This window comes from Ranitomeya imitator, chromosome 2 (genome assembly GCF_032444005.1).
Source record: "Ranitomeya imitator isolate aRanImi1 chromosome 2, aRanImi1.pri, whole genome shotgun sequence".
Taxonomy (NCBI): domain Eukaryota; kingdom Metazoa; phylum Chordata; class Amphibia; order Anura; family Dendrobatidae; genus Ranitomeya; species Ranitomeya imitator.
Window position 1 is genome coordinate 341,078,411 of NC_091283.1, and position 72,089 is coordinate 341,150,499.

Here is a 72,089-nt window from a genome sequence, read left to right on the forward strand (position 1 = left end):
GTATGCTCCTGACCATTGGGCTTTTTTAGGTGCGGAAATTGCTTTAAATGCCAATATGTTAAGCAATCTAAGCAATTCACCAGTGCGGCGAACGGGAAATGCTTCGATATAAGAGACTTTGGAAACTGCAAGTCAGCAGGAGTAGTATATAAGATCACCTGCCCCTGTCCCCTAGATTACATTATCAAGACCACCAGGGAGCTTAGAACTAGATTTGGTGAACATCTTGGGGACATTAGGCACAGGAGGGATACCCCAGTTGCCCGGCATGTCAATTAGGTACATGAAGGAAATTTGGAGGGGATCACTTTCTGCATGATTGAACTCCTAAAACCAAGGACAAGGGGAGGGGATTTTGATAAGGCCCTCCTAAAACGTGAGGCGGAGTGGATCTTTCGAATGCAGTCCGTGTCGCCGCGGGGGCTAAATGAATCTTTGACCTATACGTGTTTTCTGTAATGGCAGCCCATTTGCATACCTGGTACATCTTTTGGAAACTCTGTTTGCTCCTGTCTTACATTATATAAAAAGAACGAGGAACTCTAGTTTGGAACTGTCATATAAACCGCATATTTATATGTTTGCAGGTGTCAATTTTGACTAATATTGATGAAATCCATTATATTCCTGTATCTTGTACCAAACGGACATATTTCTTATAACATTTCTCTCTGAGGATATTCTTTTCTTTATTATTGATTACTTATAGTACAGACTTTCATTATTTATTTTTGTGTGGCTATTACAATAGGAGCGGTTGCCACTATTATCTGTATATCACTACACATATGTGAATTTAAAGGTCCTATCACCTTAAGAATATTCCTCTGGCTCCGGTATACCCGGCACATGCGCAGCTAGGGGGTTTGGATGTCCAGCAGAGCGTGCACTTCGCTCTTCTAGCAGGAAGTGCGGCGGCCATTAACATGTCTCGTGCGCTTCTAATCAGCGTGCGTTCCAGGACAGAGCGCATGCGTGATATCGTTGGTCTATGGTATGCCTCTGGCGCGTGCACACTCTGCAGGTCTAATAGCAAGTATGGCGTTCTCCATCGCACATCATGTGCGTGCGCTCTGGGACAGAGCACAGTACATATATCCGGCACGGTATGCATTATTTACATCTATCAATGATCCTATTTGGGCTGTGGGGGAGGGAACCATATGCCGCTATGGACATGCATGTACCAATCGGTCCTGATTTTTGGACCTTGTTTGTTGTTATACCCGGTGTTTCCGGAAACTATGGGGGCGGTTCCCCACTGGTGGGCTGTTACTGGCCAGTGGATTTCATTCTTTAGTATAAAAACCCTCCCCATTTGGATCTAACCAGGTCTGCCCAGGTATCAGGGCACCTGCATCTATGCACTACTGGTTCTTACATCTCTGCCTCCTGAGGAACCGTATGACGGGGAAACGCATCGGGGCGATTACTTGGAAGCTAAGTGGCTTTGGGCTAATACCCTCCTTTTGCTGTCCTTGGAATCATCTATATGTGTTTGTTAAGACTGTAAATTGCTGATAGTAGCCACTGTTAGCTATGAGTATTTGAGCAACTAGCTTGCAGCTCAGTGTCTTTCGGGCAAAATTCTGTTCCTATTGTATTTTGTGGCATCAACAGTGTTATATACTGTCTAAGACTGATGGACTATACTTGTTATCACTGATTACCCATCTAAATGTACTAATGGTGTATGCTGCTTAAGGCTATCCAAGATTGGTTGCTTTGTACAGTCTAGTAGTGTCTTGAACCAGGTTTTTAATAATTAGGTAGCTTTACCTCCCCCTGCTACTATTATCCCTTTTTGTCTGCAACTCCATTTAGAGCTGGCTGTATTTGTACATCTAGTGGCCATTAGCCAGTACGTTATGAGCTGAGTAGTTATATGTTTATACCATTGCTCAGTTGCAGTGCATATAATAATTCTTGTCGCAGGATATTGTATGGGGGTTATATATATTTTTTGTGCACTTTAGTTTATTACCCTATGCTTTCTTTCATATGCTTATTGTTTTCCCACCTATAGCTTATCAGGAGCTTAACAGGGTGAGCTGGGGACAGCCGCCGCTGAGTGGGGGCGCCAAAATCGCTTCTATCAGGGTGCCAACCTCCACTGCTAGGAAGGGACAGCAGCTAAGCGTAGGGTTATATGTTAGGTTAGGTGCACAATTAGATCTTTTTTTGTTTTTTTGTGTTTCACCGGGATTAGGTATTTTTATAGTATTTATAATAATAAAGTCATTGTTTTAAAGGGACAACATGTTACACAGTATATAATTTTAAAACCTACAAGAGAAAAAAGTAAATGAAAACCCTGATATAACAAAGTAAAAAAAGCAAAAATGCATTTAAATAACACAGAGTTTTTAGTAATACTGTTTTTTGATCAAAAAATAGCACAAAAGCCATCCCACCTCGTCACGGTAACTCTGATCGGGACAGTCCTAAACTATCTAATATTAAAACCTTACCATGTGTCAATGTTGACCTCAGTGTGAATAAGGGCAGATGAAAGGACTGAGCCCAAACAGTGAAACACTAGACTAGCGAAGCCTTATATAGTTTCTAGCTCAGAAACAGGGAGGCCACACCCCGGATTGCACAGAATGCAACAATACACAGAAAAAAAAAAAAAACACAAAATTGAGCTTAACTTAAGTTGGTATACATGCTGAGGTAAAACGCATGTTCAAAATGGCCACAAAACATTAAAACCTACAAGAGAAAAAAGTAAATGAAAACCCTGATATAACTAAGTAAAAAAAAAGCAAAAATGCATTTAAATAACACAGAGTTTTTAGTAATACTAATAATAATAATTTTCCCTACTTTATATCCAATTTTTTTGGCGTCCTATGCTCCTGATGAGCTGGCGGATGGTCTCCTGATGGATTTCCTCCCAGACCTGGACTAAAGCATCCACACTCCTGGGCAGTCTGTGGTGCATTGTGAGGTTGGTGGTGGGACATGATGTCCCAGATGTGTTCAATCGGATCCAGGTCTGGGGAACGGGCGGACCAGTCCATAGCTTCAAAGCTTTCATCTTGTAGGAACTGCTGACACACTCCAGCCACATGAGGTCTAGCATTGTCCTGCATTAAGAGGAACCCAGGGCCAACCGCACCAGCATATGGTCTCACAAGGGGTCTGAGGATCTCATCTCGGTACCTAATGGCAGTCAGGCTACCTCTGGTGAGCACATGGAGGGCTGTACGACCATCCAAAGAAATGCCACCCCACACCATTACTGAACCACTGCCAAACCGGTCATGCTGAAGGATGTTGCAGGCAGCAGATCGCTCTCCATGGCGTCACCAGACTCTGTCACCTCTGTCACATGGGCTCAGTGTGAACCTGTTTTCATCTATCAAGAGCACAGGGCGCAGTGGCGAATTTGCCAATCCTGGTGTTCTGTGGCAAATGGCAAGCATCCTGGACGGTGTTGGGCTGTGAGCACAACCCCCATTTGTGGACGTCAAGCACTTAGACCATCCTCATGGAGTTGGTTTCTAACAGTTTTTGCAGACACCTGCACATTGTGGCCTGCTGGAGGTCATTTTGCAGGGCTCTGGCAGTGCTCCTCCTGTTCCTCCTTGCACAAAGGTGGAGGTAGCGGTCCTGCTGCTGGGTTGTTGCCCTCCTACGGCCCCCTCTACATCTCCTGGTGTACTAGGCTGTCTCCTGGTAGCGCCTCGATATGGTGCCCACATTGCTATATACTATGTGGGCTGTGTTATATACTACGTGGGCTGTGTTATATACTACGTGGGCTGTGTTATATACTGCATGGGCTGTGTTATATACTACATCTCTGTGCTATATACTACGTGGGCTGTGCTATATACTAGATTGCTGTGCTATATACTACATGGGCTGTGTTATATACTGTGTGAGCTGTGTTATATACTGCGTCTCTGTGCTATACACTACGTGGGCTGTGCAATATACTATGTAGCTTTGTTATATACTGCATGAGCTGTGCTATATACTACGTAGCTGTGCAATATATTATGTGGCTGGGCAATATACTATGTAGCTGTGTTATATACTGCGTGAGCTGTGCTATATACTATGTGAGCTGTGCTATATACTATGTGGCTGTGTTATATACTACTTGGGCTGTGCTATATACTATGTAGCTGTGCAATACACATGGCTGGGCAATATACTACGTGGCTGTGTTATATACTACGTGGCCTGTGTTATATACTACATTGCTTGTGTTATATACTACTTGGGATGTGCTATATACTGCGTGGGCTGTGTTATACACTGCATGGGCTGTGCTATATACTACGTGGGCTGTTATACACTGCGTGGGCTGTTATATACTACGTGGGCTGTGCTGTATACTACGTGGGCTGTGTTATACACTGCATGGGCTGTGCTATATACTACGTGGGCTGTGTTATACACTGCGTGGGCTGTGCTATATACTGCGTGGCCTGTGCTATATACTACGTGGGCTGTGCTATATACTATGTGGCTGTGCTATATGCTACATGGGCTGTGCTATATACTACGTGGCCTGTATTATATACTACGTGGCCTGTGCTATATACTACGTGGCCTGTGCTATATGCTATGTGGGCTGTGTTATATGCTATGTGGGCTGTGTTATATGCTACGTTGGCTGTGTTATATGCTACTTGGCTGTAGCATATTTCTCTGCTGTATCTGTGCATCATGAATCGTGGTATGTGTTAAAGAGGGGGGCTCACTGAGACTTTCACCTGGGGCCCTCAAAAACCTGGAGCCGGCCCTGGCTTCACTGTTCGCGGCCGGCCAGGCGTGACCAATCAATCAGCAACAGGCGCAGTCCGGCCGCGAATTGGCGCGGAATTTGAACCACGCTTCGCTAATTGGTCACACTCAGCCAGCTGAATCCTGTCTATAAATTGCATTATTGTGAAAACTTCATAAATAAACTACCGTATATACTCGAGTATAAGCCGACCCGAGTATAAGCCGACCCCCCTAATTTTGCCACAAAAAACTGGGAAAACTTATTGACTCGAGTATAAGCCTAGGGTAGAAAATGCAGCAGCTACCGGTGAATTTCAAAAATAAAAATAGATGCTCCATACCGTTCATTATTGCCCCATAGATGCTCCATATACAACTGTGCTATATAGAATGCTCTGCACCTTTGATTATGGCCCCATAGATGCTCCTTATAATGCTGTGCCATATATGCTCTGCACCTTTGATTATGGCCCCATAGATGCTCCTTATAATGCTGTGCCATATATGCTCTGCACCGTTGATTATGGCCCCATAGATGCTCCTTATAATGCTGTGCCATATATAATGCTCTGCACCTTTGATTATGGCCCCATAGGTGCTCCTTATAATGCTGTGCCATATATAATGCTCTGCACCGTTGATTATGGCCCCATAGATGCTCCTTATAATGCTGTGCCATATATGCTCTGCACCTTTGATTATGGCCCCATAGATGCTCCTTATAATGCTGTGCCATATATGCTCTGCACCTTTGATTATGGCCCCATAGATGCTCCTTATAATGCTGTGCCATATATGCTCTGCACCTTTGATTATGGCCCCATAGGTGCTCCTTATAATGCTGTGCCATATATACTCTGCACCTTTGATTATGGCCCCATAGGTGCTCCTTATAATGCTGTGCCATATATGCTCTGCACCTTTGATTATGGCCCCATAGGTGCTCCTTATAATGCTGTGCCATATATAATGCTCTGCACCGTTGATTATGGCCCCATAGATGCTCCTTATAATGCTGTGCCATATATGCTCTGCACCGTTGATTATGGCCCCATAGATGCTCCTTATAATGCTGTGCCATATATGCTCTGCACCTTTGATTATGGCCCCATAGATGCTCCTTATAATGCTGTGCCATATATGCTCTGCACCTTTGATTATGGCCCCATAGATGCTCCTTATAATGCTGTGCCATATATGCTCTGCACCTTTGATTATGGCCCCATAGGTGCTCCTTATAATGCTGTGCCATATATACTCTGCACCTTTGATTATGGCCCCATAGGTGCTCCTTATAATGCTGTGCCATATATGCTCTGCACCTTTGATTATGGCCCCATAGGTGCTCCTTATAATGCTGTGCCATATATAATGCTCTGCACCGTTGATTATGGCCCCATAGATGCTCCTTATAATGCTGTGCCATATATGCTCTGCACCGTTGATTATGGCCCCATAGGTGCTCCTTATAATGCTGTGCCATATATGCTCTGCACCTTTGATTATGGCCCCATAGATGCTCCTAATAATGCTGTGCCCCATATATGCTCTGCACCTTTGATTATGGCCCCATAGGTGCTCCTTATAATGCTGTGCCATATATGCTCTGCACCTTTGATTATGGCCCCATAGATGCTCCTTATAAAGCTGTGCCATATATGCTCTGCACCGTTGATTATGGCCCCATAGATGCTCCTTATAATGCTGTGCCATATATGCTCTGCACCTTTGATTATGGCCCCATAGATGCTCCTTATAAAGCTGTGCCATATATGCTCTGCACCGTTGATTATGGCCCCATAGATGCTCCTTATAATGCTGTGCCATATATGCTCTGCACCGTTGATTATGGCCCCATAGATGCTCCTTATAATGCTGTGCCATATATAATGCTCTGCACCGTTGATTATGGCCCCATAGATGCTCCTTATAATGCTGTGCCATATATGCTCTACACCGTTGATTATGGCCCCATAGATGCCCCTTATAAAGCTGTGCCATATATGCTCTGCACCGTTGATTATGGCCCCATAGGTGCTCCTTATAAAGCTGTGCCATATATACTCTGCACCTTTGATTATGGCCCCATAGATGCCCCTTATAAAGCTGTGCCATATATGCTCTGCACCTTTGATTATGGCCCCATAGATGCTCCTTATAATGCTGTGCCATATATGCTCTGCACCGTTGATTATGGCCCCATAGGTGCTCCTTATAAAGCTGTGCCATATATGCTCTGCACCTTTGATTATGGCCCCATAGATGCTCCTTATAATGCTGTGCCATATATGCTCTGCACCTTTGATTATGGCCCCATAGATGCCCCTTATAAAGCTGTGCCACATATGCTCTGCACCGTTGATTATGGCCCCATAGGTGCTCCTTATAATGCTGTGCCATATATAATGCTCTGCACCTTTGATTATGGCCCCATAGGTGCTCCTTATAATGCTGTGCCATATATAATGCTCTGCACCTTTGATTATGGCCCCATAGGTGCTCCTTATAATGCTGTGCCATATATGCTCTGCACCTTTGATTATGGCCCCATAGGTGCTCCTTATAATGCTGTGCCATATATGCTCTGCACCTTTGATTATGGCCCCATAGGTGCTCCTTATAATGCTGTGCCATATATGCTCTGCACCTTTGATTATGGCCCCATAGGTGCTCCTTATAAAGCTGTGCCATATATGCTCTGCACCGTTCATTATGGCCCCATATATGCTCCTTATAATGCTGTGCCATATATGCTCTGCACCTTTGATTATGGCCCCATAGGTGCTCCTTATAATGCTGTGCCATATATGCTCTGCACCTTTGATTATGGCCCCATAGGTGCTCCTTATAATGCTGTGCCATATATAATGCTCTGCACCTTTGATTATGGCCCCATAGGTGCTCCTTATAATGCTGTGCCATATATAATGCTCTGCACCTTTGATTATGGCCCCATAGGTGCTCCTTATAATGCTGTGCCATATATGCTCTGCACCTTTGATTATGGCCCCATAGGTGCTCCTTATAATGCTGTGCCATATATGCTCTGCACCTTTGATTATGGCCCCATAGGTGCTCCTTATAATGCTGTGCCATATATGCTCTGCACCTTTGATTATGGCCCCATAGGTGCTCCTTATAAAGCTGTGCCATATATGCTCTGCACCGTTCATTATGGCCCCATATATGCTCCTTATAATGCTGTGCCATATATGCTCTGCACCTTTGATTATGGCCCCATAGGTGCTCCTTATAATGCTGTGCCATATATGCTCTGCACCTTTGATTATGGCCCCATAGGTGCTCCTTATAATGCTGTGCCATATATGCTCTGCACCTTTGATTATGGCCCCATAGGTGCTCCTTATAATGCTGTGCCCTATAGAATGCGGCTGCAATAAAAAAAAAATCACATACTCACCTCTCTTGTGGATGATGTGGAGCGTATATCTGCAACTCCAGAGAATCCAACAAGACTGAGAAAACACTGACACAGTCTAAGCTGGACAAGAGAAAATAAATGAATAGCACAGAATTATTAAGCAAAAATAAAAATCACATACTCACCTCTCTTCTCAGGACGCCGGCGCTTTCAATAATTACCTGCTCCTCTGCGGCTCCGTCTCCAGCACTGACGCTCAGCAGAGGGCGCGCACTGACTACGTCACAGCGCCCTCTAACCTGAGTGTCACTGCTAGAGGACGCTGCAGACGGAGCCGCACCGGAGCGAGGAGCAGGTAATTATAGCGCTGCGCTCCCCTTACTTGCTGCGGCGCGGTCCCTGCAGTCCCTGGCTTCTCCGGCGCTGCGGCTTCTTCCTGTAATTGAGCGGTCACATGGCACCGATCATTTACAGCAATGAATATGCGGCTCCTCCCCTATGGGGGTGGAGCCGCCTATTCATTTCTGTAATGAGCGGTGCCATGTGACCGCTCAGTACAGGAAGAATCTGCAGCGCCGGGGAAGCCAGGGACTGCAGGGACCGCGCCGCAGCAAGTAAGTATAACTACACAGCCCCCGCTCCCCCTCCCCTGCCGACACCCGGGTATATGACTCGAGTATAAGCCGAGAGGGGGACTTTCAGCCCAAAAAAGTGGGCTGAAAATCTCGGCTTATACTCGAGTATATACGGTACATACGTATTCTAGAATACCCGATGCGTTAGAATTGGGCCACCATCTAGTGTGTATATACAGTGGGGCAAAAAAGTATTTAGTCAGTCAGCAATAGTGCAAGTTCCACCCCTTAAAAAGATGAGAGGCGTCTGTAATTTACATCATAGGTAGACCTCAACTATGGGAGACAAACTGAGAAAAAAAAATCCAGAAAATCACATTGTCTGTTTTTTTTATATTTTTTTTTGCATATTATGGTGGAAAATAAGTATTTGGTCAGAAACAAACAATCAAGATTTCTGGCTCTCACAGACCTGTAACTTCTTCTTTAAGAGTCTCCTCTTTCCTCCACTCATTACCTGTAGTAATGGCACCTGTTTAAACTTGTTATCAGTATAAAAAGACACCTGTGCACACCCTCAAACAGTCTGACTCCAAACTCCACTATGGTGAAGACCAAAGAGCTGTCAAAGGACACCAGAAACAAAATTGTAGCCCTGCACCAGGCTGGGAAGACTGAATCTGCAATAGCCAACCAGCTTGGAGTGAAGAAATCAACAGTGGGAGCAATAATTAGAAAATGGAAGACATACAAGACCACTGATAATCTCCCTCGATCTGGGGCTCCACGCAAAATCCCACCCCGTGGGGTCAGAATGATCACAAGAACGGTGAGCAAAAATCCCAGAACCACTCGGGGGGACCTAGTGAATGAACTGCAGAGAGCTGGGACCAATGTAACAAGGCCTACCATAAGTAACACACTACGCCACCATGGACTCAGATCCTGCAGTGCCAGACATGTCCCACTGCTTAAGCCAGTACATGTCCGGGCCCGTCTGAAGTTTGCTAGAGAGCATTTGGATGATCCAAAGGAGTTTTGGGAGAATGTCCTATGGTCTGATGAAACCAAACTGGAACTGTTTGGTAGAAACACAGCTTGTCGTGTTTGGAGGAAAAAGAATACTGAGTTGCATCCATCAAACACCATACCTACTGTAAAGCATGGTGGTGGAAACATCATGCTTTGGGGCTGTTTCTCTGCAAAGGGGCCAGGACGACTGATCCGGGTACATGAAAGAATGAATGGGGCCATGTATCGTGGGATTTTGAGTGCAAACCTCCTTCCATCAGCAAGGGCATTGAAGATGAAACGTGGCTGGGTCTTTCAACATGACAATGATCCAAAGCACACCGCCAGGGCAACGAAGGAGTGGCTTCGTAAGAAGCATTTCAAGGTCCTGGAGTGGCCTAGCCAGTCTCCAGATCTCAACCCTATAGAAAACCTTTGGAGGAAGTTGAAAGTCCGTGTTGCCAAGCGAAAAGCCAAAAACATCACTGCTCTAGAGGAGATCTGCATGGAGGAATGGGCCAACATACCAACAACAGTGTGTGGCAACCTTGTGAAGACTTACAGAAAACGTTTGACCTCTGTCATTGCCAACAAAGGATATATTACAAAGTATTGAGATGAAATTTTGTTTCTGACCAAATACTTATTTTCCACCATAATATGCAAATAAAATTATAAAAAAACAGACAATGTGATTTTCTGGATTTTTTTTTCTCAGTTTGTCTCCCATAGTTGAGGTCTACCTATGATGTAAATTACAGACGCCTCTCATCTTTTTAAGTGGTGGAACTTGCACTATTGCTGACTGACTAAATACTTTTTTGCCTCACTGTATATATATATATATATATATATATATATATATATATATATATATATATATATATATATATATATATATATATATATATATATATATATATATATATATATATACAGTTAAGTCCATATATATTTGGACAGACAACATTTTTCTAATTTTGGTTATAGACATTACCACAATGAATTTTAAACAAAACAATTCAGATGCAGTTGAAGTTCAGACTTTCAGCTTTCATTTGAGGGTATCCATATTAAAATTGGATGAAGGGTTTAGGAGTTTCAGCTCCTTAACATGTGCCACCTTGTTTTTAAAGGGACCAAAAGTATTTGGACAGATTAAATAATTTTAAATAAAATGTTCATTTCTAGTACTTGGTTGAAAACCCTTTGTTGGCAATGACTGCCTGAAGTCTTGAACTCATGGATATCACCAGATGCTGTTTCCTCCTTTTTGATGCTCTGCCAGGCCTTCACTGCAGTGGTTTTCAGTTGCTGTTTGTTTGTGGGCCTTTCTGTCTGAAGTTTAGTCTTTAACAAGTGAAATGCAATGAATGCAGTGCATTGGGTTGAGGTCAGGTGACTGACTTGGCCATTCAAAAATATTCCACTTCTTTGCTTTATTAAACTCCTGGGTTGCTTTGGCTTTATGTTTTGGGTCATTGTTCATCTGTAGTGTGAAACAACGACCAATCAGTTTGGCTGCATTTGGCTGGATCTGAGCACACAGTATGTCTCTGAATACCTCAGAATTCATTCGGCTGCTCCTGTCCTGTGTCACCTCATCAATAAACACTAGTGACCCAGTGCCACTGGCAGCCATGCATGCCCAAGCCATCATGCTGCCTCCGCCGTGTTTTACAGATGATGTGGTATGCTTTGGATCATGAGCTGTACCACGCCTTCGCCATACTTTTCTCTTTCCATTATTCTGGTAGAGGTTGATCTTGGTTTCATCTGTCCAAAGAATGTTCTTCCAGAACTGTGCTGGCTTTTTTAGATGTTTTTTAAGCTAAGTACAGTCTAGCCTTTTTATTCTTGATGCTTATGAGTGGCTTGCACCGTGCAGTGAACCCTCTGTATTTACTTTCATGCAGTCTTCTCTTTATGGTAGATTTGGATATTGATACGCCGACCTCCTGGAGAGTGTTGTTCACTTGGTTGGCTGTTGTGAAGGGGTTTCTCTTCACCATGGAGATTATTCTGCGATCATCCACCACTGTTGTCTTCCGTGGGCGCCCAGGTCTTTTTCCATTAATGAGTTCACCAGTGCTTTCTTTCTTTCTCAGGATGTACCAAACTGTAGATTTTGTCACTCCTAATATTGTAGCAATTTTTCGGATGGGTTTTTTCTGTTTTCGCAGCTTAAGGATGGCTTGTTTCACCTGCATGGAGAGCTCCTTTGACCGCATGTTTACTTCACAGCAAAACCTTCCAAATGCAAGCACCACACCTCAAATCAACTCCAGGCCTTTTATCTGCTTAATTAAGAATGACATAACGCAGGGATTGCCCACACCTGTCCATGAAATAGCCTTAGAGTCAATTGTCCAATTACTTTTGGTCCCTTTAAAAACAGGGTGGCAAATGTTAAGGAGCTGAAACTCCTAAACCCTTCATTCAATTTTAATGTGAATACCCTGAAATGAAAGCCGAAAGTTTGAACTTCAACTGCATCTGAATTGTTTTGCTTAAAATTAATTGTGGTAATGTCTATAACCAAAATTAGAAAAATGTTGTCTGTCCAAATATATATGGACTTAACTATCTATATATATATATATATATATATATATATATATATATATATATATATATATATATATATATATATATATATATATATATATATATATATATATATATATATATATATATAATTTTGGACACACCTTCTCATTTAAAGGTTTTTCTGTATTTTCATGACTACGAAAATTGTACATTCAAACTGGAGGCATGAATTAATACATGTGGAATTATAAACTTAACAAAAAAGTGTGAAACAACTGAAAATATGTCTTATATTCTAGGTTCTTCAAAGTAGCCACCTTTTGCTTTGATGACTGCTTTGCACACTTGGCATTCTCTTGATGAGCTTCAAGAGGTAGTCACCGGCTATGGTTTTCACTTCACAGGTGTGCCCTGTCAGGTTTAATAAGTGGGATTTCTTGCCTTATAAATGGGGTTGGAACCATCAGTTGTGTTGTGTAGAAGTCTTGTGGATACACAGCTGATAGTCCTACTGAGTAGACTGTTAGAATTTGTATTATGGCAAGAAAAAAGCAGCTCAGTAAAGAAAAACGAGTGGCCATCATTACTTTAAGAAATGAAGGTCAGTCAGTCCGAAAAATTGTGCAAACTTTGAAAGTGTCCCCAACTGCAGTTGCAAAAACCATCAAGCGCTACAAAGAAACTGGCTCACATGAGGACCGCCCCAGGAAAGGAAGACCAAGAGTCACCTCTGTTTCTGAGGATAAGTTTATCCGAGTCACCAGCCTCAAATCGCAGGTTAACAGCAACTCAGATTAGAGAACAGGTCAATGCCACACAGAGTTCTAGCAGCAGACACATCTCTACAACAACTGTTAAGAAGAGACTTTGTGCAGCAGGCCTTCATGGTAAAATAGCTGCTAGGAAACCACTGCTAAGGACCGGCAACAATCAGAAGAGACTGTTTGGGCTAAAGAATACAAGGAATGGACATTAGACCAGTGGAAATCTGTGCTTTGGTCTGATGAGTCCAAATTTGAGATCTTTGGTTCCAACCACCGTGTCTTTTTGCGATGCAGAAAAGGTGAACGAATGAACTCTACATGCCTGGTTCCCACCGTGAAGCATGGAGGAGGAGGTGTGATGGTGTGGGGGTGCTTTGCTGGTGACACTGTTGGGGATTTATTCAAAATTGAAGGCATACTGAATCAGCATGGCTACCACAGCATCTTGTAGCAGCATGCTATTCCATCCAGTTTGCGTTTAGTTGGACCATTATTTATTTTTCAACAGGACAATGACCCCAAACACACCTCCAGGCTGTGTAAGGGCTATTTGATGAAGAAGGAGAGTGATGGGGTGCTACGCCAGATGACCTGGCCTCCACAGTCAACAGACCAAAACCCAATCAAGATGGTTTGGGGTGAGCTGGACCGCAGAGTGAAGGCAAGAGGGACAACAAGTGCTAAGCATCTGTGGGAACTCCATCAAGATTGTTGGAAGACCATTTCCGGTGACTACCTCTTGAAGCTCATCAAGAGAATGCCAAGAGTGTGCAAAGCAGTCATCAAAGCAAAAAGTGGCTACTTTGAAGAACCTAGAATATAAGACATATTTTCAGTTGTTTCACACTTTCTTTGTTAAGTAAATAATTCCACATGTGTTAATTCATAGTTTTGATGTCTTCAGTGTGAATTTACAATTTTCACAGTCATGAAAATACAGAAAAATCTTTAAATAAGGTGTGTCCAAACTTTTGCCCTGTACTGTGTGTGTATATATAATATATATATATATATATATATATATATATATATATATATATATATATATATATATATATATATATATATATATATATTTTACACACAGTGTGGGAAATAAGTATTTGATCCCTTTGCTGATTTTATAAGTTTGCCCTCTGACAAAGACATGAACAGTCTATAATTTTAAGGGTAGGTTCATTTTAACCCTTTTGCGCCTGAGCTAGTTTTTGCCTTCGTGAGTGGGACAATTTTTTCAATTCTGACCACTGTCACTTTATGAGGTCATAACTCTAGAACGCTTCAACAGATCCTGGTGATTCTGAGATTGTTTTTGAAACATAATTTTTTTTGTTTGTTAGGAAGTTATAACGGTTAAAAGTTGAGCGATTTCTCATTGTTCCAACAAACATTTTTTTAGGGACCACCTCACATTTGAAGTGTTTGGGGGGTCAATATTACAGAAAATACCCACAAAGAGACACCATTCTAAATACTGCACATCTCAAGGTACTAAAAACAACATTCAAGACGTTTATTAAGCTTTCAGGTGTTCCACAGGAATGAATAGAATGTGGAATAATAATAATAATAATAATAATTTTATTTATATAGCGCTAACATATTCCGCAGCGCTTTACAAATTATAGAGGGGACTTGTACAGACAATAGACATTACAGCATGACAGAAATCACAGTTCAAAATAGATACCAAGAGGAATGAGGGCCCTGCTTGCAAGCTTACAAACTATGAGGAAAAGGGGAGACACGAGAGGTGGATGGTAACAATTGCTTTAGTCCCCGCCCTGCATGTTTGGCGCTCTTTAGAGAGCAGGGATTGTTTACCACACACTGTAATGCTGTAGCCATCTTGGTTGTGGCATTACAGTGATTGGCTGTCCGCACAGCGTCATAAGGTCTATAAGAGACCTGGCGCCGCCCTGCTCGTCGGCTCCTGATTCAGACAGTGTAGGGACAGGTGCTGCCGAGATAGGGTCAAATTTGGGGGTTTGTCAGTTAGTGTGGGTATACCATCATATTTTACACAAATCCAGCTAAATCAACAGTCCTTCTAAGGGCTAATTAAGGAGTATATAGATTGCAGTGCTAGGTAGGCAGGGGAGTGTATGTGGCTCTATACATATCAGTGCAAGGCATGCAGGCACTGTATGTGTGTATATAGATATCATTACAAAAGTCAAGAGGGTCCATTCCATTACTTTGTGCTGCTGCTGCCTATTACATATATACCTAACCGCAGATATCAGTGGCTAGGAAGAATTTTTTTTTGGTATCTAAATCTGATTATTTTATTCCAAAGCAATCCAGAGCCCCCCTTTTTTGTGCTTGTTGACACTGCAGACTACAGCCAGATCCTTTTCATAGTACAGCGTGAAAATCCAGCTATTTTAAACGGGTTTGCGCATCCCAGCCATCACATCTGAGTGCGCAGAAAATTCTGGCATTTTTTGTGATACTGTAATATTTTTTGGACTGTCTTATCCGATTTTTTTTACACCTTTTTGCTGCCCAAAAAATATTTAGCTGCCAAACAAATATTTAGCTACAGTTCAGGTATTTAACAGTGTTTTGTCCACCACAAGGATCACATGTCATTGTGCTAAAAATTGTACCATTTCAGGCCTCCATAGAAATTTTTGTTTGTTGTGTCACAGCCTACTTATTGACACAATTTTGGTGGCTACTAATTTGGGCATTTCAGGCCTACAAACACCATTTTGTGGTGTGTTACTTTAAATATATACAGTTTTCTGTTAAAAAAAAATACAAGCCACATATTGAACATTGTGGTTTCTCTGTCAGACGCTTGATCTATCTGTGTGCTACAAATTGGCATTTCAGGCTTCCATTCACCTTTCTTTGCTGTGTGTGTTACCCTAGTTCTATACAGTATTTTTCTGTAAAAAAAATAAAAATACAGGCCACATATTGAACATTGTGGTTTCTCTATCAGACGCCTGATCTATCTGTGGGCTACAAATTTGGGAATTTCAGGACTCCATTCCACTGTACTTGCTGTCTGTTACCCGAGTTCTATACACTATTTTGGGCTAAAAAATACAAAATTGTAGGCCACATATTGAACATTGTGGTATCTTTGTCAGACGCCTGATCTATCTGTGGGCTACAAATTTGGACATTTCATGCCTACATTCACCTTTTTTTGCTGTGTGTTACCCTAGTGTTACCCTAGTTCTATACAGTATTTTTCTGGTAAAAAAAAAATACAGGCCACATAATAAACATTGTGATTTCTCTGTCAGACGCCTGATCAATCTGTGGGCTACAAATTTGGGCATTTCAGGCCTACATTCACCTTTTTTGCTGTGTGTTACCCTAGTTCTATACAGTATTTTTCTGTTAAAAAATACAGGCCACCTATTGAACATTGTGATTTCTCTGTCAGAAACCTGATCTATCTGTAAGCTACAAATTTGGGCATTTCAGGCCTACATTCATCTTTTTTTGCAGTGTGTTACCCTAGTTCTATACACTATTTTGCTGAAAAAATACTTTTGTTGCTAATTATTATGGTTGCATTATGACTGTGTCTCAAATGTGCCAAATACTACCATCATCATCATCTTCTGCCTAGAGGCAGTAACTGCGCAGACAGAAAGTCTTGACGAGCAGAGGGTGAATGCTTGGGTGGTGTTGTACTCTAGCGGATTACAAAGGCAAGACCTTCTAGATTAAATCATGACTGGAAGAGCCAGAGCAAGAGCATGTCTAACAGCTTGGGGCCATGACTCGCAACGACCCAAGCCTGGTGTTCCTGGGCCAGATTCTGACCATCCAACATCTATTAATACTGAACTTGTTGGATGAGGACGTCAAAAAGGAGCCCCTGCAGTTTGTAGAACAGAAGCTACACATTTTGATATTTCGGCTGGATTTCAAGATGTGTCTATTGGAGAGCGTGGTGGTCGTAGACGTGACTTCCATGATATGTGTGTTTCCACTAGACAATCCATCCAACATGTAATTGAATCAAAATCTTTTTTTTCTCGCAACTCTATTCAGCTGTGCACAAACTATGTCAAATTGCTTGTGGGTCTTATCACATCTACTATACCAGCATGATAAAGTAATAGGAAAAGCATGTGGTTTTGATGGAGCTGTTCTTTTCTTGCAAAATAAACTAAATAATATCAATGAGGTGGTTAGCCGCACACACAATGGAGAAATAGTAAAGATTACAATTACTTTCAAAAACAAATTAATAATTACGGTACTTCACTAACTTGCTTTAACTGTTATAACATTATATTCTCAAGATGAAGAATATGAAGCAAATAGGTATGAATTATTGTCACCCAAATGATGTTACAGAAGTCAGAACAGACAACCTATCTGTGTGGCCAGGATTTACCACCGAAATTTAGAATTATGATACTAGTATCATGTTGTGCATTGATGTGAGCCATAAAGTCATTCAAAGTGAAACTTTTCTTGATGTAATGTACAATTTGCACTAAAAAAATGGATCACATGCCTTCTATGATGCATGCATTAAAGAACTGATTGGACAGTTTTTTAAGGAGGAAGACGAGGCTGCAGGTACCTGTGCTGCACTGGGTCCAGAACTGTCGAGGCTACGTCCCCTGTTTCCCAGGGGAAGGCATAGGGGATCGTACATGTCCCATGATCCAGGAAAAGGTGGCGTGTTTAGACAATGAACCTGGGCGTAAGCTGAGGGAAAAAGCGCGCAAAGCAGGAGTGAGTAGCAAGGGGAGCAGCGCACTACGCACCTGAACCGCCGGCGCTGCAATCAGCTGCAGCAGACAGACTAAGATAAAGCGGGTAGGACAGTGGAGACATTTTGCGTGGACAAGCAGCGCGTAGTAGGCTGAGGAGCGTGCTCCGTCCTTAGAGCACTGGATCTGCAAAGGAATGTTCCCGTTGGCTACAGCCGCTAACAGCGGTACTGCCAGAGAGCGAGGCGACGTGCGTTCTGAGACAGTGAGTACAACGCACCTGCACAGTAGAGAGAGCCAGTTCATTTAACGTGTCCAGCTTGGATTACCAGCATTACATAAAATTTTTTAAAAGTAGCTGAAGTTGATAGAAAGCCACAATCTGCGTCCTGCCAGCATTCCTCTGTACACATCTCTGTATTTAGATCACCATTACCATGATCTATTACCCTTCAGCATTTCTCTGTCTTCAGATCACAGATATCACAAAATGCTTCAGCCGCAGGTCAATAACTATTGCCTATGATTTAACAGTTTTGGATTACATTTATATTTTGTGAAATATTAATTAGGCAGAAAAAATGTATTTGTCTAAAACACAGTCGGTGGACAATTCACACCCAATTTAAAGCAATATGAAAGTCTTCAGATCCATTTGTAGGAATCCAGATATTTAAACTACAAAACAAAAAAGCTTCTTTTATAAGTTGAAACAGATTATTGAATAAATGTAATCAAATTATTCAACATTTATTTAGCCTCTCTTGACAGAACTGTACAACCATAATCGTGCTGTATCACAATACTAGAGCAAGGTGTGAGGCTGTGGCCTCTGATACAGCTAGGGGGCGCTGTTTGTTCTCCCCAGAATGTGCATGCAGACGGATGAAGTTCATAGGTGTGCATGAGAGTCACGGATTTCCGGTCCGGGTTTTCCAGGTGGCTGAAGGCCACAGGTTTGTGTGTGTTTAAAAGCCCTGCAGTAAGGGGTAAGGGTGTGTCAGGTGTCTGGCCAGGTCAGGCCAGGTGTGCGTCAGTGTCGGTCTGGTGTGTGCTGGTCTGCCGAGTGCATGGAGGCAGAGCCAGCACCCAGGGCAGCTGAATAGCCTGGCACCCGCAGCGTACACAGAGATGCAAGTCGTCCATGGTACTGGTCTCGGATGTGGACAGTCCTGTTGCCCGGAGGTGGATATCCTGTGCCCGTAGGAGTCGGATGTGGATAGTCCTGTGCCCGGAGGTGGATGTCCTGTACCCGAAGGAGTCGGATGTGGATAGTCCTGTGACCGGAGGTGGATGTCCTGTACCTGAAAGAGGACTAGCATGTGTAACGATTGCAAACAGGTGGATATGGTGCCCGGCTGCTATCCGGAGGATATCCTGAACTGTGTACGACTGTGTGAGTAAAGAGTCTGTAAAGAGACTGATACAGCGATGCAGGACACCCATGAGAACTAGTCAGAGGAGGGCTGGCATGTGTAGTGTCTGCAACATATGAGGCTGTGTGTATGGAGACGTATAGAAACTGTGAGATGGCGTGCGGTCGCCCAGGGAAACTGGACAAGGGAAGTCTGGCCTGTTTAGGGACCGCAAATCTAAAGCCATGTGATATGCATTACTTTGAACTGGTGTAAACTGATCACTGAAGTTATATGCATTTATGTGAAGTGGACTTTAATGCTGTGAAGAAACACATTAAAAGAGACTTTTTGTGTTTGAATTTGTGGGTCACTGCTTCTTCACTGCGTACGATGCTGCTGCAGCTTTACAAAGGGGAAAACGGAAATTCATGATGTAATAATGCAACTGGCCCACAAAGAAGGTAAACTGTACTACAATGCTGGGAACAGGATGAATCCAATGTCTGATGCCAGACTCCTTCAAACATCAACTACCTGCTGTTGATCATCAGCGCTAAACTAAAACTAAATAGAAAACTGAAGTTTTTTTTATTTAAAGTTGTCTCTGGGCCCATATGTGAATTGTGAATCTCTCTTATTACAGTCTCCAAGTTGTGTTGGTGTCATTAGAGCTTAATCTCAAAGGTGGTTGGATGAATGATGATTACCTTGAGGATTTAAAGAGTGCTTTTAAGATAGTATCAAGATCAACTTCAGCTGTAGGATTTTAAGCAGCACTGAAGGAGGAGGTTGTGTTTATTCTAGATTCACTTTCTTTCTTTGATGGGGTGTCACTTAATCTTAGAAGTATGGGCTTTTCTGATGTTATCACACTACCATTCAAAGGAAGATTACATTTCATTGGTTGTTCATTTAGGTACCTGTTGTATTTTTCTCTAGACACAACTGCATTTTCCTTTCTTACAAACACAATCTCTGCAACTCAGCAACTCAACAAGCAGTTGTGCTTCAAGGCACTGCATACACAGAAAAGCTCCATGCTATCTTCCTCTGTGACTTTTTGATGCAATTTAGAAATGGTAATTTTTTGGCCTTCTAAAGGGCTAAAGACAGACTCTTTTGGAGTGGGCCCTACTGATGAACTGGCCTCCTTTGTGACAAGTGTCCGTGACACGTTGGTTAGAGCCTTTGTGTGCAATAAAGATGTCTTGTGCTGAGTAGACATAGGATCTGTGTATGCATCATTCGGTACCACGTTAGTAAGAGGTAAAGTTTGCACAAGAGAAATTTTTTTTCAAGACATTCACGGCCTTTTTTGCACATTGTTTGAAGCTGTGATCTTTAACTTCTTGGTGGGGTTGTTGGAAAGTTCAAAGTTGTCATCAATACCACCATCGTCCCTATCTTGTCAATAGGAAATCTATTATGGTTATTTACGTTTATTGGCGTTCCTTTAACAGTGTTTGTAACACCGAAAAAAAATTTTTTTTAGGATGTGACATTTGGATATTCTTGGTAAGATGTATTGGTGAAGATGAAGAACCTTGTCCCACAGGTGTGTTGATAGTTACAGCCTATGCACTCCGCTTTAAAATTTGTTTTAAACGAGCATCCATCACTTTGTTTAGTTTTCCTCCAACACTGATCAGAAGTTTTCTAGAATTGAGTATCTCACCAGCATCTTGCACTTTATCTTTTGCACTTAACACCTGCATCTTTGGCAACCTATTTATCATGGGCATCTTTTATGCCAAGCTTCAGACGCGCATCGGTTACACCGATCTTCTGAGGGGATCAAACACATTCTATGAATTGTGGGTGGGTAAACGACTAATCATTGTAGGCTGGATCCTGGATCTCATTGTAAGGGCTCCTTTTCACTTGCGAGAAATACGTGCGAGTCTCGCATGTTAAAACCAGGCTCTGGTGCCGGCAGTTTGGAGCGGAGCGTGCAGCTCCATGTATTGCTATGCAGCCGCACGCTCCGCTCTGGAGTGCCGGCGCCAGAGCTTGGTTTTCACATGAAGTAAAATAGCTGCTAGGAAACCACTGTTAAGGACAGGCAACAAGCAGAAGAGACTTGTTTGGGCTAAAGAATACAAGGTATGGACAATAGACCAGTGGAAATCTGTGCTTTGGTCTGATGAGTCCAAATTTGAGATCTTTGGTTCCAACCACTGTGTCTTTGTGTGACGCAGAAAAGGTGGACAGATGGACTCTACATGCCTGGTTCCCACCGTGAAGCATGGAGGAGGAGGTGTTATGGTGTGGGGGTGCTTTGCTGGTGACACTGTTGGGGATTTATTCAAAATTGAAGGCATACTGAACCAGCATGGCTACCACAGCATCTTGCAGCGGCATGCTATTCATCCGGTTTACGTTTAGTTGGACCATCATTTATTTTGCCTCCAGGCTGTGTAAGGGCTATTTGACCAAGAAGGAGAGTGATGGGGTGCTACGCCAGATGACCTGATGGTTTGGGGTGAGCTGGACCGCAGAGTGAAGGCAAAAGTGCTAAACATCTCTGGGAACTCCTTCAAGATTGTTGGAAGACCATTTCCGGTGACTACCTCTTAGTAACTTAGTAACTTAGTAACTTAGTTAGTAAGGCCGAAAAAAGACATTTGTCCATCCAGTTCAGCCTATATTCCATCATAATAAATACCCAGATCTACGTCCTTCTACAGAACCTAATAATTGTATGATACAATATTGTTCTGCTCCAGGAAGACATCCAGGCCTCTCTTGAACCCCTCGACTGAGTTCGCCATCACCACCTCCTCAGGCAAGCAATTCCAGATTCTCACTGCCCTAACAGTAAAGAATCCTCTTCTATGTTGGTGGAAAAACCTTCTCTCCTCCAGACGCAAAGAATGCCCCCTTGTGCCCGTCACCTTCCTTGGTATAAACAGATCCTCAGCGAGATATTTGTATTGTCCCCTTATATACTTATACATGGTTATTAGATCGCCCCTCAGTCGTCTTTTTTCTAGACTAAATAATCCTAATTTCGCTAATCTATCTGGGTATTGTAGTTCTCCCATCCCCTTTATTAATTTTGTTGCCCTCCTTTGTACTCTCTCTAGTTCCATTATATCCTTCCTGAGCACCGGTGCCCAAAACTGGACACAGTACTCCATGTGCGGTCTAACTAGGGATTTGTACAGAGGCAGTATAATGCTCTCATCATGTGTATCCAGACCTCTTTTAATGCACCCCATGATCCTGTTTGCCTTGGCAGCTGCTGCCTGGCACTGGCTGCTCCAGGTAAGTTTATCATTAACTAGGATCCCCAAGTCCTTCTCCCTGTCAGATTTACCCAGTGGTTTCCCGTTCAGTGTGTAATGGTGATATTGATTCCCTCTTCCCATGTGTATAACCTTACATTTATCATTGTTAAACCTCATCTGCCACCTTTCAGCCCAAGTTTCCAACTTATCCAGATCCATCTGTAGCAGAATACTATCTTCTCTTGTATTAACTGCTTTACATAGTTTTGTATCATCTGCAAATATCGATATTTTACTGTGTAAACCTTCTACCAGATCATTAATGAATATGTTGAAGAGAACAGGTCCCAATACTGACCCCTGCGGTACCCCACTGGTCACAGCGACCCAGTTAGAGACTATACCATTTATAACCACCCTCTGCTTTCTATCACTAAGCCAGTTACTAACCCATTTACACACATTTTCCCCCAGACCAAGCATTCTCATTTTGTGTACCAACCTCTTGTGCGGCACGGTATCAAACGCTTTGGAAAAATCGAGATATACCACGTCCAATGACTCACCGTGGTCCAGTCTATAGCTTACCTCTTCATAAAAACTGATTAGATTGGTTTGACAGGAGCGATTTCTCATAAACCCATGCTGATATGGAGTTAAACAGTTATTCTCATTGAGATAATCCAGAATAACATCCCTCAGAAACCCTTCAAATATTTTACCAACAATAGAGGTTAGACTTACTGGCCTATAATTTCCAGGTTCACTTTTAGAGCCCTTTTTGAATATTGGCACCACATTTGCTATGCGCCAGTCCTGCGGAACAGACCCTGTCGCTATAGAGTCACTAAAAATAAGAAATAATGGTTTATCTATTACATTACTTAGTTCTCTTAGTACTCGTGGGTGTATGCCATCCGGACCCGGAGATTTATCTATTTTAATCTTATTTAGCCGGTTTCGCACCTCTTCTTGGGTTAGATTGGTGACCCTTAATATAGGGTTTTCATTGTTTCTTGGGATTTCACCTAGCATTTCATTTTCCACCGTGAATACCGTGGAGAAGAAGGTGTTTAATATGTTAGCTTTTTCCTCGTCATCTACAACCATTCTTTCCTCACTATTTTTTAAGGGGCCTACATTTTCAGTTTTTATTCTTTTACTATTGATATAGTTGAAGAACAGTTTGGGATTAGTTTTACTCTCCTTAGCAATGTGCTTCTCTGTTTCCTTTTTGGCAGCTTTAATTAGTTTTTTAGATAAAGTATTTTTCTCCCTATAGTTTTTTAGAGCTTCAATGGTGCCATCCTGCTTTAGTAGTGCAAATGCTTTCTTTTTACTGTTAATTGCCTGTCTTACTTCTTTGTTTAGCCACATTGGGTTTTTCCTATTTCTAGTCCTTTTATTCCCACAAGGTATAAACCGCTTACACTGCCTATTTAGGATGTTCTTAAACATTTCCCATTTATTATCTGTATTCTCATTTCTGAGGATATTGTCCCAGTCTACCAGATTAAGGGCATCTCTAAGCTGTTCAAACTTTGCCTTCCTAAAGTTCAATGTTTTTGTGACTCCCTGACAAGTCCCCCTAGTGAAAGACAGGTGAAACTGCACAATATTGTGGTCGCTATTTCCTAAATGCCCAACCACCTGCAGATTTGTTATTCTGTCAGGTCTATTAGATAGTATTAGGTCTAAAAGTGCTGCTCCTCTGGTTGGATTCTGCACCAATTGTGAAAGATAATTTTTCTTGGTTATTAGCAGAAACCTGTTGCCTTTATGGGTTTCACAGGTTTCTGTTTCCCAGTTAATATCCGGGTAGTTAAAGTCCCCCATAACCAGGACCTCATTATGGGTTGCAGCTTCATCTATCTGCTTTAGAAGTAGACTTTCCATGCTTTCTGTTATATTTGGGGGTTTGTAACAGACCCCAATGAGAATTTTGTTACCATTTTTCCCTCCATGAATTTCAACCCATATGGACTCGACATCCTCATTCCCTTCGCTAATATCCTCCCTTAAAGTGGACTTTAGACAAGACTTTACATAGAGACAAACCCCTCCTCCTCTCCGATTTTTACGATCCTTTCTAAACAGACTGTAACCCTGTAAGTTAACTGCCCAGTCATAGCTTTCATCTAACCATGTCTCGGTTATTCCCACTATGTCAAAGTTACCTGTAGATATTTCTGCTTCTAGTTCTTCCATCTTGTTTGTCAGGCTTCTGGCGTTTGCGAGCATGCAGTTTAGAGGATTTTGTTTTGTTCCAATCTCCTCACTGTGGATTGTTTTAGAAATGTTCTTACCTCCCTTCTGAGTATGTTTTCCTGGGTCGTCTTTGTTCGAGTCTAATGTTTTTCTTCCCGTCCCCTCTTCTTCTAGTTTAACGCCCTCCTGATGAGTGTAGCGAGTCTTCAGGCGAATGTGTGTTTCCCAGGTTTGTTGAGGTGTAGTCCGTCTCTGGCGAGGAGTCCATCATACCAGTAATTCACACCGTGGTCCAGGAATCCAAATCCTTGTTGTCTGCACCATCGTCTTAGCCAGTTGTTTGCATCAAGGATCCTGTTCCATCTCCTGGTGCCATGCCCGTCTACTGGAAGGATAGAAGAAAAAACTACCTGTGCATCCAGTTCCTTTACTTTCTTCCCCAACTCTTCAAAGTCCTTGCAGATTGTCGGTAGGTCCTTCCTTGCCGTGTCATTGGTGCCAACATGTATCAGAAGAAATGGGTGGACGTCCTTGGAGCTGAAGAGCTTTGGTATCCTATCGGTCACATCCTTGATCATCGCACCTGGAAGGCAGCATACTTCTCTTGCAGTTATGTCCGGTCTGCAGATGGCTGCTTCGGTGCCTCTCAGTAGTGAGTCTCCCACCACCACCACTCTTCGTTGCTTCTTGGCTGTACTTTTTGCTGTCACTTGTTGCTGTGTGCCCTTTTCTTTTTTGCTTGCTGGTATTGCTTCATTCTTAGGTGTGCCATCTTCATCCTCTACAAAGATTTGATATCGGTTCTTCAGTTGTGTGGTTGGTGATTTCTCCATGGTCTTCTTGCTTCTTTTGGTCACATGCTTCCACTCATCTGCTTTTGGAGGTTCTCTGACACTTTTTGCACCTTCTGTGACCAGTAGAGATGCTTCTGTTCTGTCTAGAAAGTCTTCATTCTCTTTGATGAGTTTCAAAGTTGCTATTCTTTCTTCCAGACCCCGCACCTTTTCTTCTAAAAGGGCCACTAGTCTACACTTCTGACAGGTGAAATTGGATTCTTCATCTGGTCGATCTGTGAACATGTAGCACATGCTGCAGCTCACCATGTAGGTTGTCACATCTGCCATGTTGCTCCTAGATCCTGCTGACTTGCTGTGTGTTTTCCTTCTTGTGTAATCTACTCAGCCAAGCTCTCTTGCAATAATGTCCTACAGGCAAAAATTTGCGCGCCGTAAGGCGCGCGGTTTGGTGATGCTTTCGAAGCAGCTGGTCCCGGCTGTACCCTCTTGAAGCTCATCAAGATAATGCCAAGAGTGTGCAAGGCAGTAATCAAAGCAAAAGGTGACTACTTTGAAGAACCTAGAATATAAGACATATTTTCAGTTGTTTCACACTTTTTTGTTAAGTATATAATTCCACATGTGATAATTCATAGTTTTGATGCTTTCAGTGTGAATTTACAATTTTCATAGTCATGAAAATACAGAAAAATCTTTAAATGAGAAGGTGTGTCTCTTGTGATATCTATAAGGGCAGCTTAGAACCAGCATAGTTCTCTATACCCCTGCTCCAGTGTTTGTTAATACATCATATTTATTCAAGCTCCAACCAATATTAATGCCAGAGATAATCCTATATTGGAGCAGGGAGCTTTAACTATGAGATAGAGATTTACATCTATTTAGTAGTGCTGTCTATGGTAGCCAATAGTGCTAAACAAAGATATAGATCAATTTGATCTTTAATCAATTGTTTTCTGTTGTTTGTGATTCTGATAGATTAAGGTTTTGCCTAGGGATTGAAGGGACAGCCGCCATGGAGCAGGGGCGCCACATCGCAAATTAGGGTGCCAACCTCCGCTGATAGGAAGGCCATCAGACCTTAGGGCCTATTAGGGATAGGGAAGGTATATTATTTTTCTTCTTTTTTTCATACTTTTTCCCGTCATGGGCCGTTGCCCAGATTCCCGGGCTAACAATCCCTCTTTGTTTTGGGATGTTTTTAAATAATTTTTATTACTATTGATATTATCCATATTTAATTAATAAAGCGTAATGCTACAGGGGTAGTTTTGTGTTTGGTAGTGTTGTTATTGGGGTGCATGTAACTTTGGGGCAGGGCAAGCCTTGCATTCAATGCATAGGCAAACAGTATGGCAGTACCAAATGAATAATGTGAACTTGGCTTTCCTGTGCCCATCCAGTATGTGGGTTCAAAGGCTTATTGGGGTGCATGTAAGTTTGGGGCAGGGCAGGCCTTGCAATCAGTGCGTAGGCAAACACTATGGGAGACCCACTTTCTTATAATGGGGACGTTTTTGCAGGAGGCCCTTCTGTACGTCTCATGAAAGGGTTATTAGGGTGCGTCCTAATTTTGGCAGCCCAGCCACTCACTGCATAGGCAACAACAGTATAGGAGACCCACTGTTTAATAATGGCCCTTTAAGAATATTAATGCCGCCTGATGCCCCTATAAAAATAGGCTTTGTGACTTTAAGAGTCCCTCCTTCATAAATGAAACAAGATGTGTCTGATGATGTGTCAAACACCACATGGCCAGCAAGGTTTGTTAAATGTTACAATGAAATTACCCAGTGAATGCATTTGTATTGGTTGAAATCAATGCTAAAGTTGAAAAACGCTACGTGTGAACATAGCCCAAGTGGTGGAAGTACATTTTTTTGGGGGGGGCGTCTTTATTTTGCCTTACATATAAATTATTACCCTGGAATGGATGTTCCATGACATATTTCCCAGGAACATCCATTTTGGTTTCATTTTTGTATGTTTTAGTGTACACCTGTAAAAGTGGCGTCACACTCTGACAACATTGGTCACAGCTGTGACATAGGAGTCAGAAATGCTTCCAGGGGTCTTCCTTGTGATGTTCCCATGTCATTTGAGCACTGTTCCCATCGATTTCAGATGTTTTTAGACCCTATAAGGACCCCCTGGGGATCGGGGCAAAATACTCAGGTTTCCCATAGACTTACATTGAGCTTGTTGCTCGGGTTGAGTACCCGAGTACTCCAATGTGCTCGACCCGAGCAACGAGCACCCAAGCATTTTAGAGCTCACCCATCACTACTGAACAGACATAAATAAGACACAAACAGAGCACTCCTGAAAATGGTGGTGCCAGCATACATGTAAATAAACTTAACAGAGAATTCTTTCATATATGTATTTGACAGCGGGGTCTATCCACATTGTGGGCTCTAACTTAATACACTTAGTCAAAGAAAAACCAAACAATGACTATTGCTAAACAATTTTTAGCTAGAAGGTTGTTCAAAGTCCAGCCCCAATGCACGTTTAACCCCCTGACGAACCTTGAGTGAATTGTGCATTGGGGCTGGTGGGCCAACACATGTACATTACCCCGGTACATTCACATACCATCTTTAATGTAACTTTAAACTATCTTCTAGCAAATTTTTTTTAGCAATAGTCATTGTTTCTTTTTTTTTTGACTGGGGTAGTAGGTTAGAGGCTACAATGTGGATAAGCCTGCAATGATACACAGCGTGTGTGTAACCAGAGGTGAAGCCTAGGGGTGCTTTAGCAGAGAACAGAGACCAGCAAGGAAGTAGTGAGAGCACCGCAAGGTGCCGTGTACACAGTACCGAAGCCCAGCAGGATGTGCGAGGTCAGAGAGAAGGATGGGGGTGGAGACAACCACCACATGACGGAACGGGGCCGGCTGGAAGTGGTAACGGGGACGTAGTAAGGAGCAAGCAGAGGGTCGGAAGCCAGAGGGGGTTGGCTGGAGCCAAAGGGTGAGACAAGAGAGAAGTCAATAACGAGCTGGGGGTCAGAGGCCAGGAGGGAGCGCCATACCTGAAGGGCAGTACAGGAGAATGGTCAGGAGAGGAGCCGAGTGTCAGAAACCAGAGAAGTCAGGACGTTACCGAAACAGGAGACAGAAACGAATCAACGAACAAACCGGGTCATACACAGATGAGCACACGCATACAGAGGAACAGCGATAGTTAACTGAGTAACCTGGGTCAGCTACAACAGCCAAGTAAAATGGAAGTATCACTGACACCAGATACAGGAACAACCAGCATTAAATAGCCGCCCCAAAGAGAGGCGACCTAGTATTAACCCTGACCTGACCAGGACGGAGGCTGAACCATCCTGAGTCATGTCAAAGCCCTGCTGTCAAATACATATATGAAATAATTCTCTGTTAAGTTTATTTAAATGTCTGAAAATAATAATTACCAGATTTGATACAAACAATGTGTTATTATAGTAGAAATGTATTAAAACTGTATTATAAATAAGGGTGATAAAAAAAATATGACAATGACATTTATGAATGTATTAGATTTATGTTAAAAATATTAAAATAATTAAGATCCCCCAATGAAAAGACCAATAACATTTATGATGAATATGACAATAAAATGTTATAATAAATAATACAATTTATGAAGTCAAAAAAGTGATCACAAAGCTACATCTGCAATTTTGTTGTGTCGATTAGATGTAAGGGTGTTTAGTTTATAAAGCCAAAAGATTTCTTCCCGATTTATTCAATGCGATTCTGAACCTGTAGGGGAATCTCCTCTATGGGGAATATTTTCAGCTGTGTGAAATCTTTACTGTGTTTGATGGTGCAGTGGCGTGTAAGCCCATGATTGAGAAAACCCTATAGAATATTGGAAGGATGTGAGTTCAGCCTGTTGTGGAGGGGTTGGGTAATCCTTCCCACATATAAATTCTGGCATGAGCATATAATCACGTATATAACATAACTGGTGGAACATGACATGGGACTTTGGAAAATTTCACCTGTAGAATTAAGGGTGAATTCACAGAGACCATGGCAGATCGTGTGACAACATTGGCAATTTTTCATATTGCATGTAATGATTTTATTCGGAAGACACGCCACTTCTAGCGAATCTTCCTTCTTCTGTTTTATCTTTCTTGGTGCTGGGATATTTTTCAACGATGGAGCTCTTTGAAATGCCAAAAAGGGATTTCTAGGTAATGTTTTTCCCACTCCAGCTTTCTGACATGCTCATCTAACTCAATATATCATCCACGTAAACTACTGCAAATCTACCCACCAGTGAGAAAAACATATAATTTATGAAATTTTCAATGACTGACGGAGCATTGTTTAAACTGAATGGCACCACCAAATTTTCAATATGACCCTCAGGTGTATTGAATGAGGTCTTCCATTCATCACCATGGCGTATACACATAACGTTATATGCCCTTCTTACGTTAAGTTTGTAAAACCATGTATCTCCGGGTAATTGGTTAAACAGGTCAGGTATAATGGGTAAAGGAGAGGGATTGTGCGCCATGATTTTATTAATCTCTCTAAAATCCAAGCACAGACGCAGCCCTCCATCCTTTTCCCAAGAAAACCCCACAGTGACTGGAGAGGTAGATAACATTTTCACTCCTGGTATGGAATCAATCGCACAGTCATATTCCACCATATAGTAGACGTCCGGTGACTTGTGATAATTCCCTCATGTGTGGGGTCTATTTGTCTCCAGAGAAATCACACGTTACATTCCACACATAACACTGTGCAGAAAAGGTGGCGCGGGGTAATGGTGCCAGTAGTGAGGGGGAATAATGGCGGGAATGTCACTGACTGAGGAGAAGGCTCCATGTAGGGTCTTCACTCCGGATACCATTCAATGAGACCCCTGATCATGTGACCCCTGACTCCTCCCCTCCTGTGACCTCATCACAGGTCCTGTCCGCACAGAACAGCCATACATGTGGTGGCGGCTCTGCGGGTGGAGGTAGGTGCTGGAGATTCCCCATTACTGATGGCAATGTACATTAACCCCTTCAGCATTGAGACTCCTTTGGAGTTTTTGTTGCCACTTTATAAGAATCATAACGTTTTTATTCTGTTTCCTGTAATAGATACATACAACCCAACTATGGAAGACAGGAAGTGAGGTAATGTATTGTTCTCTTAGTACAGGGCCCCTTTCTTTGCCCCCTCACAGTATAATGCCTCCATAATGCCCCTGTAAGCAGGTGACCTGATACAACACACAGACAAACGCAAGTCAGAAGTAACCAATATAATTATTTATTTCCTTGATAATGGAATTTTGATCACTATGGCAACAGTGAATAATGCAAAACAGGGTGATAAAAGAATTATACAATATCAGATATACAATGAATTCTCCCGCTCACTCTCACTGTAATAGCAGCCTCTAACCAAATGTTACTTTAGCTACTGACAACAGTGATTTTACTGACACATATAGTCAACAACACTCTCTTCTATGAACACAGGCCATAGCGGGGTCTCCGTCTTTACCCTTTAGGCCATAAGTCCTCTTTACAAAGTCTACCAAGGCTCGCTGGGCCCCTTTACTTCCACCAACTTTCACCTTGTCTGTTTTACTACCCTGGACCAACACCTGTACTGACATCAGTGCTGGAAGCAATGGCCCGGCTCACTGGCGCCTCCTGCTCTTCACTGCAGGCGTATACTACTGAGTGGAATCTCCTCACAGATCTTCGGTGCTTGACCAAAGGCGGATGTCTCTTGTACCAGAAGTAATAAGAGCTCTGCTCTTGCCTGGCGTAGTCTGGACTATGAGTCTTGACCGGCGCAGGTAAGGTTCTCGGGCCTTGACAACCATAGTCTGGACTCTGGGTATTGACCAGCGCAAGTCTCGTTCTCGGGCCTTGGCTGTTGTAGTCTGGACTCTGGGACTTGTCTGGTGCCGCCTGGGTTCTGCCGCCACAATCAGCTGACTCGGGCACTTAACTATGGACTGGTACCTCAGATTCTTCCTTGGCACTCCGTTCCTTTGCTTGGTATCAAATCTGCTCTTTCTTTGTAGCTATGGCTTTTATAATAACAGGAAACTGTGTCATCAAGGTCACCTGCCCTGGAGTACCATTTAGACTCTTCCTGAAACTCTCCCTCTTCCCATTAATTCCGCAGGGTCCAGTCTGGACGGCAGATGACAAATCTTTTTGTACGAATGCCGCACAGCCGTGGGGATTCTTTCTCCTTATGACACACCTTTTTACACCCCTTATGCAGTACATATGATGCCCCTCACACAGTAAAATGTTTCCACAGTACTAGCATCTCTCATGCAAAAGATAATTCCACTCCAGTATCGCCATACCCCCACCCACAGAATAATCTCAGAGTATCACCATTCCCTTCACACACAGTGTAATCTTTTCACAGTGGCACCATTCCCTCCACACAGTATAATGTTCCGATAACACCGTTATCCCACCACACACAGTATAATGTTCCCACAGTACTGCCATCTCCCCACACACAGCATAATGTTCCAGCAGTACCACCATCCCCCTACATAGTATAATGTTCCCACAATAGCAGCTTCCTATACACACAGTATAATGTTCCCACAGTACTACTTTCCCCCCACTTTCTAATGTTCCCACAATACTGCCCTTTACATGCACAATATGGTACCATCCACCCCACTGACAACCTCACAGCTAATTTATAAATACTCACTTATCCCCATTCTTGGTACAGATACTAATGAACCCAAGATCTATGAGATATTTACCACACAATAGTTAGATAGGCAGGAGTGTATCATCCATAACGGTAGCCAACTCGGTCGCTATTGTGGCTTGTAACAAAAGTTATGTACCGCCACATGTAACCGAAAAGTTCCTGACTCTGCATAATGCAGAAGAAGCATTCATAAAGTGTTGTGCCTGCTTTCTGATGTACAGCTCTAGCAAAAATTAAGAGACCACCACATCAATCCCCTGCCATGGGCAGCCCAATCTCCAGACCAGAACCCCATTGAAAACCTCTGGAATGTAATCAAGAGGATGATGGATAGTCACAAGCCATCAAACAAAGAAGAACTGCTTAAAGTTTTGCGCCAGAAGCAGTGTGAAAGACTGGTGGAAAGCATGCCAAGACGCATGAAAGCTGTGATTAAAAATCATGGTTATTCCACAAAATATTGATTTCCGAACTCTTCCTGAGTTAAAACATTAGCATTCTTGTTTCTAAATGATTATGAACTTGTTTTGTTTGCATTATTTGAGGTCTCAAAGCACTGTTTGTTTGTTTTAATTTTGACCATTTTTCTTTGTTAGAAAAAAAATACAAAAATTATTGCTTGGAAATTCGGATACATGTTGTCAAAAGTTTATAGAATAAAAGAACAATTTACATTTCACTCAAAAATATACCTATGAAGAGAAAAATCAGACAAACAACATTTTGCAATGGTCTCTTATTTTTTGCAAGAGCTGTACATACTTCTCGTCAAGTTTTGTTAAGTAAAGGAAAGCTTATTTTTGAACATTGATCTCCTTCATTCATTTCCATACCATCTGGTCCAACCCTGCCAAGTACAACAGTAGCATGCGGTCTGCAGAGTCTGGAAATATGATTCCACCAAATATGTACACCGTGCTACAAATTATTATGCAAATTATATTGTTCTTGGATTTTCCTAAATGGTCAGTGCAATGACAGTCAGTCTAATAAAAGTCATCACCCGTTAGAGTATATGTCGAATTTTATTGAAAAAAACTCCCAATGATAACAGTATAATCTCCAAAATGAATGAAAACTCAAAATGCACTGTTCCAAATTATTAGCCACAGTAGAATTTCTAAACATTTGATATCTATAATATAACGCTGGGAGCGTCACTCTGTCCGAAGCCTTTATAGACTGCGCAAGCGCCGGCGCAGTCTGGGCCTCACAGAGTGACGCTCCCGGGAGATCGCGGTATGCGTTAACACTGAACGCACACCGTGATCTCCAACAGAGAAGCAGGGACCGCCAGGAGGGTGAGTATCGGCTATATTCACCTGTCCTCCGTTCCACCGCTGTGCGCCGCCATCTTTCCGGTCCTCGGCCTGTGACCTTCAGTTCAGAGGGCGCGATGACGCGCTTAATGCGCGCCGGCGCCGCCCTCTGACTGACCAGTCACAGCCAGAGGACCGGAAAGATGGCGGTGCACAGCGGTGGAACGGGGCCAGGTGAATATAGTAAGTGCTGGGGGGCCTGAGCTGGCGGCGATATTGGCACCTGACCCCCACAGCGCGCCGGTGTCCCCGCCTGCTCAGGCCCCCCAGCACTCGGCGCCCAGCGACGATAGGTGAGTATGGTATTTTTTTTTTATATATTGCAGCAGCATACGGGGCATATAGAATGGAGCATGTTAAGGGGGCCATCAACCATAATGGAGCAGTGTACGGGGGCATATAGAATGGAGCATGTTAAGGGGGCCATCAACCATAATGGAGCAGTGTACGGGGGCATATAGAATGGAGCATGTTAAGGGGGCCATCAACCATAATGGAGCAGTGTACGGGGGCTTATAGAATGGAGCATGTTAAGGGGGCCATCAACCATAATGGAGCAGTGTACGGGGGCATATAGAATGGAGCATGTTAAGGGGGCCATCAACCATAATGGAGCAGTGTACGGGGGCATATAGTATGGAGCATCTTATGGGGGCCATAAACCTTTATGGAACAGCGTACGGGCATACACTATGGAGCATCTTATGGGGGCCATAAACCATAATGGAGCAGTGTACGGGGGCATATACAATGGAGCATCTTATGGGGCCATAAACCATAATGGAGCAGTGTACGGGGGCATATACCATGGAGCATCTTATGGGGGCCATAAACCTTTATGGAAAAGCGTACGGGGCATACACTATGGAGCATCTTATGGGGGCCATCAACCATAATGGAGCAGTGTACGGGAGCATATACAATGGAGCATCTTATGGGGCCATAAACCATAATGGAGCAGTGTACGGGGGCATATACCATGGAGCATCTTAAGGGGGCCATAAACCTTTATGGAACAGCGTACGGGGCATACACTATGGAGCATCTTATGGGGGCCATAAACAATAATGGAGCAGTGTACGGGGCATATACTATGGAGCATCTTATGGGGGCCATAAACCATAATGGAGCAGTGTATGGGGGCATATAGAATGGAGCATGTTAAGGGGGCCATCAACCATAATGGAGCAGTGTACAGGGGCATATACTATGGAGCATTTTATGGGGGCCATAAACCTTTATGGAGCAGCGTATGGGGCATATGGATGGGAGCAGCAAATTAAAGAACGGTGGCGCAGGATGGGAGCAGCACATAACAGAACGGGGGCGCAGGATGGGAGCAGCACATGACAGAATAGGGCAGCACATGACAGAACGGGGGTGCAGGATGGGAGCAGCACATGATAGAATGGGGGCGCAGGATGGGAGCAGCACATGATAGAACGGGGGCGCAGGATGGGAGCAGCACATGACAGAACGGGGGCGCAGGATGGGAGCAGCACGTGACAGAACGGGGGCGCAGGATGGAAGCAGCACATGACAGAACGGGGGCGCAGGATGAGAGCAACACATGACAGGATAGGGGCGCAGGATGGGAGCAGCAAATTACAGGATGGGGGCGCAGGATGGGTGCAGCACATGACAGGATGGGGACGCAGGATGGGTGCAGCACATGACAGGATGGGGACGCAGGATGGGTGCAGCACATGACAGGATGGGGAAGCAGGATGGGTGCAGCACATGACAGGATGGGGACGCAGGATGGGTGCAGCACATGACAGGATGGGGACGTAGGATGGAGCAGCACATGACAGGATAGGGACGCAGGATGGAACAGCACATACCAGGATGGGGACCATATACCAATATAAATGCTCGCCACCCGGGCGTAGAACGGGTTCAATAGCTAGTGTTTTAAATAACTGAAAATGCTCATTTGTGGAATTTGCAGCATTAGGAGGTCACATTCACTGAACAAAAAACTATTTAACTCCAAAACATCCTAACAGGTCAAGTTACATGTTAACATAGGACCCCTTCTTTGATATCACCTTCACAATTCTTGCATCTATTGAACTTGTGAGTTTTTGGAGAGTTTCTGCTTGTATTTCTTTGCATGAAGTCAGAATTGCTTCCCAGAGCTGCTGTTTTGATGTGAACTGCCTCCCACCGTCATAGATCTTTTGCTTGATGATACTCTAAAGGTTTTCTATAGGGTTGAGGTCAGGGGAAGATGGTGGCCACACCATGAGCTTATCTCCTTTTACGCCCATAGCAGCAAATGACTCAGAGGTATTCTTTGCAACATGAGATGGTGCATTGTCATGCATGAAGATGATTTTGCTCCTGAAGGCACGTTTCTGCTTTTTATACCATGGAAGAAAGTTGTCAGTCAGAAACTCTATATACTTTGCAGCAGTCATTTTCACAGCTTCAGCAATCTTAAAGGGCCCTACCAGCTGTTTTCCCATGATTCCGGCCCATAGTGGCCATCCACCAACCATCCACTTCTCCATCCATCTGGACCATCCAGGGTTGCTCGATACTCATCAGTAAACAAGACTGTTTGAAAATTAGTCTTCATGTATATCTGGGCCCACTGCAACCGTTTCTGCCTGTGAACACTGTTTAGGGGTGGCCGAATACTAGGTTTATGCACCACAGCAAGCCTTTGAAGGATCCAGCACCTTGAGGTTCGAGGGACTCCAGAGGCATCAGCAGCGTCAAATAACTGTTTGCTGCTTTGTAATGGTATTTTGGCAGCTGCTCTCTTAATCCAATGAATTTGTCAGGCAGAAACCTTCCTCATTATGCCTTTATCTACATGAACTCTGTCTGTGCTCTGTTTCAGTCACAAATCTCTTCACAGTATGATGATCACTCTTAAGTTTTCATGAAATATCTAATATTTTCATACCTTGTCCAAGCATTGCACTATTTAACTCTTTTCAGCAGCAGAGAGATCCTTTTTACTTCCCATATTGCTTAAACCTGTGACCTGTTTTCTTGTAATATAGGAAAGCCTAAGGTCAGAAATAAACCCCAAAAATCACTGTACATGGAGATTTTGTAATCAGATAATTTCTGTCCTTTGTGTTTGTGGAAACAAAAAAGCTTTTATAAAAGCCTCAAACTTCTGTGTGTGAATCAGACCTGAGATCTAACGTGATAGAAGATTACAGTGTGGGGAAGACGGGAAACCTTCATATAGACGGCCGGTGGTGATGGAGTCAGTGACGGACTCTGGACAAATATGTTTCTAGAGCCGTAGTAGAAGATGAAGATGTCGTCCTCATCATGAAGTAGTTATTTCTCATGTCACGTGTAATGAATATTTCCTGCAGTATTGCTAAAGCCGATTCCAGTGTCGGTAAATGAAATGAGAATTAGTGTTATGGAAGATGAGTCTATGAGCAACGAATTCAGCTGCCGACTCCAAGGAGGAAATTGCTTGTTGTCTGTGGCCTAAAATATATAGGATTTATTAGTAGATGTAGAGAAGAAAACAAAATATTTTGTAAAATAATAAATCGCCTCATATGTTTCCCTTATTATCTCCAGTAATTGTATTATTACACAGGATTTTTCTGATGTTACATCGACTCATCTTCTCTTTCAGGTCTCTACAATATCGGATCCTCTCAGTGATGATCTTCTATATTAGAACATTTTTCTGATTTACCCATCAAGGATTGATATGGACAGAGACAAGATGGCGGAGAGGATATTACACCTCACCCTAGAGATCCTCTTCTGGCTTACAGGAGAGGTGAGAGATTCTGATGAGAGGTAGGGACTCTGTCTGTAGTGAGATTTATTAATGTGTCTCTCCATAACCAGGATTACACAGTAGTGAAGAAGACCTCTAGTGATCGCTGTCAGGACCCTGTGTCTGAGGGATGGGGAAGACCCCTGAGCCCAATCACGGGGCCTTCACCTCACCCCCTAGTACATGAGCACATCAATGACCAGAAGATCCTAGAACTCACTTACAAGATGATTGAGCTGCTGACTGGAGAGGTGACACTGCTGGGAAGGCTGGGACATTATTTAGTAATGCTATGAAGGGATCGGGGGGATGACAGTATCATTGTATGTGTCAGGTTCCTATAAGGTGTCAGGATGTCACTGTCTATTTCTCCATGGAGGAATGGGAGTACTTAGAAGCTCACAAATATGTGTACAAGGATGTTGTGATGGACGTTCCCCAGCCCCTCACATCATCAGGTAATACACAGGACTAAATGCACACGGACTATAGTTATCTGTATGTAAGGAATTAATTCAGTCCCTCTATGTGTTTCCTCCAGATCTATCCAGTAAGAGGACAACACCAGAGAGATGTCCCCATCCTCTTCTTCCACTGGATTGTAAACAAGAAGATCCCAATTTTCCTCAGGATCATCAGGTAGATGGAGAGAAGGTGTCGTGAGATCTCCCCGATGATGTGTAGACGGCTGTGAAGGTCTTATGCTCAATCTTGTTTTATCCACCAGCATTGTATGTTTTATACTTAGAATCAAAGTTTCAGTTATATTCCATTGCTCCTCAGGTTTCCATGTGTAAATTAGAAAAAGGATGATCCCGCTGCACTGTGACATCCCTTCAGATATTTGTAGACCGTTACTAAGTTTTCTCTTAGCCTTCTTTTTTGCAAGCTAATTATTCTCAGATCCTTTAACCGTTCCTCATAGGACATGCTTTGCAGTCTGCTGACCATCCTAGTAGCTCTTCTCTGAACTTGCTCCCACTTTTCAATGTTTTTTTGTTAAATGTGGTTCCCAGAACTGGACACATTATTCCGAAAAGATCTGACCAAGGAGTAGACGAGAATAGTTACGTGATGTGATGTAGACTCTATGCTTCTCTTAATACATCCCAGAACTTGTGTAATGAGAACAGTGGAGATGGCAGGATTAGAGCTGACCATAGATGTGACTTCTCCGTCTGTCTTTCACTTTTACAGTATTTGTTCGGGGGTGAAGATCTAACCCATATTAATACTACAGAGACATATGTGAGGAGTGATGAGTGGTGTAAAGAGGAGATTCCTACATATGACTATCCAGGTGAGTAGTGACCACTAAATGCAGAGAAGTAATAGATTCTTCTCAGTCACCAGCTGGGACCACTTTATCGGTGGAGTAGTCTGGCCTTATCACAATTGTGCAATCACCAGTTTTCCTCTAGACCACAACTGTCATGGTGTGATCCGACCCAATGGGTGGTCAATGGACGGCACAACTCACAAACAACGAAATGGAAAAGGTGAGAGGAAGGCTCTACCATAGAGAATGGGGGATGGTCACCACCTGAGCTCAAACCTGAGCCTGTCCCTGCACTACCCTAACTCCCTATGCGGGTCCTTCTCCCCACCGCTGTCAGAATACCTTGTCCCTAGTAGTCACCTAATATTGCCCTGGCTAGTGCACTGGCCGGCAAGGAGCACTAGACTCACCTCTGCAGATAATACACACGGGGAAAGTGACAACACCAAAATGGACAAGGTAACAAAAACACCACAAACAACACAGCAACTGGACTCCAATCATTTGACGTGGCTGACACCAGATAGCTGCTTCTGCTAGTCTGGTCTCCAAAAAGAAACTCTATCACCAACAGTCAGCTGATGCATCAGGTGACCTTTTAAAGAATGCTGGGAGTGGTCACCACCTGCATCAGCTGACCCAGCAGCACTGCAGTAACATCAGATAGCCAGCGGGGAAAAACTGACATTAACCCCCGATAGTCCAAATGGAAAAAAGTTTAAAACTGAGTGGAACCAGAGTTGCCACAAATCCAAAAATGGATTGTGACAACAACATTCTCCTCAGCCAAACTCTGTTCAAATGACTTTGGACACTGAAAGTGCTTTTCTATAGAATTTACAACCTGGAAGATCCACCTACTTCAAATAGGAGATGCTGACTGTTACCTGCCCAGATCTGTAAACTACAAAGCCAAATGACAGCGTACATAGAATGTGCTGATGAGATAGAATATTACTTAAAGAAAAATATTATGATGGACATGTAAGAAAAAGAGGAGGGTAATGATGTTGTTCGCTTCCTAGATCCCTGATATCTTATTGGATGAATCTACCGTCTCTCCCTTCTGTGATACTGAATGTGCTCATATGATCCCTACAAGACCAGGTCCAGACTTTCTGGCCAAACTTCGCTTTTATGATCAACAAACATGAAATGTCCAGTGAGGGTCAAGTGTGAATTTCTGTACAATAACAATAGAGTTTCCCTTTATCCTGACTTTTCAGTTTATTTTAAAACCGACTAATTTCAAACAGGATTGCAATAAACTACTGTAGAGGTTTGTACTCGCTCAGCTGCGGTTTGAGGTAGGCACAGGAAACGGTTTCATAAGAAAATGTCCGGTCAGGTTTATTAGCGTCATAAACCTGTTTAAGAACAAGCAAACAAGGATAGCCTTCCCCAGCACAAAGTGTAACAAACTGAAAATAACTAGTCTATATAGTACAGTGGGTCTGCCCTCTTAGGTCAGTGTCTTTAGCAACACACACTGGAGGTCTCTACATCTCCAGCCACAAACACTGAATGAGACACTCGGCCTCCATTTTATCTGCCAAACCATGCCCCAGGGGTTGGGGATATGTGAGCAGTCATTCCCACCCATCCCTTATGACTGCTCGTAAAACCTTGCCCTGGAATGGCCTGATAACTCTCTCAGCACTATATGTGTTCTGGAGCAAGCTTCCGAGCTCACATCATCGCATCTAATAGCCACGATGACACATATCTCCCCTCAAGGACTCGTCTGGCAGCCATCTTACATACCCACCCCCTCTGCCTAAAGCTGGGGGGCTTGGCACCTTCTGCCAACAAACAGTGGAACCTGCATTGCCATGCAGTTTAACTGACCTATGCTCCACATGGAAGGTAAAATCCTGAAGTGCTAGGAACCACCTGGTCACTTGGGCATTGTTCCCTTTCTTCTCCATCATCCACTTCAGTGGGGCATGGTCTGACACTAGTCTGAGCCTCCTGCCTAAGAGATAGTACCATAGAGAGTCCAATGCCCACTTGATGGCTAAACATTCCTTCTACACTATGGAACAGTTTTTCTCACAGGATGACAACTCCCGGTTAAGATACATTATGGGTTGCTTTTCCCCATTCACCTCTTGAGATAAGACAGCGCCCAGTCCGTCATCTGACGCATCCATCTGGACCACAAACTCCTTGTAGAAATCGAGTGCTACCATCACCGCCTGTTTACACAGGGCCAGCTTCAGTTCCCGGAAGGCCATCTCAGCTTCTGGAGACCACTTAGCCATAGCCGACTTGGAACACCCCAGGTAACCGGCTGTTACAGTGATTTTGCCTTCCTTTTGGGGAGGGTGAAGTCATGCCTGGAGGCAAGGAGGATTCCCTTTAACAGATAGCACATCTACATGTAGCACATTCTGAATCCAGAAGAAGGGGAAGCTCTGAAACTGGATTCAGGGGAGCTTCCCCCAGGTATAGATATTCTGGTCTGGAGGAGGTGTTAGAGAGTTGGTCCAGGAAGACAAGAGCAGACAGTGAAGGAGAGAGGAGTGGAGAGTGGAGCCATGCAGCCACGTGTGGTGCTGCAGCTCCAGGACAGAAGAGAACCAGATGGGATGCATTGATAGCAAATGTCAGAAGGGAGAAGCAAAGGAGAACAAAGGAGTTTGGACTATGATTGGGCACCCTCTGAGCTGAAGTGCAGGAACCAGGCACTGGAAGCCCGAGGCTGTGTAGTGCTTCACGACACACAGCAGAACCGAAGGGCAGAAGAATTTATGTATTCTGTCCGCACCCACACCCAAAGGTGCAGCAGTACACAGAGCCCGGGTCATGATAGAGACCCTGTAAAAAGGCTCGCATTGCCCACCATGTGGGTACTGTCCCAGGACAGGAGAGAGAGAGGACTTTGTAAGGGAGCCACAGGCAGCAAGGACCTCGCATAAGAGCGCGAGACGGAAGGCTTACAAACCTCACCTGGGAGAGGGATTCATCATTGCCTCCAGGCCGACCGGACCACAACAACGCCAGTTGCCATTACCCTAGACGGAGACTGTCTACCTTCAGTAAACCAGGTAAAGAGACTGCAACTCTGTGTCCTCCATTTATTCCTGGCACCACACCATTCTTGCCATACACACCAGAAGCTTCACCTGTGGGAAGCGTTACCATCTTTGCCGCAGTACCATCGCCCCAGAGGACCCCTTTAAACAGCGTTGGTCACTCCTGACTGAGTACCACAGGTGGTGTCACGTCACGAAATGTTATTACTTTACATACCCCTTTAAAGACCGTCCCTTTTACTTGGGCGCCCAGGGCCATGGACCGGGTCGCAACCACCGTGACCACCCCTTTAATAATGACCAGACCCGGTATACCAAGTACCCCAAGGCCCTGGCGGGCGTTCCAGACTTTGTCCCTTCAAGGAGGTCTGTCAGAAAGGTGGCTACCATGGCGAAGTTTGGGATAAACTGGTGGTAATAGCCCACAATTCCCAGGAATGCCCTGACCTGCTTTTTTGAGAGAGGTTGTGGCCAGCCCTGGATCGCCTCAACTTGATTTTTCTGGGTCTTTATTTCCCCCCTGCCTACAACTTAGCCCTACTATCTCGCTTCCTCCAATCCCAAGATGCATTTCTTTGGGTTTATGAAAAACCCTGCCTTCCATAGAGCATCAAATATCGCCTGGATCTTGGTCAGATGGCTTCCCTAATCCTGGCTGAAGATCATAATATCGTCCAGGTAGGCCACTGCGTACCACTTGTGGGGATCTAGGATCCGGTCCATGGCTCTTTGGAATGTTGGTGTATAGGAAGCATCCATCTGGCGCTGAAAAGGCAGTCTTCTCCATAGCGTCTTGTGACATGGGAATTTGACAATACCCTTTTGGAAGGTCAAGGCTAGTAATATACCGAGCCTGCCCTAGCCTCTCAAGTATCTCATCAACCTGTGTCATTGGGTGTGCATCAGATTTTGAATTTTCATTCAGCTTCCTATAGTCACTGCAAAATCGCCATTTTGTTTTGGCACTAGGACTATTGGACTGGACCAGTCACTTGGAATCCTCAATGACTCCCAGGCTCAGCATTCGCGTCACCTTCTTTGAGATCACATCTCGGTGGGCTTCAGGAATCCGATAAGGCTTCAAGTTGACCCAAACATGAAGCTCCGTCAAGACTTCGTGCTTTATGACCTTCGTACAACCTGGAATTTCCAAGAACAGATCTTTGTTACGCTGTAGCAACTCTTGGCACTGCTGCTTCTGTGAGAGAGACAAGGTGTCTGCTACCTTAACATCCTCTGCACTGACATCAGACTTGGCCAGCAGACAAGGAACGTCCATGGGTTCTCTGTGTCCTTCCACAGTTTAATCAGGTTCACGTGGTACAACTGGTAGGGCTTCCACTTCCCTGGTTGGTGGATTTTGTAGTTAACATCACCAACTTTCTCCTACCTCATAGGGATCCTGCCACTTGGCCAGGAATTTGGTCTCCACCATGGGTACCAGCACAAGTACGTTATCCCCTGAGCCTTGAGGAGGTGCTACTTCACAATGGGCATCACCTTGGCCATCCTCTTTGCATCAGGGTGACATGCTCTACCGTGCTTCTATAGGGGTGGTTTCAACTTCACAGGACTCCTTTCGCCACATCCAGGGGTGCCTGAGGGTGTCATCCATAGAGCAGTTCAAATAGGGAGACGCTGGTGGAAGCTTTGGGAACTTCACTGATGATGAACAACAGTTAATTAAGCAGACAGTCCCAGTCTCAGCCGTCCTTCGCCACTGCTTATTTAGCATCGCTTTCAAAGTTTTGTTAAACCTCTCCACCAGTCCATCTGTCTGGGAATGTATACTGATGTTCTGAGCTGGGAAATCTGCAGGGCCTTGCACAACTCCCTCATGACCTTTGACATGAATGGTCCATTAGTATCTCCTTCAGCAGCCCGGTTTGGGAGAAGATATGGACTAGCTCCCTAGAGATACACTTGGCAGAGGCATTTCTTAAGGGTACCACCTCTGGATACCGAGTTGCATAATCTAGGATCACCAATATACAGCTCTGGCAAAAATTAAGAGACCACCACATCAAAACCCTATCATGGGCAGCCCAAACTCCCGACCTGAACCCCATTGAAAACCTCTGGAATGTAATCAAGAGGATGATGGACGCATGAAAGCTGTGATTAAAAATCATGGTTATGCCACAAAATATTGATTTCTGAACGCTTCCTGAGTTAAAACATTAGTATTGTCTGAAAGCACTGTTTTGTTTTTTAATTTTGACCATTTTTCTTTGTCAGAAAAAAATGCAAAATGTATTGCTTGGAGCTTTGGAGACATGTTGTCAGTAGTTTATAGAATAAAAGAACAATTTACATTTTACTCAAAAATATACCTATAAAGAGAAAAATTAGACAAACTGAACATTTTGCAGTGGTCTATTAATTTTTTCCAGAGCTGTATATTGATGTATTTTTTACCAAAAGCCCCACCAGGTCCATCTCTATTCACTCAAATGGCACTTCAATGATGGGCAACGGTACCAGACGACTGCAGAAGTGGGCTACTGGGGAGGTCAGATGGCACGTGGGACAGGAACGACAATAGTTCAAAATTTCTTTGTAACACCGAGGCCAGTAGAATCTCTGCAAAATGGGTTTCTAGGTCTTATCTGGCCCCAGGTGACAACCCAACACATGGGAATGAGCCATGTCTAACACTCTGCGTCTATAGGGACATGGTACCAATAACTGCTCTACCACCTCACCTCTTCGCTTAGCTACTCTATAAAGCAGATCCCCAATCATAGAAAAATTAGGGAACTGATTGTCGACCCGTGGCTCCTGAGGCACACCATTTAATACAGTTACATTTTCAAATGCCCATTTAAGAGTTAGGTCCCTAAGTTGGGCAGTTCCAAAGTTTCCCCTGGACACATCCAGCTCATTGACGTTGGCCTCAGTGGATGCTGCCTCATCCTCATCACCAACAAGCACACAAAACGGAAACCTGTCAGCTACAGCCTGCAACGAGATTTCTTTGAGAGCAACCTGGCTGTTTGGACAACCAGACGTCCTCCCTTTTCCCCACCAGTCCCAAAATAACGCAGAGTTCCTCCCTATTAGAATAGGATGCAATAGGTCCTTGACCACGCCAATCTCATAAGACTCCACAGTTTGTGTTTATGACAACTTGGGACACAGAGTAATCCTTAGCATCACCACGGATACAGCGGACGCCCACCCTCCTTTCAGGAATCATCCAATGGGGAATCGGGGCCCTCATTAGGGTTACCAAACTCCCCGAGTCCAACAGACCAGTCATTTGTACCCCGTTTACTGTCATGGGGCATTCCTGCGGTCCCTCGCCTGGTTGAGGGACAGCACTGCAGGCGGGATATGCAAAAATATGAGCAGCGCCGTCCTATGCTGCAGTCCACTGTGTCAGTGGTCATGGGGCAAAGGGCGGCTATGTGACCTGGGGTATGACACCTCCAACAAATTATACTATTGGATGGGGCCTTTGACTCAGATACCTCCTGGGCTCTGGATATCCCACCTTTTGGTATCCGCCCCCCTTTGGGGACCCCAGAATGAGGATGCTCCGACCCCTTGCTTCCCCAAGGAACTATCGACCGCCTGGTACCTCTCCACCAGGCTCACTAGGTCATTGGCATTATGGGGATCTCCCTGGGCAACCCAGGATTGCACTGGCTTTGGTAGGGAGTGTATTAACCTGTCCATGACAACCTTCTCCCCCATCTGTGCTGGGGAGGAGGCTTCAGGTTGCAACTATTTTTGGACCAGGTGTAGGAGGTCAAACTTTTGGGACCAGAAAAGTTTGTCACAATAATAGGCCCACTGATACACCCATTGCGTCCTGACAGTCAGAGTCACTCTTATGCGTGCCAAGATCTCAGCCTTTAACTTCACACATTATTTTGCATCCTGCAATGCCAAGTCATGATACGCCTTCTGCGGTTCACCTGTTAAATATGGCGCCGGAACCTCCGCCCACTGCTCTGGAGGCAATTTGTGCCACTCCGCCACCTTTTCAAACACCGTCATGAAAGCCTCGACGTCATCACCCGGGTCATCTTTTGCAATGCCCTTCTTACCATCTTCCTCACGTGAGAGTCATCACCTGGATTTGGGGTTGGGGCGATTGCCCTGCCGTGGATCGCCTCAGCTAGGATTTCCATCTGATGGTGCTGCTGCATCTGCTGCTGTTGCCATGGCTGCTGCTGATGTTGCTGCTGAAGATTAGCCTGCACAAGTTGCATTATCAATTCCTCTATGTTGTCAGATTTCTCTCATGCAGCAGCGTTTACGCAGGACATGTGATATCTGTGCAGCAGTCACACTGCCCCATGAGATTTGTGCCCATGCTTCTAGCATCAATTGTAGAGGTTTACTCACTCAGGTGCGGTTTGAGGAAGGCACAGGAAACGGTTTCATAAGAAAATGTCCGGTTAGGTTTATTAGAGTCATAAACCCGTTAAAGCACAAGCAAACAAGGATAGCCTTCTCCAGCACAAAGTGAAACAAACTGAAAATAACTAGTCCATATAGTACTGTGGGTCTGCTCACTCAGTCATTTTGCATTGTGCTCCTGAGCAGGCATATTTATCTGCCTTGTTGAGGGCAGAGGAAAGTACTCCAGTGCGCAGGAGCTGGGAAATGTCAGAGAGGCCCAGCACCTGTGCACTGCAGGACTTTGCTCTACCCTCAACAGGGCACGTAATTACGCCTGCACAGGAGTGCGATCCCAGGAGCCATGAAGCAAGCAGGAGGGTGTCATTGCAAGTAGATGGGAGGCGCTGAACCAGGACCTGACACACTTAACGGACCAGACCGCACCGCAGGTGAGTATAATAAAACTTTAAAACTTATTTTTCAGGTCAGATCGGGGGCTTATCTAGAGCATTATATAATGCTGTAGATAAGCCCTGAAAGGTGGTGGCCGTATCTTATATCGGCCAAACTTGGTGATAGGTTCCCTTTAAATGACGTTTGGCCACGCCGCAAGGCTCAGGAGTAAGTTGAAATATGTCTTCAGGACATTGCTAGATTGGTTTATGGAAGCCACATTGCTTTTCAAGAGCTTTTGAGCCACTAATAATGTGGAAAACTTTGTTTTTCCACTGACAGATGAGGGACCTGAGTGGGGACTTGTTTTTTGTGCGATGAGTAGAAGTTTTTTTTTATATATACAGTGGGGCAAAAAAGTATTTAGTCAGTCAGCAATAGTGCAAGTTCCACCACTTAAAAAGATGAGAGGCGTCTGTAATTTACATCATAGGTAGACCTCAACTATGGGAGACAAACTGAGAAAAAAAAATTCAGAAAATCACATTGTCTGTTTTTTTAACATTTTATTTGCATATTATGGTGGAAAATAAGTATTTGGTCAGAAACAAAATTTCATCTCAATACTTTGTAATATATCCTTTGTTGGCAATGACAGAGGTCAAACGTTTTCTGTAAGTCTTCACAAGGTTGCCACAAACTGTTGTTGGTATGTTGGCCCGTTCCTCCATGCAGATCTCCTCTAGAGCAGTGATGTTTTTGGCTTTTCGCTTGGCAACATGGACTTTCATCTCCCTCCAAAGGTTTTCTATAGGGTTGAGATCTGGAGACTGGCTAGGCCACTCCAGGACCTTGAAATGCTTCTTACGAAGCCACTCCTTCGTTACCCTGGCGGTGTGCTTTGGATCATTGTCATGTTTAAAGACCCAGCCACGTTTCATCTTCAATGCCCTTGCTGATGGAAGGAGGTTTGCACTCAAAATCTCACGATACATGGCCCCATTCATTCTTTCATGTACCCGGATCAGTCGTCCTGGCCCCTTTGCAGAGAAACAGCCCCAAAGCATGATGTTTCCACCACCATGCTTTACAGTAGGTATGGTGTTTGATGGATGCAACTCAGTATTCTTTTTCCTCCAAACACGAAAAGTTGTGTTTCTACCAAACAGTTCCAGTTCAGACCATAGGACATTCTCCCAAAACTCCTCTGGATCATCCAAATGCTCTCTAGCAAACTTCAGACGGGCCCGGACATGTACTGGCTTAAGCAGTGGGACACGTCTGGCACTGCAGGATCTGAGTCCATGGTGGCGTAGTGTGTTACTTATGGTAGGCCTTGTTAAATTGGTCCCAGCTCTCTGCAGTTCATTCACTAGGTCCCCCCGCGTGGTTCTGGGATTTTTGCTCACCGTTCTTGTGATCATTCTGACCCCACGGGGTGGGATTTTGCGTGGAGCCCCAGATCGAGGGAGATTATCAGTGGTCTTGTATGTCTTCCATTTTCTAATTATTGCTCCCACTGTTGATTTCTTCACTCCAAGCTGGTTGGCTATTGCAGATTCAGTCTTCCCAGCCTGGTGCAGGGCTACAATTTTGTTTCTGGTGTCCTTTGACAGCTCTTTGGTCTTCACCATAGTGGAGTTTGGAGTCAGACTGTTTGAGGGTGTGCACAGGTGTCTTTTTAGACTGATAACAAGTTTAAACAGGTGCCATTACTACAGGTAATGAGTGGAGGAAAGAGGAGACTCTTAAAGAAGAAGTTACAGGTCTGTGAGAGCCAGAAATCTGGATTGTTTGTTTCTGACCAAATACTTATTTTCCACCATAATATGCAAAAAAAATGATAAAAAAACAGACAATGTGATTTTCTGGATTTTTTTTTCTCAGTTTGTCTCCCATAGTTGAGGTCTACCTATGATGTAAATTACAGACGCCTCTCATCTTTTTAAGTGGTGGAACTTGCACTATTGCTGACTGACTAAATACTTTTTTGCCCCACTGTATATAATTTTTACATACATAACATTGTTGGTGTCTTTTTATTCCATGTTTGGGAGGCAGAATGAACAAACCGTTGAACATCACAATCCACTGGTTCATACTATGAATGCTTTCGATTAGACTGTGAACTGTCATTGTCTTATTGAATAATTCAATATTTTTATACAACTTGTAATTTTTACAGACAGCTTAAGTAAAAATGTTCAAAAGTAAAACATTTGAGGATATTTTATCCAAAAAATAATAATTGGTTTTATTTTTAGCAGATTACTGTACCAGGATATCAGAGGGAACGTTGACATCTTCAAATTTTAAATCAGACGATCTTGAGATCACACAGGATACAATTGAAGTGAATGTCATTGCTCCAGATATACCATCATCCCTTCACAGCAAAGATTTGTCATCTTATCATTTGAAGCATGTTCTGTCTTCTGGTTCATTACCATCTACAAAGGAAAATCAAAGTCACAATATAAGAATTAAAAAACTAATTGATTCTAAAGGAAAGAAACAATTTTCATATTCAGAACATGGAAATAGTTTTCTTGAAAAGACTTTTCTTAAACATGAAAAAATTCACACAACAGAGAATAGTTTTTCATGTTCAGAATGTGGGAAATGTTTTAACCAGAAATCAGAATTGGTTAAGCACCAAATAACCCACACAGGGGAGAAGCCTTTTTCATGTTCAGAATGTGGGAAATGTTTTAACCAGAAATCGGATTTGGTTAATCACCATAGAACTCACACAGGGGAGAAGCCTTTTTGCTGTTCAGAATGTGGGAAATGTTTTAACCGGAAATGGAATCTTGTTATACACCAGAGAAATCACACAGGGGAGAAGCCTTTTTCCTGTTCAGAATGTGGAAATTGTTTTAACCAGAAAGTGCTTCTTGTTAGCCACCAGAGAACCCACACAGGGGAGAAGCCTTTTTCATGTTCAGAATGTGGGAAACGTTTTAACCAGAAAGTGCTTCTTGATCGCCACCAGAAAACCCACACGGGGGAGAAGCCTTTTTCATGTTCAGAATGTGGGAAATGTTTTAAGCATAATTCATATTTTGTTAGGCACCAGAAAAATCACACAGGGGAGATTTCGTCTTTTTCGTGTTTAGAATGTGGGAAATGTTTTAACCAGAAATCAGATTTGGTTAAGCACCAGAGAATTCACACAGGGGATAAGCCTTACTCATGTTCAGAATGTGGGAAATGTTTTAACCAGAAATCAGATTTGGTTAAGCACCAAAGAACTCACACAGGGGAGAAGCCTTATTGCTGTTCAGAATGTGGGAAATGTTTTAACCAGAAATCGGATCTGGTTAATCACCATAGAACACACACAGGGGAGAAGCCTTTTTGCTGTCCAGAATGTGGGAAATATTTTAACCGTAAATGGAATCTTGTTAAACACCAAAAAAATCACACAGGGGAGAAGCCTTTTTCCTGTTCAGAATGTGGGAAGTGTTTTAACCAGAAAGTGCTTCTTGATAGCCACCAGAAAACCCACACAGGGTAGAAGCCTTTTCATGTTCAGAATGTGGGAAATGTTTTAAGCATAAATCACATTTTGTTAGGCACCAGAAAACTCATGCAGGGTTGAAGTCTTTTTCCTGTTCAGAATGTGGGAAATGTTTTAACCATCAATCAAATATTGTTAAGCACCAGAGAAATCATGCAGGGTTGAAGCCTTTTTCCTGTTCAGAATGTGGGAAATATTTTAACCATTAATTAAATATTGTTAAAGGGAACCTGTTACCTGAATTTGGCGGGACCGGTTTTCGGTCATATGGGCGGAGTTTTCAGGTGTTTGATTCACCCTTTCCTTACCCGCTGGCTGCATGCTGGCCGCAATATTGGATTAAAGTTCATTCTCTGTCCTCCGTAGTACACGCCTGCACAGGGGTGTACTACGGAGGACAGAGAATGAACTTTAATCCAATATTGCGGCCAGCATGCAGCCAGCAGGTAAGGAAAGAGTGAATCAAACACCTGAAAACTCCGCCCATATGACCGACAATCGTTCCCGCCAAATTCAGGTGACAGGTTCCCTTTAAACACCAGACAACTCACATGGGAGAGAAGCCTTTTTCCCGTTCAGCATGTGGAAAATGTTTTGTGAAGAAATCATCTCTTCTTAGTCACCAAAGGACGAACACAGGAAGAAGCCTTTTTCATGTTCTTAATGTGGGAAATGTTTTACACAGAAATCAACTCTTAATAAACATCCGGGAAGTCACACAAGGGAGAAGCCTTTTTATGTTCAGAATGTTGGAAACATTTTAACTGAAAATTGTATCTTCATAAAGGAGTTGACCACTACTAGGACAACCCTTTGTCATTCCTCATGTTTGGGCACGTTAAATTAAAAACACTCATTGTACGAGAACGATCAGTACTAAATATGTTGAACAGCTATGTCAGATTGAGCTGCCATCTTGGAAAAACTTTCGCCAACTAACTTTGCAGCTAATGAGATGCCGTTACGGGAGCTCTAGCCAGAATGGAGAGACATAAAATTACATCAGAACCATTAGCAGGTATGGTTGGCATAGACAAAGGTTAATAGGAGTTGCTGCCGGGTATTGTGAGAGTAAATAAGTCATGTTATATGGTAGTAAGTAGTGTGTGTGACAAGGATAATACAGTTGTCAATATGTGAAAAGTTTTGTGAGTAACGACTTTAGTTAAAAGGGACATGGGGATTTATGGATTGTAATGGAGTTTGGTGAAATACTCCTAAATATTGTCATGTTGTATTTTCACTTTCTTTATTGTCTTTCCCTGCTATATGAGGTTATCATGTATACGCCTTTTGTCGTAATATGTTATTCCTTTGTCTAACCATGTATAAAAAGCCCAAACAAGGACCTACAAATATTCAGCAGTAAAAAATAACAACATAGCCTACAAACGTTACTCCCATAAACAAAATTTTAGTATGAAATACAATATCTTTAATTCAACAAAACATAAAAACATGTTTAAAAGAAGAGATTATGCAGAGAAAAATCATTGGGTAAGTATATAAAACGTATGGAAATCTGTCCCAAAGTATAGTTTAGAAAAATCCTTTACATATACATAATTTTAAGTGGAAAGTGCACATGGAAGAAGTGTAAGAATTGTATACCATATCATCCTATGTCATTAACAATCTCAGATGTAAGGTCTCCGCCTAGTGGTAAATAGCAATTCACAATAAGCCCAGATGCAAAAAATTTTATAGAACAGGTTTACAATCCACATATGAATAAATATTACATTGTAGACTAATAAAGTGACAGTGCTCATGTAAACATCCAATAAATAGTACAAACAATACATTTTATAAACCCATTTCCATAGGGCATGTGTGGCATTATGTGCATGACATGGCCACTGCTTCAAATAGTCTTCATTACTAGTGCATAAATCCAGAAGAAGCAGAACGTGGCAAACCGCACATTACGTGCATTTCATTTGTAATGCTTCAGAAACCCTTTCTGAGGAAGAATTACAAGCGAAACATGCATAAAAGGATGCATCTGCGTAAAGTAATCATCTCTATAGATCTGTCTTGTCTGTGTGTGCCTCTTTGGTATGTGGACATTGTGGAGTTTGCCATATTCCACTGCTTCTTGATTTATGAACTAGCAATGAAGACTCTTACAGTATTTGAAGCAGTGATCGTGTCAAAATACTATTTTGTCTTCACACATTCACTCCCTGTGATTGTCTCTCTTAAGGTACCTTCACACATAACGATATTGTTAACGATATCGTTGCTATTTGTGACGTAGCAACGATATCGTTAATGAAATCGTTATGTGTGACAGCGACCAACGATCAGGCCCCTGCTGGGAGATCGTTGGTCGCTGAATAAAGTCCAGAACTTTATTTCGTCGCTGGACTCCTGCTGACATCGCTGGATCGGCGTGTGTGACACCGATCCAGCGATGTCTTCACTGGTAACCAGGGTAAACATCGGGCAGGGCCGCGCTTAGTAACCCGATGTTTACCCTGGTTACCATGCTAAAAGTAAAAAAAAACAAACACTAGATACTTACCTACAGCCGTCTGTCCTCCAGCGCTGTGTTCTGCACTCCTCCTGTACTGGCTGTGAGCCGGAAAGCAGAGCGGTGACGTCACCGCTCTGCTTTCCGGCTCACAGACAGTACAGGAGGAGTGCAGAGAAGCAGAGCGCAGCGCTGGAGGACAGACGGCTGTAGGTAAGTATCTAGTGTTTGTTTTTTTTTACTTTTAGCATGGTAACCAGGGTAAACATCGGGTTACTAAGCGCGGCCCTGCGCTTAGTTACCCGATGTTTACCCTGGTTACCGGCATCGTTGGTCGCTGGAGAGCGGTCTGTGTGGCAGCTCTCCAGCGACCAAACAGCGACGCTGCAGCGATCCGGATCGTTGTCGGTATCGCTGCAGCGTCGCTTAATGTGAAGGGGCCTTTAGGCCAGACACATACCCACAATCAACAAGTTTAGATTATAAATTAGGTATAAATATAATATAAATTATCAACTATATTTTAGCCCCCTTTTTTCTCTCCCATAACAAGATTCTTGCAGGTTGAATCAGTGCGTATGAGCACCTATTGTGCTTTATCTCCCTAGCCCCAATTCCCCATCTTATTTCTATACTCACCCATTTCCCCCTAGTCATCTTTTCCCATCTAGATATAGATCTACCATCCAACTAAATTAAATCCCCATGGTGAGAAACTATATGCAGAATAATGATATACTATATTGGTCTGTTGTCTCTGGAGGATAGCTCCTACTGATGAACACTAATAATGGTCCTGTAATACCTGCCACAGTGCAGTAGCACACAACCTCCATCAGGGGGCGCGGGTGAAGGAAAACAGTTATACTCTCAGTGAAATCAGAGCAGCAGGCAGGAGCCACTAGGTGGCGAAAGAGTAGTCCGACAAAGCCGGGTCAGCAACAAAGAGGGAATGAGGTAACAGGTTACAGCAATACACATGGTCAGAAACAAGCCAAAGATGTCAGAGCAGAACGGGAGTAGGAAAGCCAGAAACGCTAGACAGTCACACAGGTCAGAGAACAAACCGAGTTAAATACTAAGGGTTCAGAATACGGAGAGCGAGTACAGCAATGAGCAAAGTCACAGGGGAACACAGGAACGGGACCTATGTAAACGAGCAGAGGATTTATCAGGGTATAATGGGGTCAGCTGCTCAAGCCAGAGACAGGAATTATAACTGACACTGCTTGTAGGTAACAGCGGACTGAAATAGCCAGACATCCCAAAACGAGGCAAGGAAGATTAACCCCCGCATTACCATCCCAAAGAGAGAATAATCGGAAACAAACCCCGGACTGGATCATTACTGGCCCCTCCACTAGATACCATTGATAAGATACATGGTGCTTCACATCCAGTATTTATTGGGAATAGTATATATTAATATGGGCAGTTGTTCTTTGAGATCAGTAGATTTAACAAATGTGAAACAAAAAAGCGGGCCAGTAATATCCCGAAGTTCCAAAGCTTCTGGTAACAATTCATAACCTCCTTATCAATTCCTGAACCTTAATGGTGTGAAAATTATATTTCCCCCTTATTAAAACCAAGCCAGGTATATATTGAGCCTAATATGAAAAATGTACTCCTTTTTCTTTCCGTCCCAATTTTCTCTTTTCATCTTTTATCCATAAATTCCTTGATATTCCTAATTTCTAGTTTATAACAGGACTTTGGGGGCCCATATGTCCTGGAACCCATGTTTCTATCTGTGGCCCTGGTACACTGTGGTTCTGGTCTCCTGTCCATACTGCTATGTGGGAGCAGAACGGATTCCCATATTGAACTCCATTCACCTCCCATTCTGACGTCAGCGAGAGCAGATTCCCAGACCTGGTGCAGCGGTCGGCTCATTCTGGTGATTTACTGCTCTCTTTTTCCCTTCTCACATAGACCTTAGAATTATTTTTATTCAAACAATTAGAATAAAATGTAAATAAAATTATCATGCTTAAAAATATTTATACATTTAAATAGCCACAAAAATATGCAACAGTATATAAGACACAATTAAATCATTTATTCTGGAACTCATGATTCTGTCCCTGGTATCTTACCTCTCTGGTTTCCTGTCCATGAACCTGGTATCTTACCTCTCTAGTTTCTTGTCCATGACTCTGGTATATTACCTTTTTGGTTTCCTGTCCCTGACCCTGGTGCAGGTGCTTCTCACAAAATTAGAATAAAATAAAAAAGTTAATTTATTTTAGTTCTTCAATACAGAAAGTTACACTCATACACTATATATGGTAGATTCATTGCAAACAGAGTGAACTATTTCCAGTGTTTATTTCTGTTAATGTTGATGATTATGGCTTACAGCCAATGAAAACCCAAAAGTCATTATCTCAGTAAATTAGAATAATTAATAAAACACCCCTGCAAAGGCTTCCTAAGCATTTAAAAAGGTCCCTTAGTCTGTTTTAGTAGGCTCCACAATCATGGGGAAGACTGCTGACTTGACAGATGTCCAGAAGGCAGTCATTGACACACTCCAGAAGGCGGATAAGTCACAAAAGGGCATTGCTAAAGAAGATGGTTGTTCACAGAGTGCAGTATCCAAGCATATTAATGGAAAGTTGAGTGGATGGAAAAAGTGTGGTAGAAAAAGATGCACTAGCAAGCGGGATAACCACAGCCTTGAAAGGGTTGTTAAGAAAAGGCCATTTAAAAATTGGGGGGAGATTCACAAGGAGTGGACTACTGCTGGAGTCATTGCTTCAAGATCAACCACATACAGACATATCCAGGACATGGGCTACAAGGGTCCCATTCCTTGTGTCAGCCACTCATGACCAATAGACAATGCCAGATGCTTCTTACCTGGGCCAAGGAGAAAAAGAACAAGACTGTTGCTCAGTGGTCCAAGGTCTTGTTTTCACATGAAAGTAAATTTTGTTTTTATTTAGAAATCAAGGTCCCAGAGTTTGGAGGAAGAGTGGAGAGGCACACAATCCAAGCTGATTGAGGTCTAGAGTGAAGTTTCCACAATCAGTGATGGCTTGGGGAGCCATGTCATCTGCTGGTGTAAGTCCAATGTGTTTTATCAAGACCAACGTCAGTACGGCAGTCTACCAGGAGAAATTTTAGGGTACTTCATGCTTTCCCCTGCTGACAATATTTTTTGGAGATGGAAATTTCATTCTCCAGAAGGACTTGGCATCTGTCCGTGGAGCGCCCCCAAGGGCTAGGGGTACTCGGTACCGGGTCCTTCAGTTCTCAAGGGGGATGTCACGGTGGCTGACCTGGTCCTTGGCCCGCGGGATGTCCGTGTTAAAGTGGAAAGGTCTTTAAAGGGATATGTTTGTGATGCCACCTGTGGTATTCGGTCAGGGTGACCGACGCTGCTTTGAGGGGTCCGCTGGGGTGATGTTATGGCAGCTAGATGGTATACCTTTCTGTTGTGAATTCTGTTGTCAAGCTCCCTCCTGTGGTCATGAATGGTACTTCGGCTGGTTCTGTCCATGGGCTTCCTCTGGTGGTTGTGAGTGGAGCTGCGGCTTCTGAGTTTCCTTCCACAGGTGACGAGGTTAATTCGTTGGCTGGCTGCTCTATTTAACTCCACTTAGATCATTGCTCCATGCCACCTGTCAATGTTCCAGTATTGGTCTAGTTCTCTCCTGGATCGTTCTTGTGACCTGTCTTCCCAGCAGAAGCTAAGTGCCTGCTTGTTTTTCTCTGGTTTGCTATTTTTCTGTCCAGCTAGCTATTTTGATTTTTGTCTTGCTTGCTGGAAGCTCTGGGACGCAGAGGGAGCGCCTCCGCACCGTGAGTCAGTGCGGAGGGTCTTTTTGCGCCCTCTGCGTGGTCTTTTTGTAGTTTTTTGTGCTGACCACAAAGTTACCTTTCCTATCCTCTGTCTGTTCAGTAAGTCGGGCCTCACTTTGCTAAATCTATTTCATCTCTGTGTTTGTAATTTTCATCTTTACTCACAGTCATTATATGTGGGGGGCTGCCTTTTCCTTTGGGGAATTTCTCTGAGGCAAGGTAGGCTTTATTTTTCTATCTCTAGGGCTAGCTAGTTTCTTAGGCTGTGACGAGTTGCATAGGGAGCGTTAGGAGCAATCCACGGCTATTTCTAGTGTGTGTGATAGGATTAGGGATTGCGGTCAGCAGAGTTCCCACGTCTCAGAGCTCGTCCTATATTATTAGTAACTATCAGGTCATTCCGTGTGCTCTTAACCACCAGGTCCATTATTGTCCTTACCACCAGGTCATAACACCTTTCCACAGGTGAAGTATGTCCCCAGGGCTTCCCAGTGTGTAGATGGTGGATGGTGTGAGGTGCACTGAAGAACGAGGACACAAGGTTGCAGTCTCTTTACCTTTTTACTGTAGATTTCAGTATCCACAGTCCAGAGCACCAGATCACAGGGCAGGCAGAGTCTGGCCGGTTTGGAGGCAAATCCAGAGTCTCCTTATCCAGGTGGAAATCAGTAGCCTTCCTCTAGCGCCTGGGTGTTGTAGTACCTTACTGCTGAGCCTCTCATAAGGTACTCACAACTGTTGTAGATGTTCTAGATGTTATGTCTCTCTCTGTCCCTCTGATAGATAGGACAACCTGTATGACAGGTGACCTGAGGCTTTTTACAGGGACTCTAGCACACCCCGGCCTCTCGTGGGTGCCACCTTGCCTCCTGGGTATGGGGCGGATCAGTAACATGCAATTAGCTGTCCTGCTGGTCTCTGGAGCAAGGCATAAAGGACTGTTGCTCCCTCGGTGTTCCGGCTACCGGATCCTGCACCTCAGAATGAGGCAGCCTGTGTAGGGCATAGCTCCTTCTGGTTTCCACTCATTTTGCTATGACTTCTTCTCACTCTCTACAATACAGTTCTCTGTTCGTGTCCTTTCTTAGGAACTGCCGCACGTGGGGCAGGCGCAGCTCCGAGACCTTCTGTCTGGATCTCTGACAGGATCCCACCCGTCAGGGGCCAACTACCTGAGCCGAAGCTCAGCCAGCAACTGCCTAACTTGCTCTCCAGGCCACCAGTTTTACCTAAGTGTGAAGAATGCCCTAATAAATAGCATAGCTCCCCCTGGTGGACTGGAGTATGAAATATGTTGTATGTTTGTGTTACCTGGTAAAGAGATCTCCTTTATTGCCTTCAAACGTAACATCACTCCCCCCTAGAGGAGAATGATATTACTGCAACGACCAGGACCCTGGGGTGCTGCACTCACACTGCCAAAAGTACCAATACCTGGTTTAAAAACAACAGTATCACTGTGCTTGATTGGCCAGCAAACTCACTTGACCTTAACCCCATAGAGAATCTATGGGGTATTGTCAAGAGGAAGATGAGAGATCCCAGACCCAGCAATGCAGAAGGCTGCTATCAAAGCAACTTAGACTTCCATAACACCTTAAGAGTGTGTGAGATTGCACTCACTAACGGGTAGGGGGATTACTCGCTTGGCACAGGATTCAAGCACACGGGCACGAATTTTGAACAAAACAGTCCCTTTCGTTTATTAAAGACTCATAAACCATACAGAACAGTCCTTTACACATTCCATCAGGATATCAAATTAAGTCTGCAGCAACTAAACACGCTGGTCCTCCTCTGACCAGTTGCCGTGGGTTACCACACAGTTCATATAACATAAGAAGCACCAACAATCAATGGTACCTTATGGGAGCTCTTGCTCCACCTGCTGACTCCTTGTCAGTCCTCTCTCTTGGGAAGGCTGCTTCACGGGGATCACCAACTTGCCAGGTCGGCACACATTAGTCAGTCTAGACCCACCGAAGGACTGTAGCTTCCCCACACAGTAGCTATCACTGGCTCTGCAGATCCCTGTCCTCACCTCGTGCTGTTCAGGGATCCGGTCCTACTCCCAGGACCTCCCAACACCCAGGTTAGTCAGGATCACAAAGGTGGCCTGTCCGGGTACTATTCAGGACGTCCATCCCCGGCCAGGACCGTCCAACACCCAGGCCATCCGGAAGCAAAGCCCCACCATGTGCTCTTCAGGAAGCCTCCTCACAGGTCTTCCAACACAGGCTTCAAACAGGAAACACACAGCGACATGTGCCCCACACCCTGGTCACATCATATACCTCTAACCACTCCCCTGCGGGGAGTGTGGGTGTGTGGCTAGTTTGTCCCGCCCATCTCACATAACTAGCCCTGCCAACCTCCCATTATAAACATACAAAATACTTCTGGGACCTATAGATGCACTAGCCAGGACCAGCGCAGAGTCTCCTCCTCTGCGACACATATCGGCCATTCACCACAATGCCGGACTTTGTCACATAATCACATCCATGCATGTAACTGCCATGCACTCTCACAGCCTCAATACGCCTTCGTGCATATACTGGGGAGACCATGCAGTGCCCCCTACCTGTTACAGGGGTCACTGCATCACAAGTGCAGCAAACTGATCGCCACCATGCCACGCCGCATTGATGCAGTAATTAATGCAAAAGGAGCCCCAACCAAGTACTGAGTGTATTTATTGAACATACATTTCAGTAGACCAACATTTCGGATTTTAAAATCATTTTTCAAGCTGGTGTTATAGAGTATTCTAATTTACTGAGATAATGACTTTTGGGTTTTCATTGGCGGTAAGCCATAAATATCAACATTAACAGAAATAATCACTCTGTTTGTAATGACTCTATATATGAGTTTCACTTTTTGTATTGAAGGACTGAAATAAATTAAGAGAAGCACCTGTATCTTACCTTTCTGGTTTCATGTCCATGACACTGGTATCTTACCTCTCTGGTCTCCTGTCCGTGACCCTGGTATCTTACCTCTCTGGTTTCCTGTCCATGACCCTGGTATATTACCTCTCTGGTTTCCTGTCCATGACCCTGGTATATTAGCTCTCTGGTTACCTGTCCATAACCCTGGTATCTTATCTTTCTGTTTTCCTGTCCATGACCCTGTTATTTTACCATTCTGGTTTCCTGTCCATGACCCTGGTATATTACCTCTCTGGTTTCCTGTTTGTGCTGTTAGTTGTGAGCAGAGCAAATTCCCACACTATTGAACTGAATTGACCTAACTCATTGAGCTTGGCAGTGAAGGGAATCGGCTCCTTCTTTTTCTCCGTTATTGGTGTCTGCTCTTCAGGCAGTGAAGTATGGGCTCACTATGCTCTTTATTCAAATTAGTGTTTTTACTTATTTTTTTAAATTTGAAATAAATAAAATGAACATGGATATAAATATTTATAAATCTACTAAAACATATATCATACCACGAGGAACATCCATTCCATAATTTACACCATGTTTAGCTACCAGGTCATTTCAACTCATATCAACCCACAAACACAACTGATAATTGTACTGACCTATAGCTCTACACATCCACTTCTTGGTTCTTTTTTAATCTTATTACCTGATCGCATCTCAAAAAGCACATAGTAACATAGTAACATAGTTAGTAAGGCCGAAAAAAGACATTTGTCCATCCAGTTCAGCCTATATTCCATCATAATAAATCCCCAGATCTACGTCCTTCTACAGAACCTAATAATTGTATGATACAATATTGTTCTGCTCCAGGAAGACATCCAGGCCTCTCTTGAACCCCTCGACTGATTTCTCCATCAACACCTCCTCAGGCAAGCAATTCCAGATTCTCACTGCCCTAACAGTAAAGAATCCTCTTCTATGTTGGTGGAAAAACCTTCTCTCCTCCAGACGCAAAGAATGCCCCCTTGTGCCCGTCACCTTCCTTGGTATAAACAGATCCTCAGCGAGATATTTGTACTGTCCCCTTATATACTAATACATGGTTATTAGATCGCCCCTCAGTCGTCTTTTTTCTAGACTAAATAATCCTAATTTTGCTAATCTATCTGGGTATTGTAGTTCTCCCATCCCCCTTATTAATTTTGTTGCCCTCCTTTGTACTCTCTCTAGTTCTATTATATCCTTCCTGAGCACCGGTGCCCAAAACTGGACACAGTACTCCATGTGCGGTCTAACTAGGGATTTGTACAGAGGCAGTATAATGCTCTCATCATGTGTATCCAGACCTCTTTTAATGCACCCCATGATCCTGTTTGCCTTGGCAGCTGCTGCCTGGCACTGGCTGCTCCAGGTAAGTTTATCATTAACTAGGATCCCCAAGTCCTTCTCCCTGTCAGATTTACCCAGTGGTTTCCCGTTCAGTGTGTAATGGTGATATTGATTCCTTCTTCCCATGTGTATAACCTTACATGACCTTGATTCTAACAGAAATAAACTATATTTTATTTATTTAGGATCTGACACATTTCAACATATGTTTATTATCCCTACCTGGTAGAAAACACTTCTAATTGCATATCTTCAGATGGCCTATTTTTAGACACGTGTAATAAGACATGTGACTGTAATAAGACATGTGACTGTAATAGACATGTGACTGTAATAGACATGTGACTCTAATAAGACATGTAACTGTAATAAGACATGTTAGTGTAATACACATGTGACTATAATAAGACGTGACTGTTAGTGATGGGCAAGCACCAAAGTGCTCATTGCTTGGGTCGAGCAAATTGGAATACTCGGGTGCTTGACCTGAGCACCGAGTCCAATGTAAGTCTATGGGAAACCCGAGCATTTTTGCCACAACCCCCCGGGGGTCTTTTTAGGGTCTAAAAACGTCGGAAATTGATGGGAACAGTGCTCAAATGATATGGGAACATCATGGGGAAGACCCTTGGAAGCATTTCTGACTCCTAGGTCACAGCTGTGAACAATGTTGTCAGAGTTTTACCCCATTTTTCCAGGCGCACTATAAAACATACCAAAAACTAAGCCAAAATTGATTTTCCTGGGAAATATGTTAAGGAACATCCTTTCCAGGGTAATGATTTGTATATAAGGCAAAATAAATAAATAACCCAAAACTATGTTCCTTCAACATTTGGGCTATGTTCACACATTTTACAACCTTACCTGGCCATGTGGTGTGTGACACATTATCAGACACATCTTGTTTCATTTATGAAGGAGGGACTGTTAAGGAGGAGGGCCATCAGGCATACTTTAATATTCTTAATCCCTTTACCCCCAAGGGTGGTTTGCACGTTAATGACCGGGCCAATTTTTACATTTCTGACCACTGTCTCTTTATGAAGTTATAACTCCGAAAACACTTCAACGGATCTTAGCGATTCTGAGATTGTTTTCTTTTAACATATTGTACTTCATGATAGTGGTAAAATTTCTTCGATATAACTTGCGTTTATTTGTGAAAATAACGGAAATTTGGCGAAAATTTTGAAAATTTCGCAATTTTCCAACTTTGAATTTTTATTCTGTTAAATCAGAGAGTTATGTGACACAATATAGTTAATAAATAACATTTCCCACATGTCTACTTTACATCAGCACAATTTTGGAAACAAAATTTTTTTTTCTAGGAAGTTACAAGGGTTAAAATTTGACCAGCAATTTCTCATTTTTACAACAAAATTTACAAAACCATTTTTTTAGGGACCACCTCACATTTGAAGTCATTTTGAGGGGTCTATATGGCAGAAAATACCCAAAAGTGACACCATTCTAAAAACTGCACCCCTCAAGGTGCTCAAAACCACATTCAAGACGTTTATTAACCCTTCAGGTGTTTCACAGCAGCAGAAGCAACATGGAAGGAAAAAATTTACATTTTACTTTTTAGTCACAAAAATGTTCTTTCAGCAATAATTTTTTTAATTTCCCAAGGGTAAAAAGAGAAAATGGCCCTCAAAAGTTGTTGTCCAATTTGTCCTGAGTACGCTGATACCCCACATGTGAGGGGGAACCACTTTTTGGGCACATGGCAGGGCTCAGAAGGAAAGGAGCGCCGTTTGACATTTTCAAGCTAAAATTGGCTGGAATTGAGATCGGACGCCATGTCGCGTTTGGAGAGCCCCTGATGTGCCTAAAGAGTGGAAACCCCCACAAGTGACCCCATTTTGGAAACTAGACCCCCTAAGGAACTTATCTAGGTGTGTGGTGAGCACTTTTATTCCCCAAGTGCTTCACGAAAGTTCATAACGCCCGGGCGTGAAAATAAAAAATCCTATTTTTTCCACAAACATGATGGTTTAGTCCCCAATTTTTTATTTTCTCAAAGGTAAAAGGAGAAATTGGACCCCAAAAGTTGTTGTCCAATTTGTCCTGAGTACGCTGGTACCCCATATGTGGGAGAAAACTACTGTTTGGGCACACTTTGGGGCGCGGAAGGGAAGTAGTGACGTTTTGGAATGCAGACTTTGATGGAATTTCTGCGGGCATCATGTGCCATTTGGTGAGCCCCTGATGTGCCTAAACAGTAGAATCTCCCCATAAGTGACCCCATTTTGGAAACTTGACCCCCTAAGGAACTTATCTAGGTGTGTCGTGAGAATTTTGAACCTCCAAGTGCTTCACTAAAGTCTATGATTAATCCTACAACAACCAAGGAGTAAAAAGTAACATACACAAGTATAAAACAACAAACAGTAATTTTATTAAACATGTAAAGTACATACAGACTAACAATACAAAGTCCAGAAAATGATGTGTGTACAGAAAACACTAACACTGTGGTAACACTAAGGGTATAACAAGCGGATAACCTAAGGCTAGGCGTAATATGGCATATACCAAAAAAGCGCTAAGTGCAGTATAAGGTGCCAAGGTATATGCAACTATAACCCTATCTGTATACTCATCTACATATGCTTACTATCCCATATAGGGTTAAACGGTAAACAAATAGGGAAGGTACACCGCTAGTCTTACCCGTATTCATGTGCCAGTGTGTGTCGCCAGCAGCCCCGACGCGCGTTTCGCGTTGGGCTTCCTCGGGGGGCTGTGTTCCACGCATCATTTTCTGGACTTTGTATTGTTAGTCTGTATGTACTTTACATGTTTAATAAAATTACTGTTCGTTGTTTTATACTTGTGTATGGAACTTTTTACTCCTTGGTTGTTGTAGGATTAGTAGTTTTGGAGTGTCCTGGTGACTATTATAGTGTCCAAATTAATATGGGATATTATCCCGGCATTTTTTTCTAGGATATGTATCAGTGGTATCTGTTCTTACTAAAGTCTATGATGCCCGGCGTGAAAATAAAAAATTCTATTTTTTTCCCCACAAAAATGATCTTTCAGCCCCCAATTTTTTATTTTCCCAAGTGTAACAGGAGAAATTGGACCCCAAAAGTTGCTGTCCATTTTGTTCTGAGTACGCTGGTACCCCATATGTGGGAAAAAACTGTTTGGGCACTTCGGGACTCAGAAGGGAAGCAGTGACGATTTGGAATGCAGACTTTGATGGACTAGTTCTGAGGGCGTCATGTTCCGTTTGCAGAACCTCTGATGTGCCTAAACAGTAAAAAAAAAACACAAGTGACATCATTTTGGAACCTAGACCCCCAAGGAACTTACTTAGATGTGCCCCCTCTTTGGAACTAATCTACTGGTTCCTGTTAAGTAAATTAGTAGTGCATGGAGATGTGGTACAATTTGAAGCAGTCCTTCATACACAGGCCAGGTTTGTCGGGGCAGGTGTCGCATTGATAGATGGTGCCCTTGCGTACTCCTCTTTTGTAGCACACTCGGCACCTTTTTTGCGGGTTACTTTTTCTATCAGTTGGTGGGACCACCCCCAGAAAATGCTGACCTGGTACGATACGAGCACCCTCAGTTCCGGAAGTACTGGGGCCGCTCCTTCCCTCGTGCCAAATATCAGGGCCTTAACCACTACCTCCTGGAACTGAAGGTACGACGTATCAGTGTGTCATGCACATCGTGACAGCAGGAAAGCGTTGAGCATTGCCATTTGTACGGTGTACACGAACAGCTTTTTGTACCACACCTTGGCCTTCCTCAAAGCACTGTACAGTTGGAGGAGTTGATCAGAGAGATCAACGCCCCCCCATGTTTTTGTTGTACCCAGTACACAGTCCGGTTTGCAGACCTGTGTTGAGGTACCCCGTACACTGCCGAGGGCACTGCCATCACCGTGTATGGTGGTCAAGAGAAGGACATCTCTCTTGTACTTGACCACCAGCAGGTGGTCGCTACATTGGGCTTTGCGCTCACCTTTTCTGAGCATCTGCCCAAGTAGCGTCTTCGGGAGGCCTCTCTGATTTTTGCAGACAGTACCCCAGGCTGCGGTACCTCGCGCAGAGAGGGATTTGTAGAGTGGGATGCTGGAATAAAAGTTATCGGTGTAGAGGTGATAACCTTTATCCAGCAGTGGGTGCACCAAATCCCACACAATTTTCCCACTCACTCCCAGGATGGAAGGACACTCAGGCGGTTCAATCCTGCTGTCCTTCCCTTCGTACACTCTAAAGCTGTAGGTGTACCCTGAGGTACTCTCACACAGCTTGTAGAGTTTGATTCCATACATGGCCCTTTTGCTGGGCAGGTATTGACGGAATCTGAGCCGCCCCTTAAAATGAACCAAGGACTCATCCACGCAGATGTCCCTTTTGGGCACGTACACTTCAGCAAACTTTTTGCTGAAGTGTTCGATGACCGGCCGAACTTTGAACAGACGGTCAAAATTGGGGTCATCTCGTGCGGGACACCGTGCATTATCGTTGTAATGCAGGAACTTATGCATGGTCTCAAAACGCGTCCGAACCATGACCATTCAGAACACTGGAGTGTTATATAAAATATCTACACTCCAATATTGCCGAATTTCTGGCTTCTTCATGATCCCCATATGGAGGACCAGGCCCCAAAACTGCATCATTTCAACTGTGTCTACAGGAGACCAGTTCGAAAATGATGAACGGGGGTTTTGCTCCAAAAATTGCCGAGCATACAAATTAGTTTGCTCCACCATGAGGTTAACGAAAGCCTCAGAGAAAAAGACTTTGAAAAAGTCTGTTTCTGTGAGGCCGGCGGTGTCAAACTTGATTCCTGATTCTGCCACAAAATCGGGAATCAGTGGCTCGTAATTTTCGGGGGGCGAGGTCCATATGGGGTCCGATGAGGGTCGCGCTGGTTCATCTTCAGGAGTGGGCGCTGCCTGATCTTCTCTCCTGGGGCGTCTGCGTGGCAGTTCCGCAGGACCCGAGGAGGAAGATGAGGAGGAGAAGTAGGAAGAGGATGAAGAATCTGAAGAGTAAAGGAATGTGGGATCCTCTCCCTCGCTATCAGTGTCGGAGGCAAGGAAAGCATATGCCTCCTCCAATGAATAGCGCTGCTGGGACGAACGGGACATTTTTTTTGTGAGTATGGTGCTTGGGTGTAATATTTATTGGTAACTGTGTACGTGTGGGGGGATAGTGTTTGGTGCAAACTAACAAAAAAGAAATGAAAGGCACGGGTTTAGACACAGCGGCTGGGTGCGCGGACGGGGATGTGTAAAAAAGAAAAGAAATGAAAGGCACGGGTTTAGACGCAGCGGCTGGGTGCGCGGACGGGGATGTGTAAAAAAAAAAAAGAAATGAAAGGCACGGGTTTAGACGCAGCGGCTGGGTGCGCGGACGGGGACGTATAAAAAAAAAAGAAATGAAAGGCACGGGTTTAGACGCAGCGGCTGGGTGCGCGGACGGGGATGTGTAAAAAAAAAGAAATGAAAGGCACGGGTTTAGAAACAGCGGCTGGGTGCGTGGACGGGGATGTGTAAAAAAAAAAAAAAGAAATGAAAGGCACGGGTTTAGACGCAGCGGCTGGGTGCGTGGACGCGGATGTGTAAAAAAAAAAGAAATGAAAGGCACGGGTTTAGACACAGTGGCTGGGTGCGCGGACGGGGATGTGTAAAAAAAAAAAGAAATGAAAGGCACGGGTTTAGACGCAGCGGCTGTGTGCGCGGACGGGGATGTGTAAAAAAAAAAAAAGAAATGAAAGGCACGGGTTTAGACGCAGAGGCTGGGTGCACGGATGGGGATGTGTAAAAAAAAAAAAAGAAATGAAAGGCACGGGTTTAGATGCAGCGGCTGAGTGCGTGGACGACGATGTGTAAAAAAAAAAAGAAATGAAAGGCACGGGTTTAGAAACAGCGGCTGGGTGCGTGGACGGGGATGTGTAAAAAAAAAAAAGAAATGAAAGGCACGGGTTTAGACGCAGCGGCTGGGTGCGTGGACGGGGATGTGTAAAAAAAAAAAGAAATGAAAGGCACGGGTTTAGAAACAGCGGCTGGGTGCGTGGACGGGGATGTGTAAAAAAAAAAAAAGAAATGAAAGGCACGGGTTTAGACGCAGCGGCTGGGTGCGTGGACGGGGATGTGTAAAAAACAAAACAAAAGGAAAGGCACGGGTTTAGATGCAGCGGTTGGGTGCGCGTACGGGGATGTGCAAAAAAAAAAAAGAAATGAAAGGCACGGGTTTAGACACAGCGGCTGGGTGTGCGGACGGGGATGTGTAAAAAAAAAGATATGAAAGGCACGGGTTTAGACGCAGCGGCTGGGTGCGCGGACGGGGATGTGTAAAAAAAAAAAAGAAATGAAAGGCACGGGTTTAGACGCAGCGGCTGGGTGCGCGGACGGGGAAGTGTAAAAAAAGAAAATAAATGAAAGGCACGGGTTTAGACGCAGCGGCTGGGTGCGCGGATGGGGATGTGTAAAAAAAAAAAAGAAATGAAAGGCACGGGTTTAGATGCAGCGGCTGGGTGCGCGGACGTGGATGTGTAAAAAAAAAGAAATGAAAGGCACGGGTTTAGACGCAGCGGTTGGGTGCGCGCAAGGGGATGTGGGAAAGAAAAGCGAGCACGAGTGTTGATCGGTGAACTGCGTCACCAATCAATGCTCAGTGGCTGCTAAATTTGGGCACGGACGGACGCGGCGCAAAGTGGGGGTGGAGGGGGAAGGGTAAGGGGGGGAGGGGGTAAGGGGAGGTGAAGTAAGATCGGGCCGGGATCGGGGATGAACACTTGCGTTTGTAGTCTCTCTTCTTTCTTCTGTCTTCTTTCTTTTTTCTTTAGCAAGAATTGTGGTGTCACAGGCTACTGTGGCACCACAAGTCTCAGCACAGGAGGGAATCTGTCAGCGTAACCGCTCTGCAGGAATCCTCACCAAGTGTGAGGATTCCTGAAGACCGGTCAGACAGGTCAGGGACAGGTGAGACAGGTCACAGAGCGGTCACACCGCTGCTGTGACCTGTCATTGGTGGGATCGAATGATCACATCGATCCCACCAATCAGAGGAGGCCCTGGTTGCTAGGCACCAGCCTATGATCGGAGCTCACAGCTCCGATCATAGGCAGGTCACCAGCAGGTGACCAGCAGGTCACAGGCAGGTCACCATCAGGGCACAGCGCGGGCACACCACTGCTGTGCCCTGATTGGCAGAGCTGCAAGAGGTGGCGGGGGAGGTGGCAGGAAAATTAGGCAGGGCATGCATTTTCAAGCAGGGCACAGCGCGGTAACACCGCCGCTGTGCCCTGCGATCAGCGCGATCGATGTGATCGTCGATCGCACCAATCTGGCGGGTCTGTTCCTGATTGGCGCGATCGACGATCACATCGATCGCGCCAATCACAGCTGCAGGATCCAGAGCCGCAGGGCAGCTGAGGAAGGCTCCGGATCAGGTATTTTCAGGCAGGGCACAGCACGGTAACACCGCCGCTGTGCCCTGCGATTGGCGCGGTCGATGTGATCGTCGATTGCGCCAATCCGGGGGGTTTTGGCCGGTGCCTGGGGTTGCATCGGTACTCGATCCTAGCCTGGGACCTCACTGTTTCAGCCACGCTGATTGGCTGAAACAATGAGAAAGGATGTGATTGGCTGTTCAGAATTGAACACCCAATCACAGCGATCGGGAGGCGGGGGAGGGGACGCCATACCCCAGGATGCTGAGGCCATCTTCCCCAAGGTAAGATGGCGTCGGAATTTTAATGCGATCACCGCGACTTAAGTCGCAATGTCGCATTAAAGGGCATGACGTACTATCCCGTCGCTGGTCATAGGGGCCCACCCCACCTCGACGGGATAGTACGTCTAATGTCAGAAAGGGGCTAAAGGGACAGCAGTTGGTCCTCACTATTCTTAGAGAGCCATCAGCAGGCTATGTGTCACGCCGTTCTGTCTGTATCTGGTTTTCGGTGTGACAATGCATATGTTTGCTTTAACCCTTTACTCTTTCCCCCCTAATTTGAGCTGCTATACTGTTGGCTGTTACCTGGATGGAGCCTTTTCAGTTCCCTGCCCTGCTGCACAGCCATACATGTTGGTTAGGTGTCTTCTATTGCAGGACCTTCCTCATGTGTGGTCCCTGGTTTCTGCTGTGGAAGCTGTCCACGGGTTGCGAGGTCATTTGCAGGTGGTACATGACTTTCCACGTGTGTCAGTGATTGCATTCTCAGCCAGGTGCCCTGAGCCTCAGTTCCTGACTGTTTGTGCTGTAATGGTTTCTGTTTGTGCTTAGGGTGTGCGCGGCCACACCTCCCCTGCTTTTATCAGGGTTAGGGTGTGAACTTGAAATGCTGTCCCCAGCCAATTGCTGAGGGGCAGCTCCTATATAAAGTTCCCCTGCCCTATGGGCGGGGCCAGAGCTACTCACAAAGCTCCTGAACTTCCCCAAGGTAAGATGGCGTCGGAATTTTAATGCGATCACCGCGACTTAAGTCGCAATGTCGCATTAAAGGGCATGACGTACTATCCCGTCGCTGGTCATAGGGGCCCACCCCACCTCGACGGGATAGTACGTCTAATGTCAGAAAGGGGCTAAAGGGACAGCAGTTGGTCCTCACTATTCTTAGAGAGCCATCAGCAGGCTATATGTCACGCCGTTCTGTCTGTATCTGGTTTTCGGTGTGACAATGCATATGTTTGCTTTAACCCTTTACTCTTTCCCCCCTAATTTGAGCTGCTATACTGTTGGCTGTTACCTGGATGGAGCCTTTTCAGTTCCCTGCCCTGCTGCACAGCCATACATGTTGGTTAGGTGTCTTCTATTGCAGGACCTTCCTCATGTGTGGTCCCTGGTTTCTGCTGTGGAAGCTGTCCACGGGTTGCGAGGTCATTTGCAGGTGGTACATGACTTTCCACGTGTGTCAGTGATTGCATTCTCAGCCAGGTGCCCTGAGCCTCAGTTCCTGACTGTTTGTGCTGTAATGGTTTCTGTTTGTGCTTAGGGTATGCGCGGCCACACCTCCCCTGCTTTTATCAGGGTTAGGGTGTGAACTTGAAATGCTGTCCCCAGCCAATTGCTGAGGGGCAGCTCCTATATAAAGTTCCCCTGCCCTATGGGCGGGGCCAGAGCTACTCACAAAGCTCCTGAACTTTGCTATGTGTGTTTGTGTTCCTACACTTCTCCTGTCTATGTTTTGGTACCAAAGTTCTTGCCTTGATTCCTGTTTTGTCCTGTTCTGGCACCTGTCCTGGAGGCGATATATCCAGGCTCGAATCCTTGATCCTGTACCTGTCCTGTACCTGTCTGAACTGTGTCTGCTGTGATTATGTTCCTGGAATCCCTCTGTATTTGGAGCCCCACTCCCAGTGACTTTGAGTCTCTTGAAACCGGTGTTTCTGCTGAGCATCTACTACTCTGTGCTCTGACTACCATGTGGTGTTAACCCCGTCTGGCTCACGTCCAGTACGGCGGTGCTTGCACCATCACGCTTGTATTCTTTTCTAGGTCCGATGCCCAGAGCCTGATGACCGCAGTCTGGAACCTGATGACCGCTGCCTGGAGCTTGGAGCCTGATGACTGGTAGTGCCTGTAGGTCGTGTCGGATGTCCGGAACCGAACGACTCCTGTCTGATGTCTGCCGGTGACCCTGGGTCCTGATGTCCTGTCTGTACCCTGATGTCCTGCCTGTGTCCTAATGACCTCATGGACCCTGATGTCCTGTCTGTACCCTGATGTCCAGCCTGTGTCCTGATGACCTCATGGACCCTGATGTCCTTCCTGTGTTTGATGTTCTGATGTAACCTGATTACCTGGGCTGCCACGCCAGTGTCCCAGCTGATGACCTGGGCTGCCACGCCAGTGTCCCAGATGTCTATCCAGTATTCCTGATTCCCTGCCTGTGTCCTGATGTCTTTCCTGAGTCCAGATGTCCTGTCTGTATCCTGATGTCTTGCCTGTGCCCTGATTTCATTGTGTACCCTGATGTCCTGCCTGTGTCATGATTTTCTGCCTGTTTGTGCCTCGGTGATCCGTTGGTGCCTAGGGGTCCACTGGGTGATACCCTTCTGGAGGTGTGGAATCAGGAGCCTAACATCATCATGTTTTGTTTATGTACTCTGTGACTTTACTTTAGTAAACTTTACTTTCTCTATACCTGAAGATGTGCGGTGTAATATAGTTCTACATGTCTCTTTCCTTGTCCACATGCTCAGCTGCCACAGAACCCCGGTCGCTGCCCTCCCCTAGTTTGGGTAGGCCGGGTCCCCCTCTGCGGTTTAAAGGGTCCGTATTGCATCCCCGGGAACGCGCGCCCCACGCCTTCTGAGGTTGGTTGGCTTAGGGGCGTCCATGGGCTGGGCCGCATCTGATCGTAACACTATGCTTTGTTGTTCCCATTATTAAACAGTGTGTCTCCTATACTGTTATTGCCTATGCTTTGAATGCAAGGCCTGCCCAAAATTTGGACGCACCCCAATAACCCATTGAACAGATGTCCTGGATGGCCAAATGGAACCAAAGTTCACATTTTTATTTATTTGGTACTGCCATACTGTTAGCCTATGCATTGAATGCAAGGCCTGCCCCGCCCCAAAGTTACACGCACCCCAATAACCCTTTGAACCAATGTACTGGATGGCCACATGAAACAAAAGTTCCCATTATTATGATTTTTTTACTCCCAGAAAGTTGGCCATGAAGTGAATTCAAGGCCTGCTCAAAATTTGGATGCACACTAATAACCTAAAAAACAGACATCCTGTATGCCCACATGAAACCAAAGCTCCCATTATTATCTTTTTTTTACTACCAGAAAGTTCGCCCATGAAGTGAATGCAAGGCCTGCCCCAAAGTTTAACGTACCCCAAAAACCTTTTGAACCAACGTACTGGATGGTCACATGAAACCAAAGTTCCCATCATTATTAATTTCCTAATGCCATACTGATAGCCTGTGCAATGAATGCAAGGCCTGCTCTTCCCCAAAGTTACATACACCCCAATACCCCTTTGAACCAATGTACTGGATGGCCACATGCCAAAGTTCCCATTATTATTAATTTCCTAATGCTATACTGTTAGCTTATGCAATGAATGCAAGGCCTGCTCTTCCCCAAAGTTACACGCACCTCAATACCCCTTTGAACCAACGTACTGGATGACCACATGAAACCAAAGTTCCCATTATTATGTTTTTTTACACCCAGAAAGTTTGCCCATGAAGTGAATGCAAGGCCTGCTCAAAATTTGGATGCACTCCAATATCCCTTGGAAGAGACGCTGAGGAGGGCCTCCTAAAAATCTTTTCCCAATTTAAAGGAGCGGGTCTCCTATATTGTAATGCTCATACACTAAGTGTATGGGCTGACAAACATTTTCCCCTGGGAGGTACACATCAACATACTGTGTAAACTTTTTTTTACGGGCATCATAAACATCCTTGAAAACAATTACGTGGCTGTTGCATCATGGAACACGTTCACTCTGGTGATCTAGTGGTGGTGTCTGAAGAGACATGGAGGATGGCCTCCTAAAAATCTTTTCACAATTTAAAAGACGGGGTCTACTATACTTGTAATGCCCATACACTAAGTGTATAAGCTGACAAACATTTCCCACTAGGCTAAAAAAATTTTTTTACGTGCATCAAAAACACCCTTTAACACAACGTGGATGCTGCATCACGGACCACGGTCACCAGGTGATCTAATGATGGTGAATGATCAGGAAAAGGAGGAGGATAACAGCAAATAGCCAAAATCAGGAACTGTATACCCATGTGTGAGTGTGAAGAGGTGAATGGGAATATACCTCCTAAAAAATGCCATTGGATTTGAGGTTATGC

General features: G+C 44.1%; 1 protein-coding gene and 1 pseudogene across 3 annotated transcripts; one reads left to right on the plus strand and one right to left on the minus strand.

The window, feature by feature from the left end:
• Positions 1 to 19,720: 19,720 nt before the first annotated feature.
• On the minus strand, positions 19,721 to 35,823 carry LOC138666509 (polymerase delta-interacting protein 3 pseudogene; annotated as a pseudogene).
• LOC138663675 (oocyte zinc finger protein XlCOF22-like) lies at positions 30,248 to 50,000 on the plus strand. Of its 3 annotated transcripts, none has more exons than XM_069749967.1 (8): positions 30,248 to 30,300; positions 30,428 to 30,463; positions 36,972 to 37,121; positions 37,193 to 37,372; positions 37,456 to 37,579; positions 37,663 to 37,760; positions 38,319 to 38,421; positions 48,449 to 50,000. In XM_069749967.1, exons 3-8 carry the CDS (start codon positions 37,050 to 37,052, stop codon positions 49,702 to 49,704), a joined length of 1,833 nt encoding a protein of 610 aa, XP_069606068.1. In that variant the 5' UTR covers positions 30,248 to 30,300; positions 30,428 to 30,463; positions 36,972 to 37,049; the 3' UTR covers positions 49,705 to 50,000. The 3 variants fall into 3 exon arrangements, with proteins under 3 accessions (XP_069606068.1, XP_069606069.1, XP_069606070.1); XM_069749968.1 differs by having other exon boundaries at positions 48,452 to 50,000; XM_069749969.1 differs by lacking the exons at positions 37,193 to 37,372; positions 37,456 to 37,579 and having other exon boundaries at positions 36,972 to 37,141.
• Positions 50,001 to 72,089: the final 22,089 nt, after the last annotated feature.

Coding starts and splice junctions, on each gene's coding strand:
- LOC138663675 (XM_069749967.1), top strand. CDS start 37,050: ATGGACAGAGACAAGATGGCGGAGAGGATATTACACCTCACCCTAGAG. Junction 37,580..37,662: donor CCAGCCCCTCACATCATCAG/GTAATACACAGG, acceptor TGTTTCCTCCAG/ATCTATCCAGTAAGAGGACA. Junction 38,422..48,448: donor TCCTACATATGACTATCCAG/GTGAGTAGTGAC, acceptor TTTTATTTTTAG/CAGATTACTGTACCAGGATA.